The sequence below is a fragment of the Aythya marila genome (genome assembly GCF_965140915.1).
Source record: "Aythya marila genome assembly, chromosome: 2".
NCBI classification, from domain to species: Eukaryota; Metazoa; Chordata; class Aves; order Anseriformes; family Anatidae; genus Aythya; species Aythya marila.
In genome coordinates this window covers 123,974,869-124,046,957 of record NC_139043.1, presented here as the reverse complement: position 1 = coordinate 124,046,957, position 72,089 = coordinate 123,974,869, and the positions used below count along the sequence as shown (strand labels likewise).

General features: G+C 40.8%; 2 protein-coding genes across 3 annotated transcripts; one reads left to right on the top strand and one right to left on the bottom strand.

The window, feature by feature from the left end:
* Nucleotides 1-26,073: 26,073 nt before the first annotated feature.
* RDH10 (retinol dehydrogenase 10) lies at nt 26,074-56,009 on the bottom strand. 2 transcript variants are annotated; one of them, XM_082753363.1, is made up of 6 exons: nt 55,522-56,009; nt 54,976-55,208; nt 35,418-35,516; nt 33,959-34,104; nt 33,474-33,605; nt 26,074-31,573 (listed from the first exon to the last, which is right to left on the bottom strand). In XM_082753363.1, exons 1-6 carry the CDS (start codon nt 55,805-55,807, stop codon nt 31,450-31,452), a joined length of 1,020 nt encoding a protein of 339 aa, XP_082609489.1. In that variant the 5' UTR covers nt 55,808-56,009; the 3' UTR covers nt 26,074-31,449. The 2 variants fall into 2 exon arrangements, with proteins under 2 accessions (XP_082609489.1, XP_082609490.1); XM_082753364.1 differs by having other exon boundaries at nt 54,976-55,205.
* A 1,215-nt stretch (nt 56,010-57,224) lies between these two features.
* Nucleotides 57,225-64,078, top strand: RPL7 (ribosomal protein L7). The gene is made up of 7 exons (XM_082753117.1): nt 57,225-57,423; nt 58,057-58,159; nt 58,747-58,913; nt 59,532-59,669; nt 60,006-60,115; nt 60,999-61,209; nt 64,013-64,078. The coding sequence occupies exons 1-6, from the start codon at nt 57,410-57,412 to the stop codon at nt 61,205-61,207; spliced, it is 741 nt and encodes a 246-aa protein (XP_082609243.1). The 5' UTR covers nt 57,225-57,409; the 3' UTR covers nt 61,208-61,209; nt 64,013-64,078.
* Nucleotides 64,079-72,089: the final 8,011 nt, after the last annotated feature.

Here is a 72,089-nt window from a genome sequence, read left to right as displayed (position 1 = left end):
TGCTTTCTCTTACAGGTTTCACACTTTTTAACCTGAATTTTTATAATTTATTAGTAATATGCTTTGAATTCTACGTAAAGAGAACTCATGGTGTAAACAACCAGGTCTTCCTGACTGGCAAATCTTTTACATATGGCAAACACAAAACTAACCAAGAGATAGCGTGGTTCTGAGCTCATTCTCCTTACCACACATACAGCTTTTGATATAGGAACCCTGTTTGTATTTACCCAGTGTATCTGACACTTGATATGAGGCTTTTATTAGCACAAGGTACATCAGACTGTCAGTCACAGTAAAATGAGCCATTGTACTCACAGGTAATTACAGTGCCTCTCCCCTCACACAGGCACATTTTCAAAGCTGCTTCTGACCTCCAGCATGAATGGCATCACACATACTTTAGCAGTAACGCATGCAAAATAATATTAGATGCACTACCAAGAAGCATGCATGCTCTCTCCTACTTACCATCAAAGATAGGGCTTATGCTTCACAGGCCTAAGCTGTGTCTCCTAGTCCTCACTGACAACCAAGTAGTGTGTAGGTGCCTGACAGTCTTGAATCAATGCTGACCCAGTCTACTATTTCAGCAACTGTGACCAGGTCCTCTGTAGTGGATTGAAGGGCCCAGGAAGATTAAAAGAGTTGCAGTAGCCCAGAGTGAGGACAGGGAAAGATATTCAGTCTCTGCAGATGGCTGTGACACTGCAGCCATGACAGTATCATGGCCCCTTCACACAGCCAGGCCAGATCCTCCATCCCCCTGGAAGCAATGTCAAGGCACATGCAAGACCAGGAGATGATCCAGGACATCTAGCATGGCTTCACCAAGGGCAAATCGTGCCTGACCAATCTGGTGGCCTTCTGTGATGGAGTGACTGCATCAGTTGACAAGGGAACACCAACAAATGTCAACCTGGACTTCTGTAAGGCCTTTGACAAGGTCCCACATGACATCCTGGTCTCCAAATTGGAGAGATATGGATTTGAAGGGTGGACCATTCAGTGGATAAGAAGTTGGCTTGAAGGCTGCACCCAGAGAGTGGTGGTCAATGGCTCTATGTCCAGGTGGAGGCTGGTGATCAGTGGTGTCCCTTAGGGGTCTGTCCTGGGACAAGTACTGTTTAATATTTTATCAACAAAATAGAAAGTGAGATCGAGTTCACCCTCAGCAAGTTTGCAGATGACACCATTTTTCATTAACTTTTGTACTGAACTGCCAACAAAAATCCCAAAAGATTCAGTCTCAGAAGGGTATTTAAACAGGGAATACTGTCTGGATGTAATTTAGCTGCCATTGCCCAGCAGCTCCATAGATCTCTTTGACTTGTGACATTAAATATATGGAGCAAGCATATGAATGGATTAATATACACAGTCCTATAATTAGCTGTGTTATTAAATTTTATAAGTAGTTGGGGGGAAAGGAGCTTGTTTGCCATCTGTTTAAAAAGTATCTATCTTTCCACTGAAATCTGGATATAAAAAAACCCAGACATGTGGGCATGACTGCCTTACATACATTACTGGGATTATTTCCCTTGAGTTAACCAAAGACAAGCGTGATTCATGTATCAATAGAATGTTGTGCAAAAATGTCCATAGCATTTTTTCACATAACGTTCCTTTTCCTTCACATTGTAAATTATGAATCATGCAAACATCATGAATAACAGATTTTTGTTGGTTTGGGGTTTTTATTTTTTCATAATGATCCTATAAGCTTTATAATGGAAGAGTAATTATGCCAGGCAGTATGATAAATTCTTCCATGATAATGACTTTTTAATCCTATTCTTGTTGCTATGGAATAATGCAACCACACAACCATTTGCTTTAGTTTCCCTAGAAAATTTGTAATAACCAAACTATGATTTTTTAAATCATATCCAGCCACACACACATGCACACTAACTTTGAATAAAAAGCATGTTTGTATAGGAAGAAGGAAAAATTTGCTCTGGTTGGAAAAGAGATTCATATTAAGTATTTAATCATTGGCCTTAGTTACATGGAAATCATCTTAAAAATGTGAAAATAGATTGTATTATATAAAACTTATGGTCTAGGAATAAGAACTTCACAAATTTTTCAGTAGAGCACTGTCAATTACTCAGGAGTTGAATTGAAGTTTGTTCTGTGGGAGCAGAGTAAAATGAAAGCAGGTAAGAAAAAAACAACCAAACCTGAAAGCTTTCAGAGTGGGGAAAACCCTCTAGTACAGTAATTGAGCAGTACCTTAAATTGATATTTGTATATAAAGCCTTACCTTCAATGCCATATACCTTTAGAGTGATGATCATGTATTCATGATTTCCAATCTGCCATTTAGCAACGGTCCCTGCAACATGCACTTCAACAGTTTAAGTAGCTTTTTTCAAAATGTACGTATGATAACAGTAGCTGATAAAAGTGTAGTTGGAAACAAGGAAACATGGATCTGAGTGTTTTTTTCATTTGCCTAAGGCTGCCCGAGAGGATTTTAAGTTAAGTCAGAGGCAGAGAGACCCACTCCAATATTATAAATCTGAGTTTGGAGTTCATTCTCACATCCACAAGGATTAAATTTAAAAGTTACAATAAAGCCATGGTGAAGACATAGCACAAACCAAATGGAGAACATAAAGGGGAGAGAGCTATTAGGTGCATCGATATGTACAACCTAACTTCAGGCTTCCCATACAGTCATCAGAGAGGGTTAAGCTTTCAGCATCAGTGCTCTGAGTCACTGCCCTGAGGAGCTCAAAGGGTGGTTGTTTATACAGCACATCCACTGCACAGGAGTATATAGGAGGTCTAAAGTTCAGGAGCTGAACATGAATACTCCCCAGAAGGAGTAGGGTTTGCATTTCTTTCTGTTTGCCACTATCCCCTTGGCCCCCATGAGCTCCTCTAAACCACATTATAGAAACCTAAGACACTTTCTAATTTACACCAGCTAGAAGCAGCTGCTATCAGTGACCCAGACTTAAGTTTCTCTAGCTATGACCTCCTATCTGGCAGTAGTAAAAAACAAGTCATATGTTGGCTGTTTGTCCCTGCACAGAACAAAGTGACCAAGATAAACTATCTGGGTATTCTTTGCATGCAAAACAGAAAAGAAAACGAAAACCAAAAAAGAAACTCCCTAATAAGGACCCTCATCCATCTGTTTTTCTTTAGGGATGTTTTAACATTAGCGAAATATCACTTATTTACACCTGAAGAAGTTAAATGATCTTGTTCCCATGAACTCTCTTACAAATGCTGTCCTGGCCTGTGATTTATATAAAAGTAGCTGTTCCCTTAATTTTATTCACAATGGCTTCATTCTTACCGTATGAACCTGCTTTGTCAGTATTTGCTTTGATTTATGGAAGATTTCAAACTACCAAAATAACTATCCCTTTTCTTTTCATTAAAGCTAATCCCCACAAAGACACTTTCATCTGCTGATTAGTCATGCTTCAGTGATCCTTGCTAACCAGAGGCTAAGTTATTGATGTGTTAAAGATGTAATCGCAGAGATTCAAGACCACTAAAGAAAATTCAACGTGTTGCTTGACATGTCAGTATTTAACAGTGTCTCACCTTATTTAACCAGCCTAGATAGCACATGCTCAGCAGCATGGCCAAATCTCCTCAGCTAATCTATGTGCAAGAAAGGTCTTATTAGAAAATGTCCAAATCCACAGATGCACATGGTGTTGTGGATGTTGAAGAGAAGGGGTAGGGATTTCCAAAGTTCTTCAGGGAATTGGGAATACCACCCCATACAGCAGGAAGCAAACCAAACTCTAAATTCCCCCTCAGTTTTCTGAGCTGAAGAGCAAAACATTTTCCACTGTATCTTGTATATATAATTCTGAAATATCACTATCGTGGCTTGTGGCTTGTATTTCCCAGGTTTTGTCTCATTTGGATGTTTATTTAGAAACCATCTAAGGAAAATCTTTTTGTACCCTTTCATATATAGACAATTGTGACCATTGTGAAGTAAAACTTCCTTCCTAATTGTCCCTGCCTCCGAGTTTTACAATGACAATCTGTGACAACAAGCTCATATAGTAGGAGCAATTCTCTATTCACAAAGATGACTGTCCCAAAAATTTAATTTAATATATGTGCTAAAGACAATAAAGGCTCATGGAGCTCTATACCCTGACTTAGCAATAACAGAAGAGTAATCCACTACCCAGTGGGGCAGCTTGTATTACATCTCAGAAAGGGAACGTGACAAGTCTGAACCTCTACTTCCTGCAGTCAGCATCTCTGTGACACAGTTGTGATTAGCAGCTATATGAGCCACATTTGAATTTGTCAGAATACATCCTTATTGCATGCACACCACAACTTTCCTCTGTTATACATGCATTCTTGGTTGATGTTTCACTATGTTGACCCTGATAGCTTTGTGCTGCTTAAGAAATTAAATATGAGTGAGACATGCTCTAAATCCCAGCTGGCTTTTCAACTGGCACATTGGTTGTGGTCTTCAAATAATAATCAGATTAATTCCCATATAATCACTTTTTTGGGCATACACATATATTCAGATGCCATTAGCTATAGTTACCCAGCTGTAATGAAATCCACTTCACTGAGGTCTTCTCCTTCACTGGTGGACAATCACAGATTAATGATGTTAGCAGGCCAATGTGGTTGCCACAATCAGCCTGGGCATGGAAATGGGGTAATCATTTTTGTGTAGCAAAACACATCCTGCTGAGCCACAGATGGCTGCCTTGAGGGCTAGGCAAAGTGTCACTGCATCATGTCCCCAGACTGAAGGAGATAACAGCATGGAGACTCCCACATGGCAGCTTAAGGGGTCTCCAACCTGGGCTGACACCCATGGATGGGAGCCAAGCTGGCTCTGTGCACTCACCCAAGTGTCTCTGCAGGAGTTCTTCTGAACCATCTTATGCTGCTCCTTCTCCCAGAGCCCTGTTACACAAATACTAATTTCTAACTGCACTGACTCTGATATTCACTTTGTTCCATTTTCGAAACCACTGCGGGGATGAGTCCACACTCCCCCATCACTCTCTGTTAGATGTGCTACCAGCTTCTCCAGGTTTGGACCCTCTGTTCCATAATCTTAACGTAGTCGGTAAAATTACTTTAATAACTTTTGTTAACCAGGATCAGTCTAGCCTTTCCCATCTTCTGTCATTCAATCTCTGTCAAGTGCTGTTTACTGATACACTGATGGACCTAATAATTTTTTTTTTTAATTTTTTTTTTTGAGGCTTTGTCCCTTTGGGTTGGTCTCCTTTCATGTCTTGTGCTAGAGGAAAGTAATGATGACCTTTTTGCTCCATCCAGCCTTGTACTCATACAACTCCTTTGTATTACTGATGTTTTTCCACATGGTTGACATTTCACCCGTATTTTGTCAGCCTCCCTTATTTTGCAGCATAAACTCATCATCTGTCCTAGCTGTTTAGTAAAACCATGAGCCAGATCAGAATCCCCCTTTCCTCATGGATATTAGACACAGAGCAGTATGTACAGGGTTCATGGCAGCCAGCTTTCTGCCTCCTTTCTAGCAGCTGCTTCTTCATCTGGTGTATTTCTGTACGGACAGAGTCCAGTTCCAGGGCAAATACTGTTCCTCTAGGAATGTTCTTGGAATCCTCTGACTGATCTTGGTCTGCAAGCTTAAATCCACCAAGCACATATAAATTGGTCCATCGCTAATTTATGCTGGGAAGCCCTGCTGACTATTGGAATATGCCAGGAAAACACATATTTAAGATCTTCTTTTCAAATGAAGTGGTTCTTCTCACTCTCTCTGCCTTTTGGTTTTGTCCTGGCCAGATAAGACTCGTGACTGCTCCACAGAGTGTGTCAGACTTCCTACATTGAGGCATAAATCATGCTTGAGAGGGCAGGGGGCTGAACTCTGCACCACAGTCAGACCTGGTCCTGCAGATTGGCTGCTGGATGATGCCCTCTCAGTCCTATGTTGGCCATTTGGTATTGTCATTATAGTAAACTAAACCAAATGAACCTATCAAAATTTTACCCCTCATATATTGCAGGGGTTTGTATTACATACAGTTGGGACAGTGTGACCGTAGGCTGAAAAAAAAAAAGAAAAAAAAAAGAAAAAAAAAAAAAAAAAAAAAAGACTGAAAATGCCCAAATTAGATCAAGCTCTGATTTGGACCAGGTCCACCATTTGCATTTATACATTTAAAGCAAGTGTTTAGTTCCTATATTTTGTGCAGCCTAAATGGGAGTCTTAAGAATTGGACTTCCATCTTGAAATACCTTCATTTCTTCACTTTTGGAACATGATAAATTACTGTGAGCAACTGATCAGATTAAAACGTACAAAATCACTCATAACCTGTGTAAGTCAAATTCCAAGGCAATTAGGCTGTTAGTAGTGAAGAAAGAGATAGCACAGAGGAAAAACATGTTTTTGCTGTGACCTATTAGTTCACTGACTCAGAGACAGCCTATCTGTACCAGATCTGTGAAGCAATCCAGAATATTTCAACCAGCTGGGATGGATAATGCTGACACGCACAAGACAGAGCCAATAGTTGTATCTCACAGAGGCATTAACAGGACGCAGTGTAACTAACAGGTGTTGTGTTGTTACAGGGGCTTCCAGTGATCCCAACCTAGTTTTATTGTAATGAAAAACAGTTTAGTTTGCATCCACACTGACTGTAGACCTTTTTCTGTTGCATGTGGCACACAGGTAGAGAGTCTGTATAGCTCTGTGAGTGGCTGTTCATCCCTGTTGCAGTTTCTGGACAATCACACAAGGATATAGTAAGCAGTTCTCCTTATTGCTATAGCCCAGGCAGCCTTGTTCACTCTGACACTGAGACAAGCACCCAGCTCTTCACTGCTACTTGGCCGATCTCCTTGAAAATGAATGTCTTTCATTTTCAAAGGACACAAACAATTTTCATCAGTTTGTGAATTCTGATACATATTCCCTTCCTCTTCTTGTTACCCAAGAAAATTTCACCAACATCCTGATAAGATCCCATTTCTTTATGACAGTATGACCAGAAAACTATACCTTAGGTGAACTTATGAGTTTTCTTTCTCTTTCTGGTAGCTCCCCTTTATGGAGAGTTACCTCAGAGCAGGAGCAGGAGACCTATTCTGTGGCACAGGTGTCACTAGTATTAGTTAAGCTTCTTCAAAGGATTGGGCAAATACAGCCTGAACAGCTGAATGTTTCTGCCTCAGCGTGACTTGGCACACAGATAGCAGCTTCACTGCAGTGGCACCTGAGAAAGCACACCTGGAACCCTCAGGCTTCATCTGCCCATCCCAGGCAGGCTACTTTCACTGTTGAAAGCTTGGGTGAGCTGTTTGTCCTCCATCCCCATTTTGTTTTATCAACCCCCTTCCCCCCCGTTTGTGTCCGGCAGTTTTCCAGTATGGCTCTGGTAAGTCTTCTAACACATGCTGGTTGAATGACTAATAAAGTGGGAGAGGAATTAGCCAAAAATATTAAAATCATTTCACTTTTTCTATTACCAGTAGCTATATTAGTACTGGTAAATCAAACTCTGCCAAGAAACAAGGAATAATGTTCAACCCTGAGACTTGGAGGCATGATCTAGTACATCCATACTCCTGAGCTTTTTTTTTTTTTTCCCACCAAAGCAAGGGATAGACATATTCACTCTACCTAATGAGTCTGGCCCCTGGCCTGTGCCATCTCCTGACATATACAGGGAAGATTTTAGGTGAATGATGGCTGGCGTTAGCCAGAACTGTGCCAGGGACTATTCCAACCATTTGACAACATAAACGTGTTTCACTGCCTGGGAATGTTCTTTGGTACTGTTTAATTTTACTAACATAGAAATAGCCAGCATATCTGGAACAGGTCTCATTTTATTCTTTCCATTATATTATTCAGGAAACTTGAGCACTTTTTACTCCCTTCCCAATCTAAGAACTCCTAGATTCAATATGTAATTACTCAAGAACAATAATTCCTGGCTGGTAAAAAAAATACTTCTGGACAACACTTCTGTGGGCATTTATGTCAACAGCACTTGGTCTCATGCATATGCACAGAAAGCGACCATATGTAAGAAAGAATTTGCAGAGAATTTGAGTGACAGCACAGAGACTTTTGTTTGTTTTTCAGGGCACATCCAACACTTGGTGATATGGCTGGAAGTCATGGCATTCTGCTCATGTTTGGAAGCCTATGGGACAGGAATTGCTGGTCTTGCCTCCTTTCATACTCTTCAGCTATTCATGGCATAGAAATTGTCACTGGGTGTTGGCAGACTTATTGAGAAGGTAGGGTGAATCATACTTGTAGATGAATGTGTCTTTTATTCCAGGATATTATTACACCAGAGAGGTTCATAAAAGCTGTTTGGATCTAGGAAATCTGAATTTGATGTCATGCCTATATAATTTCTGCTGTTACCTGTGAGTCCATTGGTGAATTTGTATCTTTCACATGCCTTGAAAAAATAAAGTAGGTTAAATGTTTTCAAGTGGGCATGTTGAAGTCTTGCTGGCGTAAGCACTACAGGGTAGTGCAAACTATCTCATTCTTTGAAAGTGGCAGAAAATTCTTGATTCTAAAAAGAATCCATGAATACTAGAGGAGGTGTTGCCTGGTGCCTCTTCTTTATTAAAATTAGTAGGATTTCTACACACTATGGAGTTTCTACCTCTTCCATTCCAATTATTGCCCAGAATCAAGTATCTGAATAATTCATTAATTGCTGGAGAACTTCATATCGCTTTTCTTAGCAGATCTCAAATCCCATACAAGGCCCGTGTTCACAGTTTTGCATGCAAACATAAGAGGGCATTCCAGCTGGGACTGGGAAAGAAAAGAACATTAATACTAGATTACTTCCAACCTGCTCATATAGTACATTTCCTCCACTAGCACTCCACCACCCACCATCCCAGCTGACTTCAAATTTGTCTGATCAACACCCAATTGAATATACAGCACATGCAACAACCAGAATGTACCCAAACGTGATAAAACTCCCTTCTTATCACCATGTCAAAGGGCCCCAGGTTGCGGATCACAAATGTAAATGAGTGCAGCTGAATGCTTTTCCATTTTTGCTTTTGTTTTTACCATGGGGTTTGAAGTGTCACATTCTGTAATATAACTTCCCTTTTCTAGTCACAAACAAATGACATCTGGCCACTTTCAATAATAAACTTGAAGAGAGGGGATATTTCCTCTTAGCTGGATGGGCCCCTTCTTAACCTTCAGATTCCTAGCAGGGCTGGGGAAAAGGAAAACTTTAAAAAATAAAAATAAAAAAATCCCCTAATGATTAAATTCACCAAAGAAAAAGCCTTTCCTTTGAGCCTCTGAGTACTGTTTGCTTCGCACAATCTCAAGCGTCCTGATACAGTTAATGTCTGAGGAGCTGTTTGCTGCTCCCTCTCTCGTTCTTACGTCATACAGGAAACCCTTTCAGGAAATGAATATTCAGTTAGACATCTTCTCCCTCAACACCTTGGGTATACTGGTCTAAGACAGACAGCACACAAGGAAGAATTAAGGTGGGGTAAGAGCATCAGAGAGGCAGGCCAGACACCGAAATATCTCACACCCTGATTTTCCTGTTTGCACAAAGTTCCATTTTCTTTCTATAGGTGCTTCTGTCAAATAATTTGGGTTTCACTGAGCAGGAAAGTTTTGCCACCTGTCTCACACTGGGTCTTGTCGTTTGGAGTTGTGTAGGCAGAGTCTGCTTTGTGTCTGTGTAGTCTCAATCACATTTTCAAAGGAATAAAAAGAAATCAAATACCTCTCATGCATTTAATGTGAAAGAATGGGCTCCCAGCCCTTGATGTGTCCCAAGCCTATATCTTCTTGTCATCGTGACAATGAGGTGCAGCCTATTGTAGGAGTGACAAGAGCTATGTTCTGATTACACTCACCCAACTCTTTTTCATCCAGGAGCAAGAATGACTGAGGTTATCAAGATGAATAAAAACTGGGCAGTGCATTGTGAGCAGCGGTAATAAAAACCTCATTTCTTCTTTGGTTCTTAGTCACCATGAATACCAGACACCTAATTTTAAAGATCAGATTGTTCAGAGCAAGCCACTGCAAATGATGCAATGCATGGTAAGTCCAGAAGCAGCAATCCGGTGACTCTGTGAGGAACCATGTGTCCTCCTCCTGAAGATTTACAGAGCTCCTTTAGGAGGACAATGGAAAGATTTCTTCTGGTATTCCCAAGCTGTGGCTGAGGCCTGGAGAGTGGCACCTTCCCTGCCACCAGAGTTAGTTAAATGTTTTCTAGATAAATGCATTTTCCTTCTCCTAATATAGGTATATAAACTGAAACATAAATGTTAAGTGGAAATGTACCAGTTCTGACTTTTTCATGGGTGGCTGTTTCATGGCTTCTGGGCTTCTGTGGCCTGCCCAGCCAGTTGTCTTGACATGCTCAGGACTCCTCTCTTGCAAAGTGCTCAGAAAAGCACCTTTAGTTTACAAAACATGAGGAAATCCCACAGCAAGCACAGCAAGATGGTTTTGTTTTTCTCAAAGTAATTGAGCAGCTGTTACCAGAGTAAAGATTGCAGGGATTGTGGGAGCCACTTAGAGGTCTATCCTTCTGGACTGTCATCATTGCAGTCTGAGACAAGAATTTTTATTTTTTTTTTAAGGTTTTATACTTTCCTATGAACCTGTGGATCAATTCGTTGCTTTTTTTTTTTTTTTTTTTTTTTTTTTTCTGTAGAAGGCCCTCAAAGTTTCTGTGGGGAAAAAAAAATAAAAAATGACTTTCCTACTAAAGAGCACTGCCAGGCCACGCTGCCAGCTTGGGTGAATTCACCAATGTGCATTTGCTTCTTCCTCAGGCTGTAACAGGTACATCAGCTTTGTCATGATGTTGCGGGATGCAGCATCTTCCAGCTTTCTTTAAACATAGCCTTTTCCTTTAGATGTAGCCTCCCCTAAGTAGCATTTCCCCTGGACTCTCTGGGAACATATTTCCACTCAGGAAAATGCAGCTGAACTTCTTGCAGCACATGAAGGAATTCTTAGAATCTTCGGCTCATTAAGGCTGGAAAAGACCCCCAAGATCATCTGATCCAACCATCCCCTTGCTACCAATGTCACCCACTAAACCATGTCCCTAAGCACCACATCCAACCTTTCCTTAAATGCCCCCAGGGATGGTGAATTTGTCTGTATTGGTCCTGCCTTGTCCAACAAAGATGGTGAGCTTTTAGCTGTTGCCAGCACATGGTTCCTGGGGCCACACTTGGCTCGAAAGCCATTACAGGTTCTCCTGTGACTAGTCGTATGGCTATGTGGGTTTGGGAATTACTTAAATAATCTGAAATACCCACAATAGAAGGCAATGAGCTGGCTGGTCTGCTGATGCTAACATCACCAGGTCACATTTCAGCTACCTTCCACACCCATCTCTATCTTGTAATAATACAATAGGAAGGAAAACACACTTTAAAGAAAATAAATAAATAAATAAAATAATAAAAATGCAACAAAAACAAAGAGACAAAGAGTACAGAACTATATGCTGCAGCAGGTGGGGTGTTTAAGGAACTCACAAACTGTGGCATGAATCACAATGGTATCATGCTGGACAGTGACACTGGGGACAAGTTTACACACAGCTCAGCACAACTCTCTAAAGTGGTTGGTTGTGAAGGTTGTGAATTATTAGTGCCATTATACAGTCAGAAGTGTTTTGGAGCATTACTTGATAAAGTGAAAGGAAAAATCTAATGTGGAGGTTGTCACTTCTTGGCTCCCCTTGCTTCCAAGGTTTCTCTGGAAGCCTCTTAGCACGTAACCAGCCATCTGTCATCCTGCCAAAGAGCAGTCACAGCATCTCAGCATCAGCCCCGCAAATGCCATCATCATCCTCTGATGGCATGCACCTGGTATCTGGAAATGAAGCAAATAAATCGTTTGCAAATATCCATGCCCACCTACAGAAAGACATACCAGGAAAACAAGCAACGAGGCCAGTGTGCCTACTACTACAACAGGGCTCACAAAAACACACTTAAAAAAAAATAATAATAACAACAAAAAACAACCAACCAACCACCACCACCACCACCACCAAAAAAAAAAAACCAAAAACAAACAAACAAACAAAAAACAACCATGAGATTTAAACTGTTATTATAATGGGCTGATCTCTGTGTCCTTCTGAGGTTCTGATCCTTCAAGGCCTGTGCCTCTCACAGCTTCTCTCTGCTGCAGGTCTTTCTAGGAAAAATAGTATCAAATCCCCAATATGACTCACAGCACTCGGCCACACTAAATTCTGTTGTGAGATGAAGGAAAACACTGCTACACTGGTTAGAGATAGTTAATTCTAGTCCCTGCCTCTGAGTGGGGACATGAGATCTTGGGCCATGTCACTGGAAGTGGGTCACTGACTTCAGAGCCTGTGGTTGCATACTGTTCCCATCTCTAGTTCAGAGGGGATGCTCTGGGAGTCAACTTAACTTTTTAGCCCATGAGAAGTTCACTCATAGTTTATATTTTCCAATATTTTCATGGTGACTAACAGTGTTATTGAACTCCAATGAGGACAACCTCTCTCACCCTGGGTGACCAGCTTGTTTTACAGGTCCTGGCCTCATTTCTGTCTCTCCCCACTTGGGCTAGCAAGTTAGCTGGGGTGCCTAAAAGTGGGAGAGACCGAGTTTGTGGGGACAGTGAATGACCACAGAACTGCCATCAGCACTTCTGCAATCTTTGAGAGGAGCCCCAAGCACAGGCAGCACGTAGGCATGCACACCGTGCTCCCTCTGATACACTTTATCATACAAAGGTGGCAGAAATACTGCTTGGATCGGAAAATCATGGTGGTGGTACTTTGCCTGACCTGGCAAGTTTAGAAAAGTTTCTGTATTTACAGTAAAATGACCAAAAGCAAAGCCCGAGAGAATTCTTTTCTAATCAAGATCATTTTATATCCCACAAGCAGGAAAGCAAAGGGGTATTACAAGAGTGGGAGATTTTGCTAAGCAGATTAACACAATAACTAAAAATAAAGATTTGACATATTTGGAATTCTAGGGTAATCTCATTTTTCTTAGACACTCAAGAGCTTCTCCCATGCTTGCTGTAGAGCTCAAATTCAAACTACCCAGTTAATTCATGAATCCACCTAGACTGGACATGAGAAAGGTATGTCTATATCTAGAGCACAGGCTGACATTTGGGTCCAGGTGATCTGGTGATTGGCAAAATTGTGATACATCAAATACATGCTGTAGAGTTAACAATATGAGTTATTTTTAAATTCAGAATTGGTCTTTTTATTTTGATTTAGTTACTTCAAGCTTGTTTCCAATACATCATCTTCTTTCATTTTGTCCATCCAATCTTATGAACCTGATCAGGTAGGAGATTTTCAAAAACTTTCTAGTCTCAGCTTAGCCTGAAGTGTCAAACCTCTGTGTCCTAATGCTGCACATAAGCCAGTCCAGAACTTGAAGCAGTCTAACCTGGATATATCCTTTGGGGATAATGGTGTCCACTCTGAGCTTTGTGCTGTGGCTTGCGTGGCGTGGGTACAATATGCAAGCACATGCAAGCTTTTGCCTTTCCTCATGACCATGGCTCCTGCTTGGCTTTTTCCACTGCAGATACACATTTGGCTAAGCAAGCTAATACAATGATGTCCAGTAGCTCTGGATTCCTTAGTGTGGCCCCCTGCCTTGCATCAAAGAAGAACAATCATCTCACACCCACTGGAGACTCACTTGGGGGACCTTGACCTGGGGGTTTATCAGTGGTGTCCTCTGAGGAGGGTGCCCAGAATGCCAACAGCTCCATAGGGGTACTGGGATTTGGTGCCTCTGCAGCCTACATTATCTCCAAGTTTTGCTAATGAAGCCATCTGATCTGTTTTCCCACCAGCCCTGAGGGGAGCCTCTTGGTACATACACTCAGCATTGACTTGGTGAACAGTTTTACTGCAACTCAAAGCTGAGGGGGGAAGGAGGGGTTCAGATGATTCTATCCACTGGAAAGGACAGGGAATAATTTCCTTGGGAAATTATTTTTGTTACCCACCAGTGGCACAGCCATAGGTACAGTATGCCTGTTAGCCAGCAAGTGGCCATTTACATTTGTATTTGGGCAGATCGATCTCACGACTCATCTACGCAGCTTTCTTGAAACTTAAAATGATTTCGTCTTTCTGAGCTGTAAAGACAGATGAAATCTCTCAAGAATTAATGAAAAATAAATGCCACTACATTCTTCTGTAGGAAATTTCCAGTGGGTTTATATGCATACGTGTATGTGTATTTATGTACATATACACACATACACAGATTGCACATTTTCAGCAGGGGACTTTCTATTTTACATTCTACTTGGACTAACACTTGGACTTTAATACCAGATATCACTGTGAGACATAATGAGGGTCATTAAAAGTATTTATTAGCTTATTAAACTGAACTGCCTTCACTGTTGCAGCTGGACTGTGTTTTATAGAAAACCCAGCAAATCCCCAAAGCCACACAACAGGAGCCCAATGCACTTTAGCTGATGACAGTGTAAATATCAAATTTACTAGGGCTAGCAAGTGGCAAACACAGCTCTGGTATGTTATTTAAAAACCTGCCATGAGGCATAGTATGTAATTCTCAACTCATAAGCGTAGAGTTGCTCTGTAAGGAAATATGAGAAGAATTTGATAGGATTTAGTGATAATTTCAGGAATACAATTTAATTACAGGCAGTCAGAAAGCTCTTAGATACTAGTTGCAGGTCTGATTCAATGACCACTGAAGTAAGAGGAAAGACTTCGTTATATGGTTCAGTCTAACATAGGTCTTAATATATGAGATACACTGGAATTGCCCACATCTTTATCAAAATCTATGTGTAAAATAAGTTTATATTTTTAGCTAAGTTCAGGCAGGAAGGGAGAGAGCCCATCAGGTTCTGGTTGTGCAAATGGTGTGTGTCTGTGTGCGTAGGTGGGTGTTCAGTAGGCAACATCCCCTTCTGCTGATTGCAGCTCAGCTTCCCCCCTGATATTCGAGAGGTGACAGTATCAGTTGCCTTCGGATGTGAATGTTTCTTCTTTCACACCAGGGATCCTCATTTCGAACATCTGGGGGACTTCTGGGGTTTTCACCATTCTCTGTGCCCTAGACATGATTTGGGGCAAGAGCCATGCAAACACAGGACTTTTTTCAACTGCTTGCAGCCCCCACGGATGGGCAAAATGCCTTTATGGAGCCCAGCTGCTGCCAAACCCCCAACTGTGGGGATGGGTAGGCTGAGTGAGCACAGGGCTCTGCCCTCAGCAAAACACTGGGCTCACATCTCCCAGCCCTGCAGATGTTACAAGGGTCGGGATCCTGGAATCACGCCAGGGTCACGCAGCCCTTTAACCCTCACTTTCCGGTAGTCCCACACGTGCAGAGATGATGGGAAAGGCTACAACCCTCTCAGACATTTCTTGAGCTGTTCCTCCAGGGCAAAGATGAATTGGCAAGTCCCTGGAGCGACTGGTAGATGTAGTGTCAGTCGCACTTTCAGCAGTAGATAGCTTTGCATCACCCAAAAGAAATCAGAAAGGGATTAGTCACAAGGAAGTGCGCTTCATTCTTAAAACATCCTCTTGTCCAAACTCCTCTTTTGAACCTGCTCAGGAGAAAAGCCTGCCATGGCACTAGATGAGCTATGTGGCCAGATGGAGGCAGAAAAGCTGCTCAGTCACTTTGAGATAACTGTGACTAAGACTGATGACCTCACAAATCCATGGTCTGTATTAACTGAAAAAAAAAATAATAAATCCCATGCCCCTTCACACTGCCATTACAAGGAACTGATGAATAGTTTTGCATCATTTTCCATAAAGTAAAAGGAAAACCCCTGCTGAGGTATTTTTACTCTCACTCTATCTCTCTGCCCTGCTCCAACACCCACAGTTCTCCTGAAGATACAGTCACTGCTTATTCAAAGTTCAAGTGTAGGGGGACCTTGAGCTGTTCTTCCAAAAGCCTTCCCCTTCCCCCACCACCCCCGCCTGAATCACTGGCAGCAAACATAATGGCAAAGGGTGTCACATTCTTTTTACTGTAATCCTGTAAAGCAGACTGGGATATTTTCCGAGATTTCTTGTAAAGCTGGACTCAAGCAACTGTGCATGTACATGTGTGCACACCCAGTTGCCAGTAAATCATCTTAAACTCACACATTTGGAAAATTAATGGCTGATTTGGCTCTTTTCTTATAATTAAGTGTGTATTCAAATTATAATTGAAGATTTATTTCTTCAGGCTTCGTTCTTCAAAATGCTTTGTTAAATTTCCTACACTAACAGCACAGAAGTGTATCCCAGATAGCTGAAAGGCAAGAATTATAACTACCCACACCCCTATACACACATTTTTAAAAAGGCTTAGACTGACACAAGCCAGGAAATTCAGACTTCAGTCTCACATGGCCTTAATTCATACCTTTGAACACACAAACTCTTCTCTCTATAGGGTTATATTTTAAAAATAGCCAGTGGGACTTAACCCCAAAATTCTATGTAGCCTGGTTATATTGGCTCTTCCTTTCTCAGCTTTATCTTTTACAGCCTTTCTTGCTCATTTTTAAAAAAAGATAACACTTAGGAAAAGAGACTGGGAAAGGTTTAATTAGTTTTCTATAAGACTAGTGCTATTTTGGAAGCACTGGGGCATTTTTTTTTCATTTTAATATATCTTAAGCATGTGTATGTTTTATATGTTCATATGAACACAGTGAAAAATATTGTGAAAAACTTGGATCAGTGAAAAACTGATCCAAGGGCTCAACATTTAAGAAATGACAAAATTAATTGATTGAACTACATTGTTCCCTTCTCTTATGTATGTGTACAGGGAGATGGCTCCTCCTGGGTTGATCCCAGTTCAGTCTGTCCCTTGCCCTTATCAGCTCCCTCTGTCCTCCCTGTCCTCCTGTGTCCCTGTCACCCTGGCCAGCCAAGCTCAGTCCCCCAAAGCACTTGTCATAGCCTCTCACGCCTCTAACCCTAGACATACAAGGCACCCTATACATGCACAGATGTGCAGAGAGTATGGCTGATGTGCTGTAGCCATTTGTCAGGGAGCTGTGGACATCTGGTTGCCTGAGCTGATCAGTGTTCAGAAATTGGAAGATCTCTCATCACATGAAGGAAAAGGTGTACAGGTCTAGTGAGCCTTCAGCTAGGGAAAAAAAAAAAAAGAAAAAAAAAAAGAAAAACAAAACAAAACAAACAAACAAACAAAAACACACACACACACATTAAAAAAAAAAAAAAAAAAGAAATCAGAGGTGCAAGCCACTCTCCCAAGACACTTTGTCTGACAGGCATCAAAATGCACTTGCCAGCCCCCACAGGCTTGCTTTAAATGCTCCTAGGCCAAATGCTCTGCAAAAGCCCAAACCTCTGCAGCAATGTATTAGTCTCTGCCTGCAGGCTTCCTCCAGAGGAAGGGTGTTGTGGTGCCCTGGGAGGGTGGGGGGGGGGAAGGGGAGAGAGAGACACTGATCAGGTGGTGGAAGAGGCATCTGAAGAGAAAAGTGGGTCCTGGACAATGGCTGGGTCTTTCTTTTAGGAAACAAACCCAAAACATTTCACAGAATAACAGTATCACAGAATGGCTGAGGTGGGAAGGGACCTCTGTAGTCCATCTGATCCAACCTCAAGCAAGGCCTTACAGAGCTGCTTTACCAGGACCATGTCCAGGCAGCTTTTAAAGATCTCCAAGGAGGGAGACTCCTCAACCTCTCTGGGCAGCCTGTGCCACTTCAATTGAAGGAGGAAGCAGTGGTAGAAGCTATGCCTGCCCAGCACAAGAGAGGGCTTTTCCCAACACGCAGCTTCCCAGAGCCTTTCTGGTCTGAAGCTGGGCCAGAACAGAGGAAGGCTCTTGTTGGGCCAGCAAAGTGGCATGGACAGGACCATGGCTCTGCAGCCAAATGTTGTGGAGCTTGTCTGGAAAGCAGCTGCATTCTTCTCTCTTTTCCTTTTAAACTCAGTGATTATACAGTTTAAAAAATGCATGACCAAGGCTCCCCCAAAATGGGCTGCAGTGTCATGCCCCTTCCTATGCTGTCTGTGCAGTTCCTGCATTGCTGAACTTGTTCAGAAACATGATCCTGAGAAAAGCCTGGGGAGAGGCAGCATCCTGAGCAGAGCACTGGCTGACAGCATTGTGAAACAGGGAGCAACACGACTGTCACCTGCAGCCTGAGACCTCCGGGGAAAGCATAGTTTCTGACTTTTTTGTTGTAAGCAAACAGGATTGCCTCACAGAGACAGCTGACTCCATCTTTGGTTTCCCATGCAACACCTGCAGTTCCACAAGCTTGGCTAAAGTTTGGGTCAAAAAAAGGGTAACATTAATATAATCAAAAGTAATGTAATGAATTTAACCGAGTGAATGGTTTCTAAACAGCCCAAGGTCTTCTGGGCTGTGGACTGCTGGGATCCTGAACCTGAACGCTTGTCAGTCTTTTCCAGAAATACCAGCGAGCGTTAGAAAGGATATTGAGCATATCCTCACCGACAGCTTGACTGACCCTTTGTTCCCAGGTGCCTACAACAGCTTCCATCCACATGGAGACCTTTTGAGTGCCCTCAAAAGAGGTGCGTTAGGGCATCAGCTCTGGTCCCTCTCCCCCATTTCCCACGGAGGAATTGAGGGATCAGTGCTGAAGGCCATAGTCTGGACATTGACTACTGTACAGCTGAACATGAAGAGCTTGCAGGATTCGCACCCTGAAAAAAAACATGTCCTGATCATATCCTGACTATTCCCCCAACTCTGTATCATCTTTCCTACTTTGTCCAGCTCCTTAGGATGGACTTACGTTCCCAGCTCTGCTCACAGCTTCCTCCAGAGCTCTGCCAATTCCTTCCCACCAGTCTGCTCCTTAGTTTACATTTCTCAATAAAGATATTCTCCTTGACTGAAAGGATGTCCCCTCCTTCCTCAATCCCAAACCTTCTCATAAATCTCAAAAAAAAATGATGATAAAAAACAGCTTGTTGGTTATTCTCACTGTGTTGGCAGGTGGATCGGTCTACAGGAACAGGGAGTTTTCTGCCCTCATGCCAATGGAGGCTCAGTCTTGCATCCACCAGAGCCAGCAGTCTCCAAGACTACAGAATAAAAACATAAGTTCATCTAAAAAGCCTAGCAAATGAGACACTTTGTACAAATTTGGATAAGAGGCTTCTTTACACCATTTGTTTTGTGTGGGGTAGAGAGGCTGGGGAAGCTGTTTGCTTGCCTTTTGCCGGAGGCAGCATCAGTTGGCTGGGTTTAATGTGGTATCACTTATGGCAAATACATGCAAAACTGATGTGAGCAGTAAAAGAATTGCTTGCAATGTGGACAGATTTGACCAGAGTAAGATGCATGGTTTGGGTTCAGGGTACCAAATAAGAGAAGCTGAAAGCTTTGTGGTGTGCATGTCCATACACAGTCCCTTTCTCTACATACCAAACACTGTTAGCTGCATCATTTCAAAGTAAAGAAACTCAGTAAAATATTGTCAGAAGCAAATGGTATGTGTAGGAAATAACAGTTTTAAAACCTAAAATCTCTTTTCATTCTTTACTTCTAGTCCTTTCCAGTTTCAGCAGTTGCAAAGACCTTTCCTGACAAAAAGAAAGAAAAAAGCTTGAGCAGCAATTTGAGTGTACTCTTTGTGTAAGTCTCAAGCCTGAGCTCGAAAAATGTTTTCCTCTATCTTTGATTCAAGACACAAGCCTCTCAGTTCACTAACACAGCTCAGATCCTACAGGCTGTCACGTGGTTGGCTCCATAACCCTGGCAATTAGCTGAAGGATCTGTCCCAATGAACTATTTTTATTATCCTGCCTTTTTTTGTTGTTGTTTTGTTTATCTCCCAGTGGAGGAGCTTGCCAAACTCATTGATATACTTTTTGTGAATAAGCCACTGGGACACTGAGAGCACAGGTGCTCTGAAAGGTGTGCAGTGTTAGGTTACAGAATGGCTCTGATGTGATCTTTTGACTTTTGGGGCTTATTGTTAAAAGAAAAAAAAAAAAAAAAAAAAAAAAAGAAAAAGAAGCAGGAATTGACTACATTTCATTAGAGCTTTCAGTGCAGCAAACAAGCCAGAAGAATTTCTTAAGCCTATACACTAAAATTTGGAAATTTATGTGTAATATCAAACAGATTAAATGAATTGCATCACTCCCTGATTCAGCATATGCAGACCCTTACAGTTGAAGTTTCCCAGTCGATCCATCCTCTTCCCCCTAGTCGTAAATAAAGACAGGAGTGGAAGATTCCCTTCAAGTAAATTTATCTCTTTGACAGTCAAACAGGTGGCGAAGTTAATGCTAAGTCTCAAGAGAACTTGGTTGGTAAGAATGGCCCTGCAATAACTAACCACAATGATTTACAAGGGACTAAATTGCCAGATTAGGCCTTGATAATTTTTCAACTCTTGACTTCATTATTACCTTGTGGATCTGGATCTTACATCACCTCTAGGAATGCTGGGGATCAAATTAAAGTGGAAACACCTGGTTGAAAGTCAGTTCAAAATACAGATTTAAGAATGAGGGGGCTATTTTTGTGTGCTGGATCTGCTTTTTATGTGTGGTAGACAGCTATAAAATTTTGTTTCTCTGTGTTTGAACTTAATTTTCAAATGCCAGTCTGCCTTGTGTGTGTGCTTGCTAATAATCACTGCTCTTTGTAAACACACTCACTGCTTAGACATCCACAAATATGATCTGTGAGGCTGATTTAGTAGTTAAATGAAGTGTCCAAGTGAGGTAAACTGCAAACTCAAAGACCTAGACCACAATGAGAACCTGTGGTTTGATCTAACACAGCACAACTATCTCGGGAAGAAGGCAGAGGTACTCACGCAACAAGGATTTGTGAAGAAGCAAGATGATACTGTGGTTAAAATGACATGCAAACCTTTTTTAAGTGGCATGTGAGATCTAAATAATGTTTTTTACTAGGAATTTGTAGCCTTGAACAATAGTGAAGCACTCAGACTGTGATTTAATGACTGGAGACACAGTAATGCTTCATAGCACTGTTTGTGGACACTCTTTTGCAAGCCCTTATGCCTTCCTTCCCTTTGTATCTCAGCTCTTCTGCTGGGCCAGGGTGGCTGCAGCTGCAGCCTGGGCTCCAGGCTGGCTTATGCTGAGGCAGTCATTTAAGTGCTGGCACAGGACACACAAATCTGTAAGGCACAACAGCAGGACCCTTCTGCAGGACACCGGGTGGAAAGCCAGCAATTTGTCCAGGTCAAACTGCTGCCAGGCCATCTAGGAAGGTGGCTATTTATAGAGTAAATACATTAAAAAAAAAAAAAAAAAAAAAAAAGGAGGCACACATATGGTGGCTGTTTCAATAAGGAAAGCCTCCACCCTCCCAAGGAGTTCCATGGATTTTAATGGGAGCCTGCCACGGTGGCTTGGTGTGACAGATCTTGCCTAACAACCTCAATCCTTGAAAAGCAATCAGTTCAGCCCTGGTGGCAATCTGGAGCAGATGAACTTGGTCTGGAGCCATTCCTCGAGGGCAAGCATGGCTGAGAGCAGAGAAGGGCACAGCGTGCCATGCAGAGACCAGGGTACCTGTGAGGCTGGCAAGGGCTCATCATGGTGCTTCACCAGCTGATAAAGGCTTGTCCCCTTTAGTGGAGGAAGGTGAGGTTCCCCCACCTGCGGCTGCTTTCAGCTCAAGAAGGCTGCACGTGAGATTTGCTCCCACCTGGGGAGGCATCAAGGATTTCGGGAGCTTTTCGCCACATCCCTCATTAAGGACACATGGCACTTGCCCCCACCCCACCCCTGCCATCTGACTCATCCGTGCGAGTGCAAAATGCCAGCCTGGGTGTTTATTGTGTGCTGGGTGTGTCAGGAATATTTTTCTTGGCTCTTGCAAGGAAAGAGGGAGCCAAAGCAGACTCAGCCCACACAGCAGCACAGCCAGCCCTACCAAAGGTCTCAGCTCCACTCCAGGTTTGTAATGAAGTGGGAAACGGCTGTCCTTTGTCTTTCAGGGCAGAAGAAGACAATAGATATATCTGCTGCTGGAAAATCAGTTTAAATACTGGAAATTGGGTTGCTTAATAGCATAATCATGTATGTACACTCCTGTTCACATACCTAGATCCACCCCCTTCCTGCTTCCCTCCATTTTTTGGGGGGTGATGCTTGAAAGTTCCCAATATATGAAGGGAGAGAAGCGAGAGCAAGAAGGTGACAGTAACAAATAGCTCCGTTTTCCCCTCTCAGGACTGATGTGGTTGCCTAGGCAGGTCACCTCCTGGCCTCTCTGGGTCAGACCCCAGTGCCCCAGCAGGCAGAGGGGGCAAGTTTTCGGCACCTCGGCAGGTGAGAAACCTCAGAGTCCTGACCACAACACTGGGATTATCTTCAGGGAGTGGGACTTGAGGAAAAACTCCAGACAGTGACAGAACAGGAAGTTACAGCAGCTGTAGGAGCTGCAGTTAATGAATTTCCCTGTGGGGCTTTAGCTTTTGCTCTGCCTCGCTCCCTCTGGCCCAGAGTGCCGTATTAGTTTCTCCGCTTCCCAGCCATCCCAGTCCCACAAGCTGTTCTGTGTAAGAATTTTCAAGGCAGCAGATTGTGTTATGAGTCCCCAGTGAGGGAATAATTTTAGGTCCAATTCCAAATATTTAGTAACAAAGGCTCGGCTTCCCAAGGTGAATCCCAGGAACACTGACAGCATCTCCACATCTGATCATTCAAGCATCAGGAGGAAGACAAAAATGAAAATATGCGTTTTTGAGAAAACAAGAAACTTGGGTCTCACAAGCTCAAGGGTCATGGAATTTCATGTGCAGTTCTGCCCCTTCAGTAAAAAGGGGCTGCCTTGGCTGACCTGACTGTTCATATTAGATGCTCTAGGTCTTCAGAGAAGAACCTTCACAGGGGACTGCAAATATTTAAAATACCAAAAAGCCAGGGAAAGTTAAAAGTTGTATCTTGGAGACTCTGGGAACACGTACCTCCAGGTCTATTATACTTGCTCATTTTAGCTAAAATCTTGCCTCATTTCCAGGAAGGGAGAATTTGGGCAGAACTTTTCCTCCAGTCCCTGTCCCAGACCCAGCTCCAACACAAGACGGACAGTGACTTGACCAAAGTTACTACTGTTGTCTTTCAGTGAAGGTGAAATAAATTATTTTCTTGAGAAAACACCATCTCACCAACAGCCATGGCTTGTAAATTCTCTGCTTATGCATAAGGATTACATATTAAAACAGATTTCAAATTATTTTTAAAACATACTTGCAAAGCTTATAACCTTTTCATACACCTGGCATTACCGTAGAGAGCTTAGTTTGTTCCCCATTTTGTACATTTGCACATCTAGTACTGTTCTCTTTGTTTTACTTTGCTACATAAAATAAGGATGTGAGAGAATACTGTACCCAAACAGATAGGCTGAACTATCACTTGATCAATCTGAATTTTCATAATCGTCCAAGTACTCCTCAGAAATTACCAGTTTAGTCCTGGGAGTAACGAACTGCCTTATTTTGCACGTGCTAGAGGATGATGTATTATGTGAGCCACACGTTATTTTTACATGTCAGAACTGTTAGTTAAACAACCAGAGAAATGGTCACTTCTGTAAGTTCAGAAATAAAATATAGAGAGCACTTGTTTAAATGATTTTTATTTTGAGTCACTGCAAACAGAGAAAAGCTGGTATTTCTTATCAGGTTGTTTGGATTGTGGATACAAGTGAGAGATGAGAAAACCCATGTATCAGTGTTTTTTCTGGACCGTTCTAGTTTGTGATCCCTCCGCTGGAAGCCTCGGTTTCATCTGCCTCGTGCTTATTTCCCACAACTGCAAGCACTTGTTAGAGGAGAAGCTGGCAATCCTCAGCATTTCAAGCACTGCCGTTCACAGGCCAGCCCTGGGAAAGCTGAGGCCTTGAGGAAACACCGGTCCCTGGGAGATGTGTCCGCATTAGGGCTCCCACTGCTGCTACCAGAAGCAAGGTTGAATGAGGAGGAGCAACACAACAAGAGCTGGTGACGAAACCTCTGTGCAGACATCCACAAAAGCAAGAGCACTGGCACTAGGCTGATCTGAGATACTTCTGAGACCTTAATTCCACCCTTGCCTCCAATCTTGCTGTTGACATGACACTCCTCACCTTACATGCCAGAGGTTTAACTAGGCATGTGTTTCAAAAAAAAAAAAAAAAAAAAAAAAAAAAAGCTGGAAAGCTCAATATTCCTGGATGTCAGAGCGGCAGGGACGCACTCTGAAAACCTAACATCCTAATTACCCTGGCACGCGTCCGCCTGGCCATTAGCTGCTGACGTACATAAAGATCTAACTTGTGCAGAGAAACGTTTCTTCTAAACAGTGGCTCTAAATGCTCTTGCCTGGTAGAGGAATAGAACAAGTTCAAGCTAACTCTGCTTATCCACGGCTTAAGTGGCCGTGTCCCAATGAAAGTTTGTAATTATCTTCTAAGGGCTTGTTTAGATGTGACAGTTAATGTAGGGGAGAGCATGATAGGCATTCAACATGCGCTGGATGATCCTGAATAATTCCCAGCGCACAGACCTTCTTACCCCAGAGCCTTGTTCTTGTTTAAATTAAACTGGAACAGTTTATGCTGGTTGCAAAATAGAAGGGTACACACACACACACACACACACACACACACAAGCACACACTTAGGCGGAGTCATTCCAGAATAGCTTCTGAGCTGGGATGTTTGTGGATGAGCCCTGTACATGAGCTCAGGGCTATGGCTGGCTGCAGATGCCAGCAGAAGAGAGGGCTGGGTGTCAGCACAAGGCCAGGATGCTGTGCATGCACACACACTGCAACAGGAGCTGCTAACACAGGGTACTGAAGAGAAATCCCTAGAGCCACCTTAGCACCCCATTCCTCCTCCCCACTAAAAGCCTGGCCCTGGACACAGTGCCTGGCTTTGCTAACAGCTCAGCTTGAGCTGTTCCCCATGCCTCAGTGCCACAGCAGCTGTATCAGTAATGGGATTAGGAAAGAAAGGCTCCAGTTATCCTAGTGCCACAGATACTGGGATGGGCCTATTGAAGGCAGTTTGGTCAGGTTGTATGGGCAGGGCTGTACTTAAAAAGTTTGTTTCTGAAAAAAATGTTGCATCTCCTTGGTTAAAAGCTACAGTCGCCCAGTTTAGGGAGAGAAAAACAAACATCCTGCTGATCTAACATATGCACACACACACAAACACTTGATCGTGACTTCTGCACATTCATCACTTAGCTCAAAAGCTTTTTTTTTCTTTTTTTTTTTTTTTTCTCTTGTGGACAAAATGAATTGTTTGTGTATTGCCAGCAATAAGCAGCTAGATAAGTATGCAAGCTGGAATGTTATTTCTGAAGTTATTTTAAATATTTGGTTTGTCCACTTAAACTATGTTTAAATAAAGTTAGTATTAATTTCTTCATTTCTTTGATGGCACAATAAAGCCATTCTGTCTGCTACTACGTCAGCATTTAATGGCCAGGCTGGAGCATGGCAGGCTAATTAGGGTATCAGGTTTTGGGGTTTCCTGTAACTACATTTCTAACTTTGTCAGGAGCTGTCCCTAGACTTCCCAGCTTTTTTGCAAGGAAGAGGAGCAGCTGTGTGACTGAACACCTGGCATTTGGGGTTTGGAGCTTCCCGACAAAGTCATCCTTAAATCATCTGCCCTCATCAACCATTTCTGCCTGTTTTGGGGGCTGTGAGGAAAGTTTCTCTCTGTGATAGAAGATTTTATTTCCTGCTTGTGGAGTATGAACTTGGCAGCAATGGAAAAGTAAGTGAAGCCTCAAGTTTCTGTACTCAGAAAACTTAGGTTTAAAGCACCAGTGGACGGAAACAGACTCTGAGGCTAAGTACTTAATGGATTACCATTTATGTTATGATCATCTGGTTTGGTCGAATAAATGCTTAGGACTTGTTTACTCTGAGACACTGAGAAATATTAGGAATCATATTGAGAGGTTACGTTAACGCTTTTATAGGCATTAAACTCTTGTGCAGATGCATGCTTTCAGAACCATAGTGGCATAGTGGCCCACAATGTAATCCTTTTATTTATGTGCATCAGCTATACAGCTGTGGTTCCTCTGAATTTTCTCCCGTTCCTTGTGAAGAGATGGCATTTCAGAGTTCACTTACACACGAAGGCTACAACAGACTGTGGCAGTGTCTGAAAGCAGAGAACAATGGTTGCTCCTGAATTATTTATTCATCATTAAGTGAAAAGATATTGTTCCTGATCAGCTTACCTCACTGAGAGATCCTCTGCACAAGTTATATGATGTAAGCTAAGGTACACACTTATTTTGTGTTAACAATTCACCACCTGAACAGGCCTAACAGGGTGTGGGGGAAAGAACAATCTTTCCTACATTAGACATCCAACTTTGGTGCTCCAGGCTGCAACTAAATTAATACATAAAATAACCAACATGTACCTGGTATGAGAAATTACTAACACTGAAAGCAAAGATATTTAAAGCCTAAACTTGTCTTATCTCACTCCAATTACTTAATGGGTACAGCCAGTTTTAGAAGCCTGGTGACCCCATATTTCCCTTAAAGACTAGGGAATAGAAGAGAATGAAGACTCACTTTGAGAACAGCTCAGATTTTACAGACAAGCTTGCTCCCCCAGACACCTCTGTCACAGGGACAGAGGACAAGTTGACATTTATGGGCTCTTATTTAGCTATATAAATTTACGAGATTAATCCAGGTTCTATTGTCCATTGGGACTGTCCATATAGGAGGTTGATGCATTGAGATGTGAATTCAGATTACTGTAAATTTTATTCCTACATAGCCAAGACCTTAAGAGATGTTAGCTTATTTTCATAGCATGTCTACCAACCAGAATCAAGGCTCCTTTTTGTCTAGAAGAATCACAGCATCATAGAATGGCTTAGGCTGGAAGGGACCTCTGGAGGTCATCTGGTCCAACCCACCTGCTCAGGCAGGGATACATGGAGCTGGTTGCCCAACACCATGCCCAAGTAGTTTTTGAAGATCTCCAGTGGAGGAGACTCCACAACCTCTCTGGGCAACCTGTGCCAGTGCCCCATCACCCACACAGTGAAGAAGTGCTTCCTGGTGTTCAGAGGGGGCCTCCCGTGTTCCTGTTTGTGCCCACTGACTCTTGTCCTGACACTGGGCACCACTGAACATAGCCTGGCTCGAAGGAACTATTTGTGTAGACACTTCCATGGGAACTACATGGATAAATTCTCAAAGTGTAAGCCCAGGAGTAAGCTACCACAAGATAAGCCTGGTTATGAACACATTTTTTACATACCAGTTACACTGCAGAAACTGCCTGTACACATATACTTACCATGGGGCAAACATGAGGAAGTTTACTCCTTAGAGAGGGAAAAGGATTATCTCATACCTTCTGAGGTCTGGTTTAAACAGAACACGTGTAACCCCTTAAGGTACCATTCCTCTGACCAAGCCCAGATGATAGTATCTGAACTAGTCATAGAGACATCTTCTATAGTGAGAAAGAAGTAGCCATCTCCTGCATAGTGAAAGTGCCTGATCCCCAAGTAGGCACAACTCAAACAAGCCAACCCCTCTCTTCCCAGCCAAGTTCCTAACTCAGGTAGTGCCTACTTCTCTCTGCCTATTGCTCTCCACTGACTGTTAAGTCTACAGTGCCACTGTATTTGTGCTGCTAAGTGAAGGGTGTGATTTGTCCTGCTTACTAGGAAACACAATGCTATAGAATGATCTTCAAATACCTGGTTTACAAGGCTATAAACTTGGCATCATTAACATAGGTGCTTTTGGTGAAAATTTCAATGAGCTGCATATTCTACCTGGTTGTTACAGCAAGACAAAGACAGAAAGATACTAAGAGACATGCCATATTTGCTCCTCTAGGCTTAACAGTAAACTTTTGTGGCATTGTACTGCAGAATGAAGGAAAATGTTCCTGTGTCATTGCTTGTTACTTATTGTTACTTATGTCCTGGTTTCAGTTAGAACAGAGTTAATTTTCTTCCTAGTAGCTGGTAGAATGCTGTGTTTTGGCTCAGGATGAGAAGAGTGCTGATAACACCCCGATGTTTTAATTGTTGCAGAGCAGTGCTTATACCAAGCCAAGGACATCTCAGCTTCTTGCTCTGTCCTGCCAATGGGCAGGCTGGGGGTGCAGCAAGAGCTGGGAGGGGACAGAGCCAGGACAGGTGACCCAAACTAGCCAAAGGGGTATTCCATACCATCTGACGTCATGCTAAACGATATATAGGGGTGGCTAGCTGAGGGAGGGGGGCCGGACTGCTGGCTGGGCATCGGTCAGCGGGTGGTGAGCAATTGCATTGTGCATCACTTGTTTATACACATTATTATTAGTAGTACTATTATCATCATTGTATTATTATTATTATTTTCCTGTCTTATTAAACTGTCTTTATCTCAGCTCACGGGCTTCACTTTCCATTTCTCTCCCCCATCCCAGAGAGGGAGGGGGGAGGGTCAGCAAACGGCTGCGTGGTGTTTAGCTGCCGGCCAGGTTAAACCACGACAACTTGTATTAACTTAAAACCTTTACCTGAGCTATTTAAATTACATTGGCTTTGTGCTGAAGTAATAGTTTTATTGGTTGATTTGTTGTGCATAGGCAGAACCCCGAAGAGACACAATATTTCTCGTAATTTCTGATCCTAGCTTTAAAGGAAGCTCTCGGCATCATGTGGTATTTGCAGCAATTTAGGGCAATCTAAGTGGGGGAAGTCCCAGTTCCTACTCCATACTCAGTCACAAGCCTTCACTTCCTGCTCTGGCTAAGGCACCCATGCAACTGGAAAGCCACCACGTCAACAAGAACATCTTGGATGGGTGACTATCATTCTTACTGCTATTTAAGGCGTGGCTAGAGTTGTCAGAAATTCCAGGACTGTTTCTAAATCAGCTTCTCCATTTCAGGAAGAAGTAACATTTTGAATTTGTTTCTTTTGAGGCTTGAGTTGAATTTAAGCTGCTTACCATTCTGCAAGACATACCATCCATTTTGTTAAGTTCATAGTCATGGCTGTCTTCAAGGTATAAAATTAATCTCAGAGAACCTCCTTAATCAATTCAAGGCATCTGTTACCTCCTTTCTCTATATGTGTCTAATTGACTTTTGAATAGGAAATTCAAAGTTAAGGGTCTGAACCCTTTTAGAAACATGGTCACAGAGGGCTCCAGTCAAACAGTTCAAGAACAGAGATGAACCATATGTTCAGGAATGGTATTGAATTCACAGAAACATATTTGCTAATTAAAATAGAACCTTACGTGCCCTAAAATTTACTTCTTAAGCCAGTCTATTACCATCATAAAATGTCATGTTGCTTTACAGAAACTTTACAGAAACTTGATATTACTGGTCAGCTTTTCATTTCTCCATTTCCATCAGGCTAGTAAGTGTCTTGGGTATCAATATGTCAACTAGAAAAGCTGCTTCTTAGTCTGAGACAGCAATATAGATTAAGACATTCTAGAGGGGAAAAAAAAAAGTGCATTAAAATGATGCTGTGTAATGGAATGAAATTTGCTGTACTTACTCTTAGTGACTTTGCTGTAAGAACATGAAGTTAATGACTTCCCTAGGGTCAAATTAAGAGTCTTTTTCAAAAGAGCATGGAATTTGGAATAAGGGCTAATGTAAACAGTTTCTTCTACTTTGGACTATTCTCTAAACAAGGCTTAGTTAACAACACTATTCTCCATACAGATGTTGGATTTTTTTTTTTATTTTTTATGTTATATATATATTTGCAGTAATAACTGCAGTTGTAATGAAACTACATTTACTTTTTAAGGCATTAAAGCTGCATCCACACCAGACTATTTTGTGTAGATCTAAATGAAACTCTATAGAAAACCAAAATGGGTACTCTTCAGAAGCTCTTTGACCAGCTACTTTGTTGATGAGTTTAGAAATGATAGAAAACTGTCAGCTCCTAAAGCCTTATTTCACAGTGCTTATTGATCTACTTATGAGATTAGACTGTAAACCATGTAGTTGACAAAGTGGATACAGGAATTGAGCAATAAATATGTGAACAATGTTGATACTAAAGAGCTGGAGCAGGCAAAAGTAGTTTGAAGTAGTCTTTCAAGGAAGCATTCTAATCACTGCTTTAAGGAAAAGGTGGCTCACTTTAATAACCACACGCATTGGTCACTATTTAACAAGACATTCTAAAAAAGTAATCACAAATTGTCCAATAGTAGTTTACAAGTGGATGGTATACATTAAGATACAGAGGTAGAAGTTCACTTTTACAATGCTTCACTAATACAGGTTACCAAATTCAAGGCACAAAATTGTTCGCTTTACAAAAAATACTGTAAAAATGTCATTTGCTGTTCTACAATGTGAGTACAACTCAAAAAAATCTTTACACCCTTCTATACTCCACATGTAAAGTTGCATCAGGCATTATTCTATTCTTCCTTTGCTAATAGTTGGCATATGACCAGCAGTTACATAAACAGTTTGTATCTCAGCTGAGTTGCTTTGTCTTTTAGGCACAAGTCCAGTTATAGAAACTTAATACAACAGCTTCCTCAGGGGGTGGGAAAACTCTGTCAGAAGTATGAAGAAGTAGGAAGAAAAGAAATGTATAATCCATAACAACAGGTTGGATTCTGACATATGCAGAGGGAAACAGAAGAGAGCATATTTCAAATCAAGCAACTTGAAAAAAGTCAGTTTAAATCACTGACTGAACTCCTAGAAAGCCAGATGCCCAGTACAGGTTTGCTCAGAGTATTTCTGAGACATTCACTTGCCTTTGAATCGGCAGAGATTTACAAATTTATTTTTATCTTTGTTTAAATAGAACACACACAATTGCTACAAAAGAGAATTACACCACAATTTGGCCATGTGTCCTTTAGAGAGCTTGGGATAATATAGGAAGAGATGCATTCAGAAACTGAGAAACCGTCCTTGAATTTGTTAAAAGGTCATAAGTAGTAGCTTAAATCTCAAGATTTCCCTCCCTTCCCAAATACCATAGGGAAAAATGAACAGCTTCTGAAACATTGCATCTTCTAGTTGTAGACAGCTCTTATAAACCTTGGCAGGCTGAGGAAGAGATATCACACAGTGCATCCCTACAAGTAGTAGTATGACTAGTTTACTGTACATACAGTGATATTCTAAAGGACAATGGTGGCAGCTACATTGTAAATTCACTTTACCTATCACATTTTCCAAGTACTCTAGTCAGTTTTATTTACAGTATATTAAAAAAAAAGATTTTTAGAGTTCAATACACAGGTTTAGGACCCAAGAGAATGCCACAGTAAGATGTTGACATTTGCATCTCATAGATGCAAGTGTGCTTCACAATTTACTTATGTAACATTATCATATTCACCTAGAAATCTTAGTCCATCCAAACCAGTGTTAAATTCCATTTTTTGCTTCATTGTTGTTTGTAGCCTGTTTCCTTTGAGCAATGAAAGGGTACATACACTTGTCTGCTCCCAAAAACCGATACATGCATACAACTGCTTCAAAAGGCAGAATACTGCAAAAGAGAAGTTATAGAATTGTTAGAAGACAGTATAAAACAAAACCTCCAAGTATTATGTACTTGGTCTTCTTAAAAGCACCATAATAGCTATTGTGGGGGCTTCCTAAGAGTCTTAAAGGATTTTTATTTGCCAGGAATACTTACCGAGAAAGCTGAAATTCTAGAGAGTCCGAGCCATACAGGCAGGCAGAAAGGAAGAAGAAGCTATTTATTCACATGGCTCCAGATTAAGACTGTATGTTCTGCTGCTTCTTTAAAGGCTTGTTTTAAAGAGATGGGGGCAATTGCACCACAGAAAGCCTACTAAAACCAAAGTTTCTGCTCAAAGCAGCATCAACAGAAGTCACCAGGCATTTAGGATACTCTTTACTTTGGGATTAGTATTAGTTAATGCAATTCTTTGGTTATCAGGTTATCAGATGTCTAACAAGTTTTACATGTGTTCTAAACTCAGTCATCCATCCTCAAAGAGAGGTCTGAAGCAAAGAAAGCAATTTCCTTTTTGCCCCCAACAGATAAAATTCCAAGAGTACATGATGAATAGCTGGCTATGGACCCTCCCCCTTTCCTCCATCCACAAAATATTCCTTTTATTTTAAGGGTGTTACTCAGGAGCTCTAGTGAAGGACTAAGATGGGCTTTCCTCAGCCCCTGGAAACAGTGACAGACACTCAATTCAGTGGAAAGCAACACATAGAATCTAGGCATTAGGAGAAAGAATCACTGAAGTAGATGTCGCTGGTACAGGTGTCTTCGCTGGCAGTAGTACTGCTTGTGCAGTAGCCACTGGAGGGCCTTTGATCTGAATGCTGCTGCCTGGGGCATGGATTATGCAGGAACTTTGATCTCCCTGTTGGAAGCTAAAGTGTTGAATGCAAGACAACCCAAAGGGCCTTTGATGTCACTGCTGCTGCAGAAGGCACTGCTTCTAGCACTGAAGCACCCTCTGAGCATCTGGCTAAAGCAGCTAGCTCTTAAAGACAGTAATAGTGATCTCAATTCACTGACAGAAGGGACACATACATACTCTCTTCCAGGAAAGATGTGAGCAGTCAAGGCCTCTAGTCTTTGGTGATCATGTCCACCAGGAGGGACTTAAAGCAGAGGAGAACAACTGCTTGTAAGTAGAATAAAAATCACCAGGACACTCAGTTTCAAACATCCCTTGCAGAAGGCCAGTAAGACAACACTATATTTTAAAGGTTCCTCCTACACACTAAAGATTAAAAAAACAACAACAAAACAAACAAAAAATAAAACACCAAAACAGAAACAGAAGAACCTGTACAGTTGTGAAACTGTTTTCTCTAAACTAGTAAATTATGTTGAAACAGTGGAATTGAGCCAACTCCTGTATTACCCTGAATCATTGAAATGGAAGCCTAGTTAAAGATTAAGCGGAGTTCCCATCCAAAACCTGTACTGTTTTAAGGCAAAGGAGATAATTCCATTAATTATCCTTTCCTACAGCTCTGCAAATTGGTTCTGAATGTGCAGATTTGCAGCTTGTCTACCATATCACTGTAAGTCCTAGGAGATCTGCAGGCAGAGCTACAGGATCCTTTACTCTAAACTTCCTCATTCCTAAAGAGGAGTCCACAAAATGGAAGAAAAGTCTGTTGAGGAGAAAAGGAATCTAAGGAGGATGGAAGATAGCAGAAAGGCAAAGCCAGGACGAATAATAATACGTAAGATCTCAGTTTTATGGAGCTTTCCATTAAAAAACCTACAGTTGTGCAAGCCAAGAAAGAGACAGGAATTATGACAAAAGAGCACCTATGGCCACCCCTATGTGGGTAGGAGGGCATTTATATCTAGGAAGTGGACATGCTCACATATTCCACCAGCATTCTGTTGCTTGTATTACCAACAAACTGGCATTTCAGATATTTACCTTTTCATGAAGGTGACCATATACATTAGGCGAGGCGTGCAAATCATCGGCTGGTCTGTAAGGATAGCTCTCATAGCCTGCTTCACACAGTATTCTGGCTTCAAGGGCGGAAGGAAAGGCTCGATTTCTTTTCTGAAATATTTGATTAAGATTGATTAAGAATATATGTAAAGGACTGCCAACCTTAGAGAAGCCCATTAAGCCACTTTTTTTTGGAATGCCTCAACAATGTTAAAGGCTTCAATTTTTGTGTTCACTATTCAGTTACAACAACTTGCCAAAAGGCAAAACTTGTGCTAAGAACAACAAGACAAAAGAAAATCATTGAATTCAGAAGTCTTTTTCTGGAGTTGGGATTACAGATTCCATTAACATATATTAAAACAGACAATATTTATTTTAATATTCTTATGGTAACAAAGTTAAATTACCTTCAAGTATATTTTGCAACACTACATACACAGGAAAAAAATTTTTACGCTCACCTGATCCTGCACCCCCTGAACATTCCTGTATCAACAAGATAAGGGCAGACTAAAGTTGTTTTGATTCCGTCCTTTTCAGCAGCCTTCAATTCATGGCTCAAAGACTCGTGAAAACCTACAGCTCCAAATTTGCTGGCACAATAATCCTGTGTTGGCAATGATTGAGGCAAAAAAAGGCAACTTAAAAAGGACAGATATGAATCGTGTTTAAAGCCAAAACATATTTGATGTGATTCTGCACAGATTTACAAAGCAACAACAAAAGACACCCACTGAATATAGCATAACAAACTCATTTATCACTTCACTTTTAAGGCAATTAGCACAGAACTATGAAAGCAGGAAAGCTGAACGTAGGAGGAGATTACCTGGGATTCAAGTCTTTGAATCAGGCAGGCTCATATGGCAAGTTGCTCTGATTACCAGTTTGCTTAATATTAAATGCTGGAACAAAGGACTAAGAAACTAAATGCTACCTAGGGTCAGATTTGAAGAAGCTTGAATATTTGGCAGGGCATAGGTGTAGAAATCTAAAATGTTTTATTTTTTGTTAGTTTCAAGAGGAGGTATAATGGATATTTGAGTGTATACGCTTAATTTTCAGAAAATTTTATAGCTTGCTTATCTCATAAAAGTAATAAAAACTGCGGAGACAGCAGTAACATTTAATTTTCAGTTGGATGTGTCCACCTCTGCTGGTCATCACACCCACAGTCTAGGAAATTCTTTCAAGAATTCTCAAGACAACAAATACTCTAAAAACAAATACTCTAAAAAAGCTTTTATTTACACCAGCTTAATTCATTTCTATTAAGAAACACAGCAGGTTAAGATCCTGGATTGAGCCTAAGCCATATGCAAAGAAGCCTACATCTATCTTATGGGGTAATATGACTGTCATTCCATTAGACTCATTAACTTGTTTTCACTAATTGAATACTTTTTGTTCCCATTTGCATTTGTGCTAATGACCCCAAATGCAAGCTAATATGCTCTAATCCTTACTTAGTTTTATGTACCACAAAGATTACAGAAACTGTTGTCCTCAAATGGCTGCTAGCAACTAGATGACCTAACACATAACTTGGAGCCTAGTGAACCAGGTGATCCATATGTTCTGGAAGGAAGGCAGGCAGCCGTTTCCTCACAGAAACAGGAAACAAGAAACATTATTTTTGAAAATCCTTGCCTTTGGCTTCAGGCTTAGCACTACAGTTCTTGCCAGGAATAGGTAGATGGACACTTTTCAGGTTACTAAAAATCACCAGGTTGTTCAAAGATAATTCAGCATTCTGAAGTCGTTAGCTGTCCTAGGCTTTCATTAGGCACTGTAGATCCCACACACATGGAGCTGTTTGGTGATGTGGTAATGAGCACCATAACTCCCAAATATCTTTGGAAGATCTGACTTCATCTTATGCTGCTAACACCAAATAAATAAATAAATAGTCTAACAAACCTCCACTCCAGCAGTACTGAACAGTCCCAAGGAACTTGCAACCGTCACGATGTGCCCATGATTCATTTCCAGCATCTTGGGAAGGAATGCTTTAGTTGTCTATGAAATAAAAAACAAAACAAAGAAACACCATGAACATACTACATTAGCTACAGGTGTTCAAAACCTTTATCTCAGTTTGTTATCAAGAATTTAGAAGATCACTGTACAGGTTTTGAACTTCTGAATTTTTCAAAAATACCAAGAGTATCTACAGCATGTTTGTGATTTCAAACAGCAAGGCAGCAAGGATTATATCTTCAGAAATCCTAAGATTGAAGGATCAATTGGGCTCAGACATGTTTATTTTTCTGCAAGAGACTAGTTATCAGAAAGAGATAATTTGCCCCTAAAATGGAAGTCACTTTTTTCTTTTTTTTTTTTAAGACAGAAAAAGGAATGCAAACTGTTTAATTATGCCATCCATTACATCTATGTTAAGATCAGTGCCAATTACCGGTTCTAATTATTGACAGCATATTTTGTCAGTTAGATATGCTTGGTATTAACCACTTACCAACTTTTACAATAAAGAAGTAGTTACATTTTACAATAAAGAAGTACTGGAGACAGAGGTTTTGCTAATGTTACCTTTTCCACATAAAATACACTGAAGATGTAATAGTTTAAACCGCTTTCCATCTTTGTTAGTATCCATAAGCATTGCTCTAACTAAAACTAGATGGACACTTCTATTATTAATTCCATATTTTAAAAGGGTTTCAAAGATAAAACAAATTCAAGTGTCAAGATGAAATTATGAATGATTTTAACCACCAATCTTTATGCTTTGATTATCTCAATGTTTGTTTTAGTTTAAACAACCAAATCAGAGCTAACACCTTTAAAAAATTAAGTGATAAATTGAAGGCAGTTGCTAGAAGATCACCTTTCTTAGAATACCTAGCTGTCATCTGTTTTCTGAAGCTGACTCAATCCTTTCTTTTTAAAAACCAAATAGAGGAACATAGATGCTAGAGAACAATTCAGTAGTAAAATCATTTGTTTAGTTATGATTTACTTTGGCTTGTAGATTATCAGCATACTACACTAGATTACTTTTAAACTGCCAAAGAACTTCAAACAATGCTTGTTAATCACAAATGTGTCTAGTTAATACATAAATCTCGTGGCAGAGCTATTATTCTAACTCTCTCGGAACCACAAATGCTTCGTCCTTCCAGAAACCAGGCCTTCCCATCTAATTTGGATCCAAACCCAAAGCAGGCAAATGCCCCTGAAGTATTTGCTGCTTGCTTAATTGTTGGTCTGAATCGTGTCAGCTGCATTGTTAAAAAGACGTGCAAGCTACAGCTGAATCCATCTAATTCCATTCTTATGCTGTCTGCATTTTCCAATCACAGACGTCAGGACAGTTTTGCTCTAATGATTTTCACATGTTCTTGTACAACGTTTTTGCCTGCAGGTGTTAAATGACTAATCCAGACCTCCTAACACCACACAAAAGACTGTTTTCACTGGACAGCTGGCAGATGATAGAAGATTAACAGACCTCCTGACTCCTTGCCTTTTCTACTGTTGATTCATATAACTCCTAGATTCTGTCATAACCGCATAATGAAGCTAATTATAAAAAATAATCTGAGAGCAAACCGCCTTGCATTTGTTTCTTTCCTCGTGGCAGGGATCATTAAACCTCTTATACAGAGCCTTGGAAAAGAATTTAGTTCACTTGTTAAACTAATCTGTGCCAGGCACACGAAGTTTCAGCCTCTCTTCCCGGGTTGCGTGGCAACACAGCTTAGCCATCCCGGGGCAGCACAGTCTGAAAAAGGTAAGAGCAAAGAGGCAAAACTTCGCTTTGCTCAACTTTTACAGCACATCGTTCCTCTGCAGCCTGCGTTACACCCCCCGACACTGACCAGCCTGCGTTGGCCCAGATCTTCTGCACCATCCTCATTAGAGAGCCGTGCTCCCAGCTCAGTCCTGCTAACAATTTACTCCCCTCCAGAGCATTAGTCAGCTCCCTCGGCAGTTTCCACTTACGTCTCAGTTATCTGTCCACATCGCATTGGAATGACTGATTGCCACCCCACACTGCCAGAAAGCTTGATAATGCAGGCTGAAGCTCTGGCTGCAAAGAACAGTAAGTACAGAAAGGATGGGCCACTTGCCTTGGAGTTTGTCTCTTTAGAAGGTGGGGGGGGGAGAAAGAAGGAAAAGCAGCAGTAACAGGTTTTTTTCCCCACCACTTCCAAAGCACAGATCGTTGTTTTCTTCCATTAAACAAACAGCAGGAAAGTGCACGAAGCTTCTTTGGGCTGTTTTTCTATCATCTTCACTATAACACTGCCTTTACTCCTTCTCCCCTCTTTTTTTTTTTGGAGGGAGGGAGGAAAATATGTTGTTCTACAACTGTGCCCATAAATACCTGTACTTACCTATGGCTAAAGATGACCAGAACTTTCACAGGCATAGATATAGACATGGGAAATAATCAAAACAACTGCAGAGCAGTAAATCTCAGGAAGCATACTCTTAACTGTGCAACGCCCCTTCAAGGGAGCATAATGATTACAGAGCCTGAATTTTCAGAGGTTGTGACTAAAGTCACCCGTTTTCAGTCAAGAGCAAACTGGCACATGACGAATGAACTCTGTTAAGGACCTTTGGGGTGATGTCTTCAGAACCAAATAACTTCCAGCAGCAGAACTATGGTCACTTCATGCAACTCATCTCTTCAGAGGCCCTTTACAGCTGCAAAGGAAAAAACGCAGCCACTCTGCTCTGTGGACAATTAGCAATTCATGGAAATCTTCGCATGAAACTTCTCTGTTCTGAAGCAGCCCATTCAGAGCAGGGCCCTGTACTTTGTCATGGGACATTATCCTGCTAATCCAGTTAAAACCTGAAGCTAAGGCAGCCTATAAAGATAGTTGCACTATCTTACGTACAAAACTTAGCAGCCAACTATGAACGTCTCAGCTAAATGGATGACAGAGAAAGTCTTTGCTGCCATCCTCCAGCCATCTGCTACAGCTGGGAGCCAGTACTTAAAAAACAAGCGCTGTAAGAGGCAGACACACCCTATCGGGGGACACATTTCCAGTCTCAGAGTAAAGGCTTGCCCACTGCTCCTCCCAGCCTCCTCTGGCTGGGAAAAACAATCCCAAAGTGAAGTTATTCTCTTTCGTGGTATAAGCAATCCCCAAATAAATCAGTGTTCTTACTGAGCTCCTGGCACAGCCCCCTTCCTTGATCAAAGCAGCTTCCTCCATACTCTGGTCCCCAGTTTTTCTGCCTGTTACATAAACCAGACCAACCTAGTTTCTTGTCTCTAGTTTCTTTCGGCTACAGCTACATCTGCCTACCAGACCTGGAGTCTTCTGCGTGCTTGCTGTGCTGCTCAGAAACTAGTTAAGAGTTCGACTGGTTCAGGGGCAAGATGCCTCCTGGGTGGCCTTCCCATCTGGCGTTTGTCTGAACAGGTAGCACGGCCCACATTAGTCTTCCGAGGTGATGCATGGACCTGCTAATCCTCCACAGAAAAAAAGTATTATAAGATGCCAAGCAAGAAATGTGGTATTGTCCATGGCATTAGAGGTCATGAACCAGGCCCCAGAATAATTCAAATCGACTCAAGTGATTTAATCAAGCTATCTGCCTTCGGGTTTGATCCCTTAATTTTGGTTTTACCTTTCACAGCTGCAGAGGAAGACATTTAACTAAAACATTTAAGTACTTAAAGTCAGTACGTAGGTCTTTTATTAATGACAAACGTCACACGCTTTTTAACACTGAGGAGAAAACAGTGAGTATAGTAAATGAAAGGAATTGTGAAAAATCAGGAAGGATATGAGTGTTTAACATCAAGAAATTGAAGTTAAGCATCCTCTTTATTCAGAATTAGCTCTTTATCTCCCCCCCCCACACACACAAAAACAATAAGCATGGTACAAATATGTCATTTCTAACCCGTGTTTCAGGTTAGATAAAGCAGGTAGGTTAGATAGACAGGACATATGAAGCAGTTCTGAATAGAGAGCAGAGCTATTTTTTTGAGGTCTGATCTTTAAGTTTTGTGGAGCCTAAAGACCAATTCCAAACCTTCTAAGCAATTTCCTCCATGCCTCTGAATATACCAGTAAGAACAAACAGTTCCCAGTAGCTGTAACCAAACGTATTTCATACGCACACAGCTTTAATGACTTATTTCTCATAAGTGTGAAACTGAACAAGCGTTTACATGTCACTTCATAGCTTTCATAATCTGTTCTCAACATTTTGGTTTACGGCAAATTAACTTCTAACAGTCTAGCACTTCTTCCCTCCCCTTCCCCAAATTCTTCCGTTCCATTCTTAATGAAACAAAACTCAAAAGATTGTGCAACACAAAGAACAGCACAGCTGCAATGTCAAGACAAATTAGTCTAAACACAGCAAATGAGAATATGAAGAAATACTGTGTTTGGGAAAGTGATTTTTTTAATTAAATTTTGGAGTAATTATTCTTCAAGTAGAAAGCAAGCATCCACAGAAAACAATGTTAGATGTAATGCAGCTCAAGACAATGAATTCTGAATGCAGAAAGCACACCAAAGTGAAAAAGTACATGCTGCCTCATGTTTAGAGACTTGTCTTTATATCAAAGACACAAACAAAGCAGGTACCAACACGTAAGGTCCTTTATGTTTCTATTTTTCAATATAGTAATTTTTTTTCACACTTTCTGCCTTCTGTCAATGCCCAACAGCCATTTAAAACTATTTTGATGGCATAAACAAGCTGCTTTACTCTAAAGCAGAAATTCCTTTATGCCAAAAGAATAGCTCGTTTTCCATATGGCTCCTTCATGGAGGGTGGATGGAGCACAGTTGTTTTTCAGGGGCTGATCAAAAGAGCTGAGATTTTACATCACTGTTATTCCACAGGAGTGGCACGCTGCTATACCAGATATGACATTTCCCCCCAAGCCAAAGCTGTTCCTGACTGCCAGAACAGCCAGATGCATGAACATGTGAAAGGGTACAACATTTGGGTAACTGCATTTTTTTTTAATCTTCATGAGGCAAAATTGGTGTGATTAGTCAAGGACTCATCCAGAAAGCTCTGGTTAAACCTGGAACTAAGGTACCAGAAATCATAACAGCCTGATGCCACGCATGTAGGCTAATGCCATGATAGTATTATCATGAAACAATGGAGCCAGTGACAAGAAAATGGTGTTCCAGTTTTTGTCTAAAATGCACGTTACATCCTCTTTCTACCCCACATGGACATTCACTTTCCCTTTCTTCCCATTCCTCATGGATCACATCAGGACACTGCAGGTTATCCTGCTTCCACGTTGGACAGTGCACGGTCGCTCACTCCACCACGTACCAAAATTCAGAGATTGCATATGCCTTGACTTCCCTTTCCATGCCTCTGACTGGGAAGTTAGGCACAAAAGTCTGACAGAAGAACACTTCTAACTCTTCCACATACTGGCTGTGCAGCCTAACCCTTAAAGTAGGTTTCTCCTAACTGGGTAGAATAGCACTAATGCACTCCTGCATGTTAAAAAAACAAGAGAGAGGTGCCTGAAAGGCAGAAAAAAAACATGGCAAGCTTATCGGTAAATATACTAAAGTTATTTTCAGTTACAGTCACACAGCTCATCTTATTTCAGAAGATAACCACTTTAAATACATTTTAAAAACCCTGGGTAAAACTTCGTTTACAGGATTACAGCAAAAGTCACTGCCAAATACTTTTAGAAGAGGTCTTGAAAGTATACCCTAGAACTGTGTAGCTCTCAAAGGAGAATTTAATCACGCTAGAGGTTATAACATCCAAAATGCCTTCTCAGACACCAAAGCATGCCATTACAAGCCTGGATTTAACTGTTTATTCTCCTTTCAGTTTTGATTTGGTTCCAGTGAGAACTGAGCATAATAATTGGACATTTGCACTATCATCTCAGTTACTTTTTCTGTATTATCTGCAGAACCTTCTTAAATTTCATTATACAAGCATCTGTGAAATACGTGTTTAAGGTGAGATTAGTAACTGTGCAAAGAGTACATTCAAATACCAAGTACTGTGTTGGTCACTAGAGAGACTGCACAGCACACTGGACAGGGCTCTGTCAATAAAATGCTGAATACAGAAGGTAGACAGAAGTCTACAACTACTACTGACCTTGCTAAGGTAAGGGACCAAAATTGTGCCTTGACGTAAAAATGTCTCGGCTGGCTGTTTTCAAGAAGGGCTGGGTCCCCTCTGGGTAATTAATCACTGTCTAGGTAAATATTTAAATAGCTGTGGAAATCTGTACTATTTTTGATCTTCAGTTTCTATTCTCAAGAAGCCGTAATGAAAAATAGGCCAGAATTATTCAGTTTTCATAAAGTAATTAATTAAATAAAGAAAGCCATGCATTTCTCTGGATTGTTCATGGGTCTACCCAGATCCTTCTGTAGTAAAAAGGATCAAGAGGTACATATGACTTCTGCAAGCCAAGCTTCCAGAGACAGCTGTATTAAAAGCATGAAAACAAACTACTCAAGGATTGCCCTCAAGTGTGCCTTGAACAGGTCTTGCGTTCAAAACAAAAAGCTAGAGCTTCCAATATTTCATTTTGAAAGGAGTCCCTTAGTTATATAGCTCCTGGCAGGCAATACAACCTTCAATTTCTCACTAAAGCTTTGCTTGTCCTTCACATAAAAACCCACTGTTTTGGGGCCATGGGGATTCCTTTAATATTGAACTGCTACAGCAGTTAATGCTTAACATACATACAGAGTAATAACGTTCCAGTTGCCTTGCAACCAGAAGCTCATGAAAGAACAAGATAGACTTAAACAGAAGTCTATAACGATGACAAGTAACAAGGAAGCAAAGCCACACACGCGCACACACCAATACTTCGTATGCCCTACATTTGCAGATAGACTGAAACTACAGATAAGATCTATCCAGGTTAAGAGGTGAAGGTAACAAAATAAAGTAAATACCCCGAAGAACTAAGTCACAATGAAAGGCAACACCAGTTAATTTAAAACTGTATTTGATTTACAGAGAAAAAAGCATCTTTTTTCCTCCCTCCACCTCTGCGTGAAATACTGCTTTGAAGTACATGGAGTCTTCACTTAGTAAAAACATAAGCTATTACTTGAATCACTTGTTTGGTTTTTAATTCATTATTAATTCATGTCAGTAATTAACGTTCCTGTTCTCTCCTCCCTCATGGCTGATCCATACACACAAAATCCCCTGCTTCTCAAGAGACGTACTTAGCCAGCTGAGAAGCATTGAAGTTGTACAAAAGTAGGTTAAACTTTATTTATTGAAGTTTTTAAGTAGGTTACGTCTGTCATGCCATTTGCTAAAGAAAAAGTATGTTACAGACAAAATTTACACTTCTACATTGCTTAGCATTTGTAGTATTTACGGTCCAATTATAAAATTTCTTGAATTTTCAGTAATAATGGCTACCATTGTTTCCTGGGAATGTTTCGGTTATTGTAGTCGTTCCTCTTACACTGAGTAAACTCATGCTGAGTGTATCAGAAGAAAGCTGAAACTGAATTAAGTACTTTTCCTTAACCAGAACTTAGTGCCACAAAGCTGTTTACAATGCGTAGACAGTAAAGATAAGATAAGTAATGCTATTCCAAAAAAAAAAAAAAAAAAAGAAAAAAAAAAGGCACAGGAAACTAATACCACTAGTTATCTCCCAAACATTAATCATTGTTTTCCACTCTTTACTACCAGAACTAATTACGCCATGCCTACAGCAACTGAACCTAGCCTGGCTAAATTGTCTTTTGTATAGTTTGTTAACGGGGCTTAGCTGAAAAAGGGTTGTGTCTACAGAGAGCGGAATATGAAAAGTGGTTAGGAAAGGACATTGCAACAGAAACTTTTGGGACTACTGCCTTATCATGTCACCACATTGTCTCCCCCTCCCCTTTCGTTTAAGGCCTTCATTTCCTGTGATCCTACCCCAAATTGTGCAACTAGGACTAGAGCAGCAAACAGCTTTGTTCTTCCCCTCCTCTGAAGTGCAGGTAAGTACTCAAACATGCTACCTAAATAATACAATTCCTGCTGCAGAAACTTTCTGCTTGAGAGTCAAGATGGAAAAGGTATCATTACCTAAGACTTATGGTGATCTAGTGCTTATCAAACTCCCAGTTGTCTCACATAAAGCCTTTTTTTCATTCACCATCACAGCAACGTTACTGATTTTGAGTGCACCTTTACCTAGGGCAGGGATGTAAGTACATGTACCACAGCTAAAAGTAATCCTGATTTCTCCTTAAGAATATTTCACTTTTGTTTAGAGAGGCCACTGGTCTATACGCTTTCTGGGCATGAAGAAGCTCAGGCATTCAAACTGAACTGCCCTTGTTAATTCTATAACAGCAAATGGAAATTTGAGCATTTGAGGTACTGGTAAGCAGTGTCCACCTTTCTGCTCCTAAAATCTTTGTGTTCTCTCCTCCTGCTAAGAAACAGATTGTAGATTTAGATTTTCAAGCTTTTAAAATTATTTCCACCCGCAGATGTCAGATCCGTCCTAAAAAGTGTCTGATCCTTCTAATGAGTCTATGTCACGAATAATTCTTGTGGAAGCGTCTAGCTACCTTTAATGGACATGATTTTATATATACTACCATACGTGCACATAAACTTACCTACTTAGATCTACACTTGGCAGACAACAGCTTGTATAACTTCACATACATGCATCAGTATATACCACTGTTTAAATCACTGATTATATATTTAGGGCTCTTCCCTCCACTTTTTGTAAATCTTTGATTTCATGTGGCTACAAAACATGGAGCACCTTCTCTGCTTAAGTCAGCTCCCTGTTCAACAGACCATTTCTCTGCCTCTTGCAGATGAAGAAGTTCATAAGCCATCCGAGACATTGCATTCTTCATCTCTATGTTAAGTGCAAGTTTATAAACAAAAAATCTCAGCTTGGATGTTTGGAAAGGATGCTGATTCCTATGTCACTTCTCTCCTGTATTTGCCCAATGCAGACTTTTGACTGTAATAAATTATCCTGCTCTGTCTGAAATAGTGCCTGTTCTACTTCCACTCTTTCCCCTTAGCTCTTAAGACCTTTCAGATGGAAAGAGAGAGTCCAATGAGGCAGTGCAGAGCTCAGACAGTACAGTCATATTAGATTCACAAAAGCTAGCAATGAGCAGGGGGAAAGACACTGTATTTGCTTAAGCAGTGCAGAAGAACCAAACAGAAGTTGCCAATGGCGTTTGTTGTGTACTTCAAATGTCAAACTAAAATTTAAAGGCAGAGAAGGATTAGTAGTAGGTTAGATACCATGCTAAGTGGGCTGTTGGAGGCTCAGCTATGTGTTTAGTCTGCCTTGTGTTGCAAAACAAGCATGATACAAGCCTAGTCTGAAGTGGGACTCAGGAACAAATGCATACAAGCAGACTTCTCTAGCCAGCACAAATTTAAGGCATAACCAAGCATGAGAACAGAAGGTTTCAGACAAAGTAATCATGCTCAAAAGCTCAACTCCTCCCTCCTGCCTAAAGATATCTTATTAGGCGAGCTGATGTTTATTCTCTGCAAACATCTCATTATACCCTCAGACTATCACAGCTACCAAACCACAATTACTATTCAATTTAAAGCAAGTACTATAGAGTTGGCAGCAGCCACTGCAAAGTAACATGCAGTTTAAAGAAAGCAAATCCTTCTACTTGGATCATGTCAGCATTCAAGCTTTCCATATACTCAAGATTAATGCAGACCTCCAAACACCACTGTGACAGCCCAAATACACTCCTGGAAGTTAAGGGACTTAAGTTACAATCCCAATAGGCAGCCCTTCCAACCTCGTATTCTTCCACAGGCAGATCTGTCAAGTAAAGAAGACCTAATTTGCATTTATTCAAACGTCAAATTTGGAATTACTTTAGAGTTTGCTCGTCAAGCGAAATAAAAAGTTAACAGTTGGCCAATCCTTCCCGCAGAAGTTGGTTTTAAGTCCCGTTGAAGTCAAGTGACTAGAAATTCTACTTTGTTTATATACTGACAAATGGCCGAGTCAAAGGATTTGTGGTGTTTCAGAGCAATGTTGACATTAGTGTAACAAACACGTTAGTCCCTCACCTTCATTAGCACAAGTTTGTAGCAAATGTCCAACCATTTGGAGAGAAGTTATTTATTGCCAGCTATTTGATAATCTTGACAAAAAAAATGAAAACATGCCTCTATGAGTCAGTGAAAAATCCACATAAATTCATTTTAGCACAACTATTAGATAAGAGCTCAGAATATTCTGTTCAGTGAACAAGAACACAATCCAACTTCCAAATACACATTTTTCTCTAGCTTGCCATAAGCTTAGTCATCTTCTGGAATATTTAGTAAAGCTTAGTATTTTAGTCTGCATGTTTCCAAGGAATTACTAGAGAACAGTACTGTCAGAACTACTTATGGAAAATATGAAGTCATCACTCATGTTTTACAATTTATGTAACAGGCGTTTCAAGAAGTGGCTAAACAGAAAAAAAATTGTCTTGAATTTTACAGACACCTTAAGGCAGTACCTCCACAGTTCTGCTATCGCCAAGCAGTATCTGCATGCACATGAAGGCTGAGTCACTTCACTCATCCTTCCCAACGTGGTAACTAAGTCATTGTTTCAAATCAATTACTTTATGAAAGGGAAAGTGATTATGCCATAGCAATATCTCATAAGAGGAACAAGATTAGAAGGAGAGCTTCCCTTTTCACTTAATAGTCTTACTTATTGGCAACAGAAAAATAAAGAAGCATTTACAATGGAATTAAAATTTAGCTGTAAAGTGTGTTTAGGAACCAGTAAGACCCTACTAGAAGGCTCCAACTTACTGTGAAGTAACTCATTGAATGAGTAACACTTAAAACATACAGAGCTAGGAGGTTTTTAAGATAATAGAGAGTGGAAACACTTCTTCCTACTATCCCAAAAAAAGGGTTTGGGAAAAAAAAAAGTCTTAGCAGGTAAATTTTTGCTTCATAAGCCAATAAATGCTAGAAAGACAAAAACTGCAGCTAATGCAGTGACGGAAACAGTGGCTAATACAGCTTTCAAAAATTCCACTTGTGCGGGCATTATACAAAACACCAGCAAACTACTCACTTTCTGAGGGAGTAGATACTCACTTTCTAAGCAGAGATTTACTTCCTTTCTTCACCTTTCCCTGGAAACTAAGCTCATTTTCCACAAGCTGAAACACAGCTATGGCCTGTTTTTCCCACACTGAAACAGTAGTAGCACAACTGATTTCCAGAGTAGACAAACAGTGCAGGAGGCATAGAGATCATTGCTTTCTACGGTACGCAACAGCAATGACAGTATCAGTGCAAGGCAATGAGCTAGAGCTGTTAGCACAACAGAAAACTAACCTACCTGTATCTAAGGGTTTTTCATAGTAATTAAAATAGTGCTCTCTCTCTAGAAATCAAGGTGTAACATTCAGACATGACGGTGACAGATTTACTACAGCTTGGAAACATTAATGCCTATTTAAATATTTTAAACCTGTAAATCCTATCTGTTCTAGAAAATCTCTTTAAGAATGAGGTTTCATTAGACAGCTGTAGAGATCCTGTCCACTGCCACACAATTTTATTCTGTTCCTCCCCACCCTTTCCCCAACACCTAATGAGGTGATTCAAGTCTTGAAACAGAAATACTAATCAGTTTAACCAAGCAAACAAATAGCTTTCCCCTGCACCCTCTAGACAGGTTAGCAAGCTGAACTGGCTCACCCAAGGATCAGATGAATACCAAAACCAGTGCAAGGTAAGATGAAGGTTTAAGGGATGGTCCCATGTGTCAGCTTGCCACCACTAAGCTCCCTTGAAGTTTCATCATAAATCAACACAAATTTTGGACAAGTTACAAGCATATGCTCAAGTGCTTTTACAAACTAATGCTGTGAGGGGAGTGCTTGAGAAGCTGTCACGCAAGTTCAAACAGATGGCAGAAGTGACCAGGGCACATTTAGGTGCAGAATTCAACAGCCAAACAAACTTGAATTTCAAAAGGCTCACGCCACGGCACTCACCTCTGCTCCACAGCTGTTCCTGCATTCTTTGGCCTATAACGCCCTCCCCTCCCAATCGTGATAACTCACTTGTGTCAAGTGTTAATTTGACCGGCATATAAATCATTATCCTAATACAATTATTTACAAGAACAAAGTGCTCATTCAGAAGTTTTAAGCACCGATGTAAATCTCTTCCCCATTTGTGGCATATCTTCTTTCAAACTAAACCCTCAGGAATGGAGATTCTACCAGTCTATGCCCACTCATTGACACTGTAACTTTATTTTGAGAGACTTTTTCTCTTTCCTTTAATGAGCAGGCTACAAAGACCACAGGTATGAGCACATAGCATCGTATGCAATTCACCAGCTTCTCTATGCAGAAAGACTTGTACCATTTTTCACAAAAGACAGACAGGTCTCAATAACTCAGTTTTACCATTAGTGTGAATAGCCAGAAACCCCTGAAGGCTGGGGAGCATGGTTTATCAAATAAATGAGTGCTGTAGAAAGATTTAGTATTACAGATGCATAACAAAGGCTCCCCCTCAAACAAACAAACAAAAATCCACCAAAACAAAACAAAAAACACAGAAGTGAAATCAAAGCATGAGAAGCATTGGGAAACAATAACACTTTCCAGCTGATAAAGATAAAAGTAGAGAAGATTTTAAAAGCATGGTGCTAAAAATGGCAGGGATGGCGCTAGAAAACACAACATTCATCTTTCCTCGACCTGTCTAGTCAGGGTAACTGATGACACTCGGAACTACCAAAAAGGATTGCTAACCCACACAGTTCATTTAAGACAGGGCTGAGGCAATGATGAAAAGACTAGGTTAGCAAGACACTTAGGCACATCATAATTAAGATTGCTTTTCTCTATATTTGAGCACACAAACCCATCTTTCTTCTAGAAGTGTGCTATAGTCACTCGGTTATTACAGAAAGGTAGTAACGTACTAAGATCTCATTAACATTAGCTGCTTTTTGTAAAATTAAAGATGCTCTTTGCAGATAGAGGACTCTGGAACTTTAAACACTTTTGTACCTGATCACCCCATTGCTGTCCTATTCTGCATAGGACAAGGAAGACACATACATCATCTTTTATACCGGGTATTTTTTTGGAACAGTGAAGAGGTACCTCTCCACTTCTAGCAAGGTTAGGCATCATCATGGCAAACACTACTGCTCCATTCAAGGTTTCCCACCTCCCCAAACTCTTCACGTGTAACACTATAATATCAGATCAAAGTCAGCGCAGAGGTTTTTGCTTATTCAGCTGACTTAACTCATTCCGTAAGAAGGAGGAATTTAATCACCACACTGATCGCTCACCCAGGACTGTTTCTTCAGAGCAGATTAGCAATCCTGAAAGCACTGATACACTTTGCTGACAAGTCTCTAACCCTCAGAAAAAGTCACAGGAGACAAGTTGTGAGATTATCCCAAGTGCCTGACCTCTGGCAAGCTATATTGCACTTCCATCTTTATTTTAGAAGACTGTAGAATTGAAAAGCACTAATAATTGACTAATACTTTGAATACATCTCAAATAGTTTAAGAAGTCTTGGCATGTTCTCTCACGTCTCCCCTTACTTAATTGGACTTTCCCATTGCTTTTCTGTGAAATATATTACTGCTTTCATCTAAACTCTGCAACCTTCAGCAAGTTAAGCACCTGGAAGTAACTGGCTGACCCCATGGCACGCTACTGTCACAGGCACTCACCCACAGGCGACAAACAATCCAAAGGTTGCAATGTGAGAATCTTTATTTCCTGTTGTTTGAGTCCAAGTTCCACGCACCTTTCAAATGATGCAGCAAACTCATTTCCAAAGTGTGACTGAGCGCAGCCACAAGAGCTCGGTGTAATTGAAGCAGTTGAAGGAAGACCTGCTGAACGGTCATTTCAGATTTGTGTCTGATTTTTGTCCCAGGTGGTTCACTTTACACCATTACAGAGAAGGGAAATGCATGAATTCAACTGCTCCTTGAACAGAGGTCTGTCTGCGTTCTCTACCATGCAAGTAAAATTGCCTAGCACGGAATGTTATCGTAGGAAAGCTGATGTTGTAATACATTCAAAGAATCTTTGATACACTTTTCCCGCTACCCTGATGGAAGTGTTGGTAATTAAACAAAATTCAAGAGCTCTATAAGCTGTTTCATTCAGACTCCTCGACGCGTGTCTACTCATTTACCATCAAGATACTATAGACAGTGGAAAGCCATGTCTGAAAAGGCTCAGTAGACTTCAGGGAGTACACTTCAGTAATTTGTGGAACAGCTACAGCTCAGCTGACAGCACTCTGGATTTTCAATTGTCTGTGCTTGAGTTCACACGATTCCCACAGATGGCAAACTACGGGTTGTTTTTTCACTGCATGACTTAAGACCCACCTACCTATCCATCCCAACGTGATTAATTATGCTTGCTGACTCTGCAGATGACTACACTGTCTGAAGACTCATTTTTATCCTTACTTGTGTCTACTCTTGAAGTGATGTAAAATCCTTCCCAAATCTTACATATCTAGGTGCCTGAATCAGATGTGCTTTTTTTGTTGTTGTTGTTTTCCCCAAAAGGATCAGAAAAATGCAAGACCTTCAGTAAAAGAGGCTCATTTTTTGAAAATGATCACTATAATATAAATGTGGCTACAAGGCTGAATTACAGATGTGATATACAGGTAATCAGTAATTATAAAGCAGATTTCAAGTTGCTAACACCTGTGCTTGTCTACCAGGAGCATGTCCATAAGATACATCTATGAGGAAAGCTCCAAGCCAGCCTCATGCCAACTGAAGCTTCAGAAATATTATTTCCACACATTTTATTTTCTAAAACTTAAGTATGTTGCTACATAGGAATGGAAAATGTAGTTTTCTAGAGCATGAATCTGGAAGACAGTATTTTTCCTTAACTGATAAAAAATTTCCTTGAGAAATAAACCCAAGAACGTATGAATTACAGAACCATGCTGAAGTTGCAAGTTGTAAGTATGGCCAATACCCATTTCCATAGGGAAGACAGACTGCTTTTGGTTCATATTTGTTACCCAGCATGCTACCACATCATATGAAACACATGTGCTGTCTAGGGTAATTTACTGGTGGCATGTAATTGGAATCATTTTGCAAGGGAAGAGTTAGTCTTGATGACACTTTTTGGATCACATACACATGGTTTGGCTTGAACTTGATCCAACTCATTTTTCAAAGAATAAAAAAAGTAAAAAAACTCAAACTTCGTAAGTAAACTTATGCTTCTTTGGATACGTTACAATGAAATTAAAACAAATTAAAGCAGCTAATTCAACTCAACCAAAATACTAAGTACAGCTAGCTGGCATGTTAGTAGAGTACTGTGTGTACCTTTGATCATAAACACTAGAATTCTCAAAATGAACACAAACCAAGCTGCTGTGCCAATGGTCTACAAATGATTTGTCCTGGTTTAGTTTCAGATAATAACTTGATCTAATTGTCTCTTCTGTAGAAGTGACAGCATGCACACAATGTGCAACATTTCCACATTTAAACTGAAGAAAAACTACACATATAAGGGAGATTTATTGAAGACTAGGGAACTTGGAGAGGTTAGAACACCACTACTTACGGAATAAGCCACTTATTTTTCCAAGGTTTTAGCAAGTCTTTCAGTCTAATTAGACTGACAACTACAGTAGTTGCATGAATATGTATTTGATTTAGTTAATCCTTCAACTTCCATTAACTTTTTCTTTCCAAGGTACATTTAAATTCCGGGGATTACATAGTCCAAAATATCTAAGTTATTTTAGCAATATTCCCCTTTTTACTCAGTATTTATCTCTTCCTGTTATCAGCGTTAGACTGCCAAAGAGACTTTTTACATCCTTGCAAAGATAAATGTATAGGCATAACTTCAAGAATGGAGTAGTTTGTAAGTGAATGAGCAGCACTCAGAGTAAGGCAGCAATACACAAGTCTGGGCTGTAGTCTTTCACTATGCTTTTTTTTTTTTTTTTTTTAAATATGACAGAGCTAGAGCTAAATGCTTTTGCTTCCCCCTTTTGGTAAGTTGAAGAGAACTCATCTAGCAAGATTGCTTCACATTGAGAATTTTAGAGGCTTCACATGACAGGGAAACACAGAAGTGATACCACTGTTCTCTCAGAGCTGGATACTAAAGATCTGCTGTACAGAAGGACCTTCATATCACTGACCTCAGTGGTGCCTGACTTGCATTGCCTTGCCCCTAATCCCCCACTATGAGTCCCTATTCAACATTTGACTCTAGAAGAATTTCCCAAGAACTATGCTGATGTATAATATTAATATCTACTTATTCAGCAGTAGCTTTAAAACCTTATGTTCAGGAAGAATAATAGGTACAAAATCTCAATCTGTTCTGAAGTAATTTGTACAATAGCTTTTCTGTTCTGTGCTCTATAACACAGTAAGTTGGTACTTCACTTAAAAGCTTTATTGCAAAACTGTAAGAACAAACAGAAGTATTTTTTTTTTTTTGCTTAAAATTCATTAAGCAACAATTTAATCTTGCACTAACTTAACACTCTTAACATTTTTTTTAGATCTGGATTCTGACATATAGGAAGAGAACTCTGTGGTCTGCAGAAGTTCAGTTCCAGTAATTGACAAGTGCAGCCAAGTAACTAATTATTCTCACAACAGACTGGCAGGAAAGATACTGTTACATTACAGCTACAGTTTTATGCATCTGCAAATTATAGTATAAACCAGAGCTGGCTTGTTTCAAACTGAGAATGGATTTTGTCCCTGTGTTTTCAATATCAGAAGCATTTGAGTTATCACAGCATGAAATAACAGGTTTTTAATACTGCAATGGATTTTATGCTGTGGAAATTGCTACATGATGCAGTGGCGACATGTTTATACAGAACACACATAGGAAGGCTTACACAAATCATGGATGTCAGCAAAATGGAAAGCATCTGTTTAGGCTGTGGCATGCTGCTAAAGCTCTCCTTACTGCCAGTTTGGGATACGGTACACAGCCCAGTCAGAGTCCCCACAGCAAGCCAGTGGGACTTTTGTCTTGCTGTCTGCTGCAGAGGTTGGACAGCCTCTGGATCATACATGTAGCTGGTAACACAGAGCAAGTTTGGTTCACCTGCACTCTGCACAGAGAGCAGGCAACCCGCCTCATTTCTGAGAGTTCAGGGAGGACAACACCATAGTCCCATTTGCCATTTTTAATATAGAAGCACATGGAGGCTTGATAAGTGATCAAGGAAAAAAAAAAATCCTGTATTATACAGGAGAAGAAAAACAAGATCCAGGAAGCACAGACACTGAAATACAGAGCAATGTTACATGGAAGATCCTTGTCTTTATGAAATCCATTTACAGCTTTTTGGATGAAACACCCTCCAAGAATACTTAAAAGTCTACATAATACTCCAGAGCATTCACTTTGCTTTTGGACCACCAGTTTAGCTGACACGGAAAAGTCTAGCTGCATACGACTTCACACATCTAGACACATTGTTTTATTTAAGTCAGCATTGACTTGCAAAAAAAAAAAAAATTGGCTTCAAATCAGCTGATTCAGATGATACCTTATGAATTAAGTATTTTTTATTTTTTTAAATAGAAGTCCACCCACTGTTGGTCAAGCCAACCTTTTCTGGGATCAGGAAGGGGAAGACTAGGAAAAAAGCTTTGCCAGCAGCAAGAAAATAAATAAAAGGAAAAAGCAAAGCAGGACACAGGATCTGCAGGAAGCATACGTATGAACAGATCCTCAAGTAAATATAAAGGGTGTTGACTGCTCCTTAGAAACTTATGCCAAGACATGAATTTTCACAGTTCAGATCTAACCATACCTTTTTGGATTTAAAAAAAAATTAAAGTCACTTTACACTAACATTTAGAGATGAATGAAACTTATGGAAAAACAATCAGTGATCCTAGACCAAGTTTAGTTTTATATTACTGTAAAAAGACAGAACACACAGGGTGCTTTATAAAGGTCTCTGAAACAATGTTATAAATAAGTGTATGACTTGGGCCTGAAGGAAGAACAGCTGGAAAATTTAGGATCCTCCCATATTTTAATTCATGGTGATGTCATAATTTAGAGTTCTTGGAAACTTTGTCAATTCTGCTTTTAAACCACATCAATAATAGTCATTAAATCTAGTGTACATCTCTGTTTGCTTAAGCATCAGCTTAACTTTTATAAAGGGGAACATGCAGAACTTTTAGCTGTTGTAGGAAGTCCTATGAGCATTTTCATCACTTTCCAAATTGCCTTAAAACATACTTTAAGGTTTAGGAGTTTCTAAACACAATCTCATGTGCATTGAAGTTTAAGCATTCTCTCAGCAATGCTTTACAATACATTGGAAAAAGACTGCTCTGCCATTAAGTGTTTCACAGAACAGATTTGAAGGGGGCTCCTTTAGGGTTATGAAACAGCTTGAAGCCTCCACATTAGAAACCCAGGTCTGATAGGTCCTTCTAAGTTTTGAAGATGAGGAATTATACAGAATTTTATTATCAAAAAGGTAAGAACAGACAAGAAAGCTCAAGTTGAAGTATATTTCAGATTGCCTAATCCTTTGATTGTTATGCAAGTGTATTTCATAACCATATTTGAAGGACCAAAGAACAGTTCTAATACTAACAATAGGCTCGATCTGACAGCTAATGCTAACCCAAGTGTGCATTGTGCCCTCCTTCGACATAGCAATTTATATAACTCCACACTACAGTGAGCTTCAAAATAAAACACACAGGAAAACAGGACTTAGGTAGAAAAGAATGAGATCAGATAACTTCTCCTTAATTAGTAACTGCTACTTACAAAGACAGTATCACCTCAGAATCCACTTTAAAGGTTTTTCTTACTTCTACTGGCAGCCCCAGGACAGAGCTATGAGGACAAATACGCAGAATTCCTGAAAGAGTGTTTTTGGCTTGATTTCTTGAGAGATCTTTTGCCTTTCCTCTCAGCCTTCAAAAGGAAGGGTTTGCCTCCAAGGCAATTTAAGCAAGATTTCCAACAGATTTTTTAATAAGTATTTTTTCTCCAGAAGTGTTTAAGTTCACTACTGTAACTATTATTAAAACAGCATTTTAAAGCTACTGACATACTAGTATAAAGCTACAGGAGGAGGGGAGTGAAGTCATTCATTAACAGTAACAACCTTTAAGCAGATTCAGAGGTTACGGTTGCAAAAGACTTCATGCCCAGGACTACATAAGAGGGCATGAGATTTTAAACTCCAGATTCTAGGAGGACATTGTTGATTTAGGGCTATTTATTAATAATTGTAATACCCACCATTCCTGCTAGACAGAAAGTTAAATTAAAGAATAAGAAACCTGCAAAGTAGCCAGCTTGCAGATTAAAGGGAACAAGTGCAAAACCCAAGAAGACAGGAGTTAGGCAACAACAGTTAATTTCCTAAAATTAAGTGACAAAAAGGGCAGCATAAACAAGTTTATATTTACCCAGAAATGTGCGTGACAGTTGACCATCATGGTCCTCTCGATAAGCTCATCGGGACACTCCAGGAGATGGTGCCCGGAGACCACGCCGGCGTTGTTAACCAGGACGGACACCTCGCCAACCTCTTTGCGGACCCTCTCCGCTGTCGAGTAGACATTTTCTCTCTTGCCCACATCGCAGGTGTACGTGTAAACCTGCAAGCCGCAATGGGGCAGCGCATCTTTTTCTCCATCTACTAAGGAACACAGACAAGAGAACAACAGGAGCCTTACTTGGGTTCCAAGAGGCAAACTGAGAGTTGAGCGGAAAGCGCGAGCCGGCTTCCACCGGGCTCAATAAACTTGGGCACAGCGGTGCCACGGGGAAGAACGAAGAACTCAGCGCTTGGCTGTCGCTGCCAGGTTTGAAGGACGCTCCGTGCCCTCCTGGAGCTGCCCCATGCCCGGGGGGGACCCTCGGGCACGGCGGCTGCGGGAAGGGGGAGGGAAGGGGAAGGAAAAGGGCACAGGTGAGCTGCGGGGGACATCATGGGGGACCCCCCTGCTTACCTTTGGGTGCGCTGGCGGCCTCGGCGAGCTCGCGGTAGATGTGCCGCACCATGCCCGCCGTCTCCTCGTTGCTCTGCGTGTTGATGTCCCACAGCACCAGCAGCGCCCGGCGCCGGGCGAACTCGAGGGCGAAGAGGCGGCCCAGGCCGCTGCCCGCCCCGGTGATGAGGCACACCTGCCCGGCCACGCTCTTCTCCTTGGGCCGCACCAGCCACTTGGCGGCGGCCAGCACGAAAGCCCAGAGCACCCGGAAGGTCACCACGAAGAGCTCCAGCAGGATGTTCATGCTGCCGGCCCCGAGCCCCCGCCGCGCGGCTCCGACACCCGGGGCCGCCCCCGCCTTCGATCAGGAGCCCGGGACTGGACTGGACGGGACGGGACGGGACGAGCCGCCCCGCACGGAGCCCGGCACCGCCGCCCCGGCCCCGCACAGCCAGCCCGGGGAACGAGCCCCAGCACGGCTCCAGCCGCCCGCCCCGACCGCCCGCGGCCCCGCTGCTGGCAGTGAGCATCTTGCTCGCTCGGCGCCCTATATAGGGCGGGCCGGGCGGGCGGGAGGGCTCCTCCTCCCCGGCTCCCCGGCCCTCCCCCGGGCCGCTCCGCCTTCCCGGGACCCCCACACCCCCGCCCAGCCCAGCCCAGCCCAGCCCAGCCCCGCCGCTCGGGGGCCGGCGGCTGCGAGGCGGAGCTGGTGCCGGTGTCCCCCTCCCACCCGCCTCGGGGACTACATGTCCCGGCGAGCACCGCGCCGCCCGCCGCAGCGCCATCTTGAGGCGAGATTCGGGGTGCGGGGTTTTGGGGGAGCTGACGGGGAGATGGAGGTGCGGTGGCGTGGGTCTGGTTTCTCCTAGAGAGATCTGGGTGCCCGCGTCCTGATCTTTTTTTTTTTATATTTTTATTTTATTTTATTTTATTTTATTTTATTTTATTTTATTTTATTTTATTTTATTTTATTTTAATTTTTTTCTCGATGGAGAAAGTGAAATCTCTTCCTTAAAAGAGTGCAAAATCTTTTCTGTGCTTAAAGGGGACTTATAAAAAAGATGAAGGGCGACTCTTTGCTCGGTCAGATAATGACAGGACAAGGCGGAACTGTTTCAAACTAAAAGAGGAGAGGTTTAGATGAGGCGTTAGGAAGAAATTCTTCACTCAGAGAGCAGTGAGGCCCTGGCACAGGCTGCCCAGAGAAGCTGTGGATGCCCCATCCCTGGAGGTGCTCAAGGCCAGGCTGGATGGGGCTTTGGGCAGCCTGGGCTGGTGGGAGGTGTCCCTGCCCATGGCAGGAGTTGGAACTGGGTGGTCTTTAACGTCCCTTCCAACCCAAACCATTCTATGAATCTATAATTCCTTATGCTTGAGATATTTTAAGTCTTTTATTATCTCTTTGTGAGCTGATAGATTTTAATCACCCCATTCATTACAGCTTTAACGAGACCAAATGATATGAGCTGCTGTGTTAGAATAAAACAACGCTATTCTACGAACATCATCCGGCACCTCTGTATGCAGGCAACAAATAACCCCAGCAAATGCCGAACGCCCTCAGCCCGGCTGCCCGCTCTTTTATTACCACACCGAACAATTCTCTGCTACTCCAAGTTCTGCCACTTTTCCTGCATACGTACGCCAGGACTATTTCCTCAAAGGGCAATTTTAACAACGTATGTAGTAAGAAGCAACTTTCTAAATTTAAAAAAAAAAAAAAAGCGACGTGCCCCGCCGAGCCACTCAGGCACTCCCCGGCAACTCCTCCCTCCGCGCCGCTATCAGGCAGCTCCGCGGCCACCCCAAAGCCGGGGTCCTGCCAGCGCTGAAAGCCCTGCCGCGCAGGCGGGAGGCTTTAGGCGGCCCTGCGCATGCGCCCGCCCTCTCTCTTCCGGCGCTGAAGATGGCGGACAAGGAGTGAGTACCCGCGGCGCCTCGCTGCCATCCGCCGCCATCCGCGGCCGCGGTCTCCTTTGGGCTGACGGGGGGGCGCTGCCCGGCCGCGGGGGCTCTGCCGGCACCGAGCGGGAGGAGTAGGAGGGTGGGGAGCGGCGGGGATGCGGCCGCAACCCGCCCCGTCGCTTCTGCTGGCGGCGGTGGCTGCCCCGGTGGCCTGTGGTGAGGTGGAAGAGAGGGAGGGAGTCGTTATTGTATTGTAAACGCTGGTATTGCAGCTTTCGAAGCATTTAATAGCTTTAAATTCCGGTAAGTTACGAAGCTACGAAATAAGGCTTTTAGTTAGAGCTGTATTTTTATTTATTTATTTATTTATTTTACTCTTAAAGTGTTTGTTGAAATGTTAATTAGCCATAATCGGCGTTCAGAGAGCACATAAGAATGTTAGGCTTCCTTGTTTCAATGTAAAAGGTGATCCTTTTAGGAGGCTGTATTGTAGCTTGATAATAATTGAGCTAAGTTACATACAAACTGGTTGGAGGCTGTGGGGCCTGCGTGTACATCCTGCCTCTTTGCGTTGGTATTCGTAATGTGCTGCTTTTTGGTAGTTTAAAAGGAACTTGCCTTTTAAAAGTACTTTCTTTTGTCGTTTAGAGCAAAGAAGGTGCCTTCTGTACCAGAAAGCCTCCTGAAGAGGCGGAAGGCTTATGCAGCTGCAAAAGCCAGACGTCTGAAGAGGGTGTTGGCTCAAAAAAAGGTGAATGTCATGATTACTTAAATGGCTGTTGTCTAGGCAGGTCAGAGGAACGCTACCACTGGTCATATTAAAGCAACGAATAACTTCAGAGTATTTACTTAGTTTTAGTACTTTAATATATAGGTCTGAAATAGTACTCCCCCATATCAAGATAATGTATAATACGCCAGATCTGGGCAGAGCAAAGGCAAAGTGTGTGATTCTCCATAAGACTATGGTTAGTCAACTGTCTCAGAACCATTGGGTATCCGGAGTTGGAAGGGACCTACAGAATTATTGAGTCCAGGCTCTGGCTCCTCACAGAACCACCCAAGAATCAAACTGTTTCAGAGCATTATTCAAATTCTCCTTGAACTCAAAAGGGTCTTTGTAAAGATAAATACTGTGTGATAATACTTATAAATATTGTTCAAAATAAAGCACTATCATGATGTGGCAGAACTGATAGTTATTTTAAAGTCCATATTGCAGATGATCCTGTAATCTGTGGTAACTGGGGAGTTTGAAAATAGGCTGTGTTATTTGAATCTGTTTTTCATGTATTAAAAGGCATTATATAGTCTTAAGCGATGCTTGATTAATTACAGTTCCGTAAGGCACAAAGAAAAGTCATCTATGAAAGAGCCAAAGCTTACCACAAGGAGTACAGGCACATGTATAGGCAGGAGATCCGCATGGCCAGGATGGCCCGAAAAGCCGGCAATTACTACGTTCCAGCTGAACCCAAGCTTGCCTTTGTGATCAGGATAAGAGGGTAAGAATTAATACAGATGTAGAATAATGCGTTTTTATTTTCATAAGCACTGAAAATACCCTTTGTAGTCACTTGCATGTTTTGAAGGCTTAAATTTTCATAAATAAATCCAAGCCTTCAGCTGGTTGCTTCGAAAGTTACTGACAGTAATATTTTGGATGCACTATAGGCTTAAATGTAAAATCACTAATTCTGAGCATGTCTGCTGCCTTAGGAATCTTTTTTTTAAGGCAAGACTGCAAATATACGCAGACTGTTCTGTTTCACTTAACTTTGAATGCAGCTATTCTGTGCTGAATGTTGTCAGAAGTGCTTGTTTAACTGTGCTTTGGTGAAAGAGTTAAAACTAATAACTGTATGCAGGAGAGCACAAGGATATTTAGTTCTACGCTGTGTATTTTTTGTTTCAGTGTGATTCATGGTGTTAGATCTGCCTTAATACTGAAATACATAGAGATAATAAATAACATAATAATCTTGCTCTGTGGAATAGGTGAAATAGTAATACCTTTAAGATGGGACAACAATACTGTTTGTTTTCTTTTTACCTGTTACTACTTTGGTGATACCTGTGTTTTCTGGGGTACTGATAATTGAGTCTCTTTCTGCGTTCCCTAGCATCAATGGTGTCAGCCCCAAGGTCCGTAAGGTGTTGCAGCTTCTTCGCCTGCGTCAGATTTTTAATGGCACATTCGTCAAGCTCAACAAAGCTTCTATCAACATGCTGCGGATTGTTGAACCCTATATTGCATGGGGGTGAGTGAAATAGTCAATTCCGTCAAGTCGGGATACAAATATTGAGTATCTTTTGCATTTTGCTACCCCAGATGTGCAGGTTTTCCTGTGTTCAAAGTGTTCTCAGTGCAAAGCAGGGAAAGTACAAGGACACAGAAACACGGTTAAGGCAGTGCTTGCTATGATCTTGCAGTAGGCTCTTGGAAGTGCAGTATGAGTAAAGTTTGCTCCTGTGTTGCTTTTATGTTTATGCTTGGGACATGCTGAAATGATCTTAAATTATCTGTTGTTTAAAACTTCATTTGGAGTGCAGTTTGTGGAATTTAAGTGTTGCTAATTTTTACTCGACTGTTTCAGTTACCCAAACCTGAAGTCTGTGCATGAGCTGATCTACAAGCGTGGTTATGGCAAGATCAACAAGAAGCGCATTGCTCTGACTGATAATTCCCTGATTCGGAAATGCCTTGGTAAGTAGAACTTTGCTTAAAAACCAAACCTGTTTTGTTGCATTTGTATGATTAGTGTTAAGTTGTACAGCTGTCTCTCCTTATCTGTCTCTGGAGAATAGTAGTGATTAGTTAATTAAATCTATCTTGGTCTTAATGCAAAGCACACTGGAAGTAACTTTCATTAAAAAGTATAAAAACTCAAATGTCAAGAATCAAATTCTAGGATTTTACACTTCCAAATGTTTACTGTGAACTTGACCTTTAATAGGACAGTAGATCCTTCAGTAAAGAGCTTACTTCATAAAAGCAAAATACAGCAGTCATTTGTCAGGAAACAGACTGATCTAGGAGGCTCCTCTTTGGCCAGTCATGCTGGGAATAAAAGCAGATCTTTCTTGTTTAAATCTCAGATCAGACTGTCATGTTTGTTTTTTTCAGACTGTAGAGGTACAAGCATTATGGTACAAGGATGTACCTTTCTAGTATCGTATTTTACAAACAGTTTGCTTGTAACATGTCAATGAAGAATCTAGGAGGGCATTAAGAAAATGCGTTACTATGTTACTGAACAGCATAAATAGTTGAGTGAATTTCCCTGAGCTACATGTAGTTAGTATTTAAGTATGTTTAACTGCTGTGTTCTTTGAAGAAAAGCTTTATTATCCTGAGGTCCACTAGATAGTTATTTTCTTGTTCCTCTTGCTGCCTCAGGTACAAATATCAAATAGTGTTGAGTTAGCTGCAGCTGATGAATTTTAATTGGAAAAGTTGTTCATAGGATATCTAGATAAAGTGGATGCTTTCTTACTTGAAGTTAATCAAGCTAAATAGGTATAACATCGTTACTAGTCACTGGTAGTGACTGCGTAGCTCTTCTGAAAACAACTTTTCTGAATTTTAGGAAAACTTGGCATCATCTGCATGGAAGATGTGGTCCATGAGATTTACACTGTTGGCAAGAACTTCAAAGTTGTGAACAACTTCCTTTGGCCCTTCAAGTTGTCCTCTCCTCGGGGTGGAATGAAGAAGAAAACGATCCACTTTGTGGAGGGTGGAGATGCTGGTAACAGAGAAGATCAGATAAACAGACTCATAAGGAGAATGAACTAATGGTAAGATCTTACTTTCTAGTTAATAGCATCCCCTCTTCTGTCTCTGGTATATAAGCTGAAGCTGTTAGTGGTTGATGATTCATGTTTAGTATATATTCACTCATGCTTGAGTGGTACTTAGAGCAGCCTAGATACTTGTGAAGGAGTTAAATCTTGTTTACAGCTGATGCTTTCATGACCTGTAAGCATTCCTGGTAGTTTATTTTCCATTTCCACTGATAACTTGTTTCAAAACATTTATGTTTTATGATGGTAAGCCTTGAGATTTTTGGCTACAATCTTAAGTCATTTATGAATTCTTCATATAATTGAAGTCTATGTTTGTAAGGACAATATTCCTCCAGACCGTCTGATTTCTGAAAAAAAAAAAAAAAAAGGTTTGGGATAAACTAAATTCTCAACTTAAGTCACTTTAATGGTCTGAAGTTCCAGCTTTTTTGATCTTTATTCAAAAGAATTCAGTTGAAGTTTTTGTTAAGTAAGATTGTCATTTTGAAAGTCAAATTTGCCCATTTGACTAAACTATCCTTTAGAAATGGGAAAGTGAAGTTGACACTTGACCTAAAGCAATTTGAGAGTGACAACTGAGTCCTGAAGTTAGTATCTGCTTCAAACAATGTCATGTCTTCTATTGTCACTCCTGCTGTTCCTGTTCTGAGAATTCTGTGCCATTTGATGACAAAACTAAAACTTTTTAATTAACCTCAGAGTTCTCAGACCTCCCATTGATTTTTTTTTTTTTTTTTTTTTTCCAGCATTCTTGCACTAAACTAGCTTCAGTGTTGCCTGAATCAATTTTCCATCAAGGATAAGTGTCTTTTTGTTATGACAAATATGCTGGAATTTAAGAAAGCTTTGTTTTAGGATGCTTGGAAAAAACAGTGAGCAAAAGCAATTTTTCTCAAACTGATTCCTCCAAAGGCTTTACTGCAGAAATCAGACATGTTCAGTTTGCTTAAGAATTAGTAACTTCCAGAGTTGGTTAATGCTGCAGCAGGTAGTCATGAGACTTCAGAGCTTAAAATATGAATAGAAGCTGTTTGGATGATTTTTTTCAGAAACTTACCCTTCTGCAGAGAAGGAAGCCTCTGCTTTTTCTCCTTAAGCCTTTTTTTAATGGTTTTGTTCAGCTCAGTCATGTCTACTCCCTGTCCAAGGACCACCTATGAAATAACTTTCCATTTGACTGAGTTGTTTTGTTGCAGCAGAAATATAAAGCAGGCTATGCTCCCATTCCCCTGAGCTTCTTACCTATTCCATTTTGTTTCTGTGGGTGAAGCAGTGGAGTTCAAAGCACTGATTACATGGCACGTGGAAAGTTGGTGCTTGAGGAAAATCTTTGCTTACTGGTGACAGTGTTCCCATAAAGCTATATAGCTCGTCTACAGGAAGAAGTGGGTAATTTTGAGAAGCAAAGCTGCTCAGTGTTCGATGCCCGGGGTGATGTTATGTTACTTGTGCTAGCATTCTGTAGAAATTTTGCTGCTGGTGGCACAAACTGCTACACATTCAGCGCTGGCAGATGCTTCCCTTAAGAGTCTTGATAAAGATTGAGCACAGCTATTTTCACTGCATGTTCCTATGTGGTTCTTGAGCACTAGATGAAAGCTACTGTATCTAATTGAAACTTGGCAGCTCTTCAGACAGCGTGGGTCCTTTTCCCTCCATTGATAAGAATCTGAAGTTTTCTAGTGGTCTTCAATTTTTGTGAGCCTTTCCATAGGAGGTCAGTTTCTAGTTGACTATTATAGTGGCTATAAACTCCTATGACAAGTAGTATGTTGGCAGAAGAGTTAGGAATACTTATGGCTGTTTGTATTTTTTTCATTGTACTTCTAGCTCAGAACCCCATGTAAGTAGCAGATAGCAGGGCCTAACCACATCTGTCAGTTTTTAAGACTGGAGCTTGTAGTTTCTTGTTTCTGGCTTATAAGCACTTGTTCAGCTTGGACTGCAAACAAACATTCTTCTGGTTTAAAGCTAGGGTGCTGATTGGTCTTGTCTCCTGCACTTCCACTGTAGTTATTTTCCTGCTGTTCAGAATTGAGTGTGCTTAAAACATGAAGAGCCTGTATGTAGAGAAGAGAAGAATGTTATAGCTTCTGCTGAGGTTATGAAAACTGGAACGGTAGACTCAGCTGAGGTAATGGCAGTATTCTGGGCACTGTCTGTCTGAAGGGCCATTTATCTGAAGGAGAGTTACTCATTTTTCTCAATATGTAGATGACTTCCTGCTATTTGTCTCTTTGTTAGCAGTAATTTCAAATAAATTGAGTCCTTCGTCTAGCTTGGGAAAAAATCAGGGCATACTGCTTGATTTTGATTTTTTTTGGACAACTCGTAACTGGCAAGATACTGAATTCCATTAGCCCTCAAACAAACTTTAAAAGGAACTTGTCTCAAGTTTGCTTTTTGTTTTAGTTCTTGTATATAAACAGACCCTGAAAGAAACTTGCTGAAAACAGGGTTACTGCAGAAGGAGTTAGAGTATGTGTAGTACCTCAGATGTCTTCAGATACTGAGTTCGTTCCTGCTAAGCTTTTATACAAATAGAGAAATAGGTACCAGTAATTAACAATAGAACTGTTTTATTCTGTTAGTTCTGGCATTGGAGATCAGTGTTTTGAGTAAAGAAATGTCTTGCACACAGTAACTTGTACGCTGACTGGTGAAGTTTTAAATATGGTGAAATAGTCAATATTTTCAGCCCACATTATAAATGGAAGTGTATGAACTCTTTGGGTGGCCAAAGTAGTTTCAGATCTACATGTGTCTAATGATGTATATATTTTTTTCCTTTCAGATTCAGATGCCCAGCTGCAGTCTTTCAAAATCTGGTCTGTTAATAAAATCTTGCACAAAAGTCTCATCTCAGTAGTTGTTTTTATGATGCTTTCTCACAGTGGTGTTAGTTGTTAAGTTAAGTTTGGGGTAATCTCTTTCAAGTTCTAAATGCCTTCGAATTCACATTATACAGGTAATACTGTTTCAGCTTCATTTGGTGAAGGTCCTGGGCAGGCAAGGGATTAGTTTTTGAGTGCCAACAAGTAATTTTGTTGCTTTAAACGTAGAGTGAATTAAGAGCTCAGCTATCTGAGCTGTATGCTGTGGGGGATAAGATTTGTACTTCTAGTACACTAGAATATAGTGCACTATAGTGCCCTAGAAACTTAATGTGAGATTTCTGTACATAGAGTCAAGGTTAGATCAGTTCTTAAGATGTTAAGATCCTGATTTTAACATCATAGTAATTACTTCAAGCTCTGAACAACTTAAGATTTTTTTTTTAAACAAAAAAACTCTGCCAACACAGTTTCTGTTACTATTTTCATTTTTTTCCCCTTACACACATTCTACTATACTAGCCTCTTAGTAGAAGAGCATTGCACACATGTAGTGAAGCAAAACAAATGGACAGCAAACTTCATATGCAAGGTACAAGCAGAGGATAAAAGATTGTCTCCTGAAGTTACACTCCTGTCAGACCTATCTGCTGTCCAATAACATTGCACGTTAGGTCCCAATTTTTGTTTAAAGAATACATACATGAGTGAGGAGGAACTTGACTTGGTTTTCGTGGTACTTGAGCAACTCCTTTTTCTTAACCTGCCTCTAAAACCCACTTTCAGATAACTTCAAAATGTTAATACATGGTGTGGAAACCAGTATTAAAAGCATAGCTATGTTAAAAGTCTAATTTGTTGTAGTTAGAAGAGTTGATCACCTTTTATACTGGCGTGACTTTGAGGATTTTAGTTTTGCTCTTCAGGCATGTCCTATGGCATTCAATTATAGAAACAGCTCATGATTGGATAGTTGAGGTCAATTTGCGCTGGAAATGAGGCACGTTCCACTTACACAACACATGAATAATATGTTTTGGAGCACTTACAAAGTAATATGAGTTAAAAATGTAGCTGTTGAAGAAAATCACTTGGTCCCTAAACGATAAATAATGCAAATCCTTTATCAACATTTTATGATAAAGTTCAAGTTCTTGCAAATGTTCTGTTATTTTTTTCACTCTTCATAACTGCCAGAGACTGACACGTTCTGGAATAAAACTTCTGTGAACTCTTATCCTCTTTCAGAATGGCAATCATCTTCCTTTTTTTTCTCAGAACTGGAGCCAGAAGCTTTACCTAATAGCTATTGGAGAAGCAACAGGAGACAGTTATGAAACGCTAACAACTCGCTTATAAAGTTTTCAGGCATGCTAGGGTTTATAGGCTTTACAGTTAATTGGTATTCCTTTGCTGGTGTCCAGCTCGGGCAGCCTGTTTCACTATCACCCAGTGTAAAGTCATACATCTGGAAACAGAATGGGAGCCCATCCCAGGAATCAGTGTTTTGAGAGAAAGTTGGGAGATGTGATGGATGGTCAGCTGAACGTAAGCTCCCACTTGGCCAAATGCAATTCTTGGATGCATTAAAAAGGGAATATCATGGTATGGGGGAGATAATATTACTTTTGTTCCAGTAGTGCTTACACTAGTGCCAAATGTAGTATCCAGTTCTTGTGCCAAGAATCAAGAACGTGCCCTATAACGCTAAGAGACCTTAATTTATTCAGTTTAAAGACAGACATCGTTATGAAATGATTATCTACCTATAATTACCTTTATGGAGAAAAATAGTTTGCTAGATCAAAGAATTCTTTTATCAAAGTTATAATAGGATGAAATGTCTTGCAATTGAAGCCAGATAACTTTTGGCTTCAAGCAGGCAATTTTAATGGAAGGTAATTAGCCGCTGGAACACTTAACCAGTCGTGTGCCAGGTTCTTTGTCAGTGGTCATTTCTAAATTGAAGTTTATTTTTTTTTTTTCCTTCCCTTAAAACATATGCTGTACTTTCAAGAGATTTGTAGACAGCAGTGACAAAGCCTTCTTTACTCAGCAGAAGTTACTAAGTGCAGGCTCTTTAGGTACTCAAAGGGTACTAGAGCCCTGTTTTCAGATGTCTGGCCACCCACAGTGGGACTCAACTGCAGCGGTGGACGCTCCATTCTTCACAAGGGGATTTGGAACAACGCAGCACACAGCAGGAAGTCACTTATCTACGTCTTAGCAATAGACAGGGCTCAGGAGAGGGAGGGTAGGTGTTCATGTACCTCTTACAAGCTTTGCAGCCTCTGCCCATTTCCATTCCTGCTGCCTGCTCCCGCGTTCCCCAAGACTCCTTTCTACGGAGTTGCAGGTGAGAAAATCTGCACGTTGCTTTTTATTGAAAAGTTATGGCAGGGAGATGATCATGATTTTAGCTTAGATTTGGAAACTACAGAGTGGACAGATAATATGAATCTAAAAGCAGTCAAGTCTCATAAATCCTGGGAAAAATAGTCTGCTCAACTAGTTTAATTAGGTGCAAATTGCAGTGGGAATTTATCTTCAGGGATGTTTAAACTGATCATTCCAGTTGTCTTTTGTGTAGTTCCCATTCTTCTTCACTCATTTGTTTCTTTTCAAAGCTTCTGTACCACACCAGATTACCACAGGCATGTAGGATCCCCAAAGTATCTGCCTAAATACAGCTTTTGATTGAAGCAGGCTCTTCTTATATGGTGGAGTTCTAATGACAGAAGAGCCTGAAACATCAAGTGCTAAACCCACGAACTGAAGGTGCTAAGAATGAAGATGTTCAGAAACAATTTTCCACACAAAGCTTCCATCATTTTTGAGCCTGTCCCTAGATGAGTACACCAGCCATTTCTAGTCTCATTTATTCATGAAAACCAGAAGTACTTGTGACCTTGGGTCATGTTGCAAGCAAGCACATTTTCATGGTTCACAGTTGTAAGCAATTTTCCCTGAATTATTTTTCTAAAGATAACAAACTCCACAAAAGCAGTTTTTTATCTGGTATGTTTTCATATAAACTGGTCGTTGCACGAAGTGTCTTTCACTATGAAATAACAACTTGGAGGAAAACAGTGAGAAATAAGGGAGTGTGCTGCCCGTCATGGGGCCATGTGATGGATATGGGGAAGAAACTACTTGTCAAGTAGTACCTAGGGTACAGGAGGAAAAGGGAGCATATGGAGGGAGGTATAAGCAGCAGTATTATACTTTACTTGCTTAGCACTGCTTTGGCAGTGCAGAGGGGCTGTAAATCCCTTTTAACAAATCAGCACACGATGTGCTTTACATGCTTCCCATCATGCTGGGCTGCTCTGGAGGTACCAAGCAGAGTTGTTGGTAAAACTCAACCAGCCTCATAGTCTGCCTAGGGCACTCACCATCTCATGGCAAACACGTGCCCAACACCACTGCAGCAGTGCTCTGAGCTCTACCTGTGGCATGTGTGTCCACTCCTACTGCACTTTGTTAGCAGCTATGTGGGGATTACCGCACTGCCATGTCTGAGGGCATCTGTTACTGAAAATACTGTGCTCTTTCTTGACTTCACAATAAAATTCAACTCAAGTTTTTAAGTCTTGATCACTCTCAACATCTAATATATAGAATACCACATCAGTATCTAATAGCTTCTTCACAATGCAAGTTTCAAATTTTGATACTAATATTGTATATCACATGTCGTTATAATAAGGCCTCCAAGTTAGAAACAAATACATTATAGTGAGCCAAGAAAAGCAGGAAAATGGGATTCAAGCAAGGCTCCAAGCATCTCTAATTTTAGTTTGAAAAACAGGTGGACTCCTTTTTTTTTTTTTTTTTTTTCCTTTTTTCTTTTTGCTTCTTTTGCCAGGTATTATTTAACACAACCGAATTGCAGAACAAGTCTAACTTGCTAAATCATGATACTGGCACTATACTTGTGTGTGTGCCGATCTATTCAATCTATCATAATCTTAATTTTACTACTATTTCGCTATTCTCTTCTGCTACCGGAATATGCTTTAGTGAAAGGAAAATTAGGTGAGGCTTTTTTTTTTTTTTTTTTTGTATAGATAGTCTATCAGTATATAGAGCCTTTGTAGGAGAAGGCAGCAAGTTGGAAATCAGACGAAGTACTGAGTGGCAGTTTGGTTGGTTTTAGTTAGGCATAGGAAGCGTTAATTAGCTGTTAAGAAGAAACTGACCTAATTATTTGGTAGTGCCTAGCTCTATAACATTCTTTACTCTAGAAGACTAGATGAGTCAGGGTGTAAACATTGCATTTATTTACAACCCGAAGTGTTGAAGGTGAGGGGGTCTTAGCTCTTCCTTATTATATTATATTAATTATATTATCCTATATAATATAATTATATATTATATATATATATTATATATATATAATATATAATTATATTATATATATAATATATATATATATATTATATATATATATATATATTATATATATAATATAATCCTATTATATTAACCAGGAGATTGCATTACTTTTCTTATTATTCTGTTTTAATGATCGCTTTGTTAGATTGCAGCCTCATGGCTTTGGGGACTTCTGCATGATCTTTGCTATTTTACTTCTCATGACCCCCTCTGAAACTACTGATCACACGTGTTTTGGTAGAGAAAAGTTCTAAAACAAAACCAAAAACAAACCTTCAATCTTTTTATTTATTTTATTTACCGTATATAATACAAATTATCTGGCTCAGCGAATGACTCCAGAGGCATGTATTTTGAATAGTGCTTCCAAGCTAGCTTGTTTCCAATACCTGGAAGGACTGACTGAACTGTCTCCTAGCCTGTCTGCCCTAACATCTCGCTTTCTACTGTCTTGGTGCTCATTTCTACTCCTGAATTAGTCACTGGCTTTCTGAAATGAATGGTAGGTGTTTCTAACTATGCTTCACAGCTTCCATTGCTAAAGCCTGTGTGTGACAGTACTTTTCTTATCAGACTTTGAAGTACTTCACTACTGACAACCATCTTCTTTCTACTAAGAGCAAGACATACACAGAAAGAACAACTTGCCAAGTTTTACCTGTCAGACTAGTAGCTGAGCCAAGACTCATTCCAAAGGAGCTGGAGGGGAATCTACAGCCTGGAATTAAGCTTCTGTGTGATGCCAGGGAGCAGGTGGCTGTGGCTATAAAAGGGATTTGTGCCAGCTGGTGTAGTGACCAGGGAGGGCTCTGAAGCTACGATCTCAAATGAGGGGTGGTGTTCCTGAAAACCTATAAAATATAAAGCTGTGAATGCTTTCTCCCACCCCACAGCTCCCCAGCTGAACTGTTTTTGCAGGCAGGGTTGGGGCTCACCATCCAAAACCCTGTCCCAGATTTAGTCTTCTTGAACGTGAAAGCCTGACTTAGGTTTTCAAAGGAACCCGGAAAGGACTGTGCTTTTTAAAACAGATTAGCCTTGTGTACTTACCTGGAAAAAGTTTGCCCCTATGCATGTAATCTTCTGTGATAGAGATAGGTTCAATTTTACATTTATCAGTTTGCAGCACAGATGACTTCTTAGAAAAGTGAGTATTTATGAGTAATGGTTATGCTTTCTTTTGAACTCAGCGTTACATATGGTTTGAGTTAATTTACTGGCTTGAATATCTTCTGGTGTATAGACATCTATTGTGGCCATTAAGTAAATTCAAACTTTATATAAATATTGAGTTTCTTTGTCCTGCCAAAATGTTCGTTATTCAGGACAAGCACAGTAGGAGAATTTTAGGAGATGGTTTTGGCTACCGTTCTACAGGACAGAGCTTGTAGGTACGTGAGTCCCATTAAATACCAGTTCAGGCACCTACCTTCAAAAAAGGACTGGATCCAGAACTAGGTCTGAGTCAGCAAAATTTTCAGTTGCAGTGAGGGCTGGACTGGAATGGCAGAGGAGCACTGTCCTTGGAGCACTCCGTCTTAGCTCTGCTCTTCTTACATATGTTCAAATGAGCAAGACCCTCTCTTGAAAGTCACTAGTTGATCGTTTTTATTCAAATTGGCTTATTTTCTTGCAGGTTTTTCCTCTGTTCCATGAAACTGAAGCTGTGAAAAAAACAGGGAAAACAAGGAAAGGGAATGCAATAATTTCTATTCCTCCCATTAACATGCTATTTTTTTCTTTTCTTCACCAAGCCCATTGATTCCCCACTATACAAATAATCTGGATTAGCAATCAGTTTTGTGGGAGTAGCCAGGACCTCAGACAAGTTTGCAGTTTTCGCTCTGAATGCTGTAACATAGATACTAACACTTTCTTGGAAGAGTATTGTACTGAGGAAACAAACTAAAATGAATGGGGTTTATAAATTGAGTATTGGCCTTTGATCTTTAAAATACAATCTTAGTGAACCACGTTACATTAAAAACCTTTATGTGTAATTACATTTAAATGCAGTTTTGTTAAAGGCCTAGATTATTACTGATTTCATTCAGTCTGCTTCTCTTAGAAACTGGATCCCACAAAACATGCATGCTTGAGCAAAAGGGGCTATTTCTGCCAGAACTATGCTTTTCAGAATGTAAATCTTGATTCTACTACCTAGTTTCTTATCATGTTTTTAATCTGTGTTTCTGAACTAAAATTTTGCAATGGGAATGCTTTTCTCTAAACTGCTGCTCAGAAGCTGATCTTTTGAGGTGAATATAGATTTTTTTTCTTTTTTTTTTTTTTTTTTTTTTTTTCCCAATGGTAAGCTGTCACTTCTGGGAAAAAATTAGAGAGATTTAGAGATTATTTTTTTTTTTCTGATTGTTTACATGATTTGGCCTTCAACAATATCAATTAGATATGTTCAGGTAACAGTTGCTGTACATGGGAAATTAAGGGAGATCTGTAGGAAAAGTCTGTTTATCCCTAAGGAAAGACAGGACTTTTCTCTGTCTGGGAACCAGGATAATGAATTTATACCTCAACAGATCATTTTTTTGAGTTAAGAGTTCAGCTTGGACAGTCAGGGACTTGTGTTGCTTAAACATCTGCAAAGTTTTCTCTTGAAGTGCTGAATTTCCATGTGTATTTTTATGGTATTGCTCTACTATATGAGTCGTTCCTTGGTCTTTAAGACCTTCAGGATCCTATCAAGATGGAAAAGATCATGGTACTGATAGTTCTGGCTGATTTCCTCCTTCTGCGCTAACATGATGTGGGAATGTTCCTCCCAGTAACAGCATGGTACAAAGCTACAGATTGCCAAAGGCTACAAAGAGGCAACTGCTGTAGTATGTTGAAACTGTTTTGTTTTAAACAATTGTGTCTTGACCAAGACCCAGAAACACTATGAGTTTTGTGGATGTACAGTAGAACTGCATCCAGAGAAGACTTTGGATGGGAAGAGAGAATAGCCTCAGTCCAAAAACTACCCATTATCCATCTGAGCCTTCAAAAGAGATGTAGGGTTCTGGTAATCTACAGTGTAGGCTGCTGCTGAGTACCTATGAAGTAGGATGTTTCAGAGTATGTCAAGCTATAACCTCTGCAGAAAGTTTTAGTCACTTTCTAAAAGTTCTCTTGGACAAAAAAATCTACCTTTTAAGACTGTGTTTTGTTGAGTCTGAAGGGATGGCATGTGTTGTTGAATCAGCTGTAATCTAAGCATTAAAAATAGTTGTGTGTGTGTACTCAGCTTCTTGTACTTTTTTGGTGTCTTACACAAAGTCTACATGGGTATGGCAGATGACTGTACCACTGTCAATTTGTAAACGAATCTCTAGATGGAGCCAAAACAGATCTAATGTGTGAGTTTTGCAGACAAAAAAATGACCATAAGATTTTTTACTGAAAGACCTACAGCTATGAAAAAACATCTAGTTTCACAATGATCTTTGTAAGCACCTGAAAGTCACTTAGGTTTCTTTCTGATTTTTTAAGCCCTTAAACCCAAGAGTGTTGTAGTGCTCATAGTCTGAACAATTTTATTTCACAAATGCAATTACATATCACAGCACTTTACTACACATTAACTGCCAGTGGCATGATAGAATCCCTCGTCTCAGACTAAGTCTGCACCTTTGCATCCAT

Bases quoted from the DNA above. Each gene is read 5' to 3' on its own strand.
- RDH10 (XM_082753363.1), bottom strand. From the start codon at position 55,807: ATGAACATCCTGCTGGAGCTCTTCGTGGTGACCTTCCGGGTGCTCTGG. The intron at 35,517-54,975 runs GTAAATATAAAC...TTTATTTCATAG, and splicing joins ACTGTCACGCACATTTCTGG to ACAACTAAAGCATTCCTTCC. The intron at 33,606-33,958 runs GTGAGCGTAAAA...CAAATATTTCAG, and splicing joins TTCAGGGGGTGCAGGATCAG to AAAAGAAATCGAGCCTTTCC.
- RPL7 (XM_082753117.1), top strand. The intron at 58,914-59,531 runs GTAAGAATTAAT...TGCGTTCCCTAG, and splicing joins TTTGTGATCAGGATAAGAGG to CATCAATGGTGTCAGCCCCA. The intron at 59,670-60,005 runs GTGAGTGAAATA...CGACTGTTTCAG, and splicing joins GAACCCTATATTGCATGGGG to TTACCCAAACCTGAAGTCTG.